We start from the raw sequence: 72,089 nt of genomic DNA on the forward strand, positions 1-72,089 counted from the left end.
CAATATTTTAGTGGGAGTTAGAGTTGTATTTTTACCGGATTATCATTTAGTCTCTACTTAAATATAAGGGTATAAAGGTTTTTTTGAACAAAAAAATGAGGATCCCAAATAGAAAAAACTCCTTAAATAGTAGTATAGATAAAGAGAGCGAAAACAAAAGAATTAACATGGTTCAACTATGTCTTCAAAAAAAAAAAAAAAACCCCTTTAACACAAATCCTTATATATTTTAAGAAATACACTAGATTTAGTATGGTAGTCCTAAAACTGCAAATAATTCATAATATTATAAAAACATGGTAGCTTATGGTATTCTACAAAAAAAAAAAGTTTGGGTAATCATAATAGTATATTTTCCAGTGTGGCCGATACCGTACCGGTACCGGCCGTACCGGCCGGTACGTACCGTACCGGTCAGTGCACCGGTACCGGTACACTTCTATATTGTACCGGAAAAAATACCGGCCGTACCGGCCAATTTCGGGCAATACCGGCCGGTACCGGGCGTACCGGCCGGTACAGAAAAAAGCTTTTTTTTTTTTTTTTTTTTTTAGTTTTGTAATTTTTTGAATTTTTGTAAAGGCATAATGGTAACTTATTTACATTAACTTCTTAGTATTATTTGTTTTCTTAGTATGCAATGAACAACTAAGCTTTCTATTTTTTATATTGTGTTTTTTTTTTCTTTTATTTGATACTAAAGTCTAAAACTATGAATAATTTGTTCTGAATTGAGATAATGTTTTATAGTAAACTTTTATATTTACTATAATATAAGTGAAATATTATATGTTTATAAACATAGTTCTAGAGATTTTGGTATGTGTGTGTGTGTGTGTGTGTGTGTATATAAAATAGCGGTAAACCCGAAACGGTACACCGGTATTGACCGGTATCCGAAATATATCGTACCGGTGGCCAAACCGGTACAGCCTCCGGTACGGTATTGACTTCCTTGATATTTTCTCAACCTAAACTATTAGTTCTAAAGATATTGAGCTGAAGAGCCTCTCATTTTTCTAATGCGAAGCCAAACAGTATATTCCTCAAGAAAGCATGGTATCCCAAATCCCAATCTATAAGTAGGGTGCCCTTGGCAGAGCACAGTTTGCTTGCACATGAAATGAAAAGTGAAATGTACAATAAGATATTGTACGTACGGTTTTCAAAAAGACATTGACAGAAAAGTATTCAGATACAGGCTACGTACGCTTTTGATTTGTGATATTTTAAGTTTGAAGCAGGAGCCTAGCTAGAAGGTAATTTTACACTCGATATTTCCCTTCAACGTTTGAAAAGTGAAAACCTTAGTACCACGATATTTTTTTTGTTGAACCCTGTTACACATATTTTTAATGAACACTGTTACACATATATGGTGGGCGCAAAATTACAAAAATTGAAGCAGATGCGGCTCTGACCAAGATAAATAATGCACCAAAATTGAAAAGGAGAGTTATAGCTATCCATCTAATAAAATAAGTAAAATGTTCATGTGAGTAAGGGATGGATAGGACTTATCAATTATGTCTTCAAAGTTCAAAGTGGTCCAGCTGCTAAAACCCAGAGAGGAATCAGAATCCCATCTAGCTCTTTCATGATTGATTCAGCATTCCCAAATCCATTGAGGCCAATCAATTCATTTGTATATAGAATAAAATATTATGGTAAGGGCTTCTGCAAGCATATGGGGGGCAATGTGTAAATATTTATATATATATATATAGAGGCACATTTCCCTTGACAAAGTTTGAATATTCATATGATAGTAGTTTTTTACTTGCCACCTAGCTATTTGTGTTGGGTTCTTCATGACAAGACCCTCTTTTGGAATGAAAAGAAATTAAGGTAACCAAAAATCATATGGGTAGATGTAGCCTAAAATTCTATAGGAAGAAGGATAATTTTGATTAGGCTTTGCTTTCTATGCCCTCCTCGGCTATATGTCAGTGTGGAGACAAAATTTACTGTGTCGTCTTCTTTCAAATACGTTGGAATACAGAGAGATTTAAAGTCTATTTTAACCCATTAGGATATTAAGGAATGTGTGCAGAAGAAGAGGGTCGGTGAGAGAACATGGGAGTTTCAGGTTTGGAAAATGTGCTACTCACCACATTCACGTAATCAGGACATGGAAGATGAGGAGGCTGGGGTCCTACTACCTTTCACTTAAAAAATTTACCATTCCATAAAAAATTTAGAGCTCCATTATTATTTTTTTTAAATTATTGATATGATTGACATTATAATTACTATATAATAAAACTATTATTAGCGACTGACTCAAGAAAAATTTATGTTATTTTTTTTATAGATGCAATGTTAAATTATTTTTTTATGATTATTGACATTATTGACATTATAATAAAACTATTATTAGCGACTGACTCAAGAAAAAACTTATGTTACTTTTTTTTTATAGATGCGGTGTTATTTTAATCACAACTAATCAACTTGACAAATCATAAAAATAATTATCTTTTATGATTTGGTCCTATCACATACGTGTCCACAAACTAATAATTGTTACATTTAATCTTTTAAAATTGGGACTAAAATGAAAATGTTAAGATTCCGTCAAAAATAATGGATTATATATTGTTCAGACAAACAAATTATCCTATTATAATCTAATTTAGTCCCATAAAAAATTTAGACTGTTATATTTTGACTATTAAGATTTAGATTAAAATGAAATTATTAGGAGTATTTTGAATGAAACTTTGACAGGTTCATTTTAGTTCATATAGGGTAAAAAAAAAATTCCCCAAAAAGTTAAAGTCCCAAAGATTACTCGATTTTCTTTTGCAATTTAATAGTGAGATCAAATGGGTGTGGTGAGATTGTATTTATGAAAAAGGACGATGGAGTGGGGTTTACAGATCTGAAATGCATGTGGGTTAAATGAGAAAAGAGATACTAATAGGTCAAAAGGGTCTACATGCTTTTTATATGTGAGATATATGTTGTAATATTTATTAGGCAAGAGAAGAAGACAAAAGAGAGAGATGTTAGGTTTCTAAAATATGCAGTATAGGCAGAGCTTATAGGCATGTAAGTGGACTAATAGGCTCACATGGAGAACCAGAAAAGCTTATTGGTGATTTGTCCTGAGGACAAGCCACATGGGGTGGCAGCCTGAGCAGTGACCCCTATCTTTGATGATTGGAACCAGCTATTATAAGGTTCAGTCAGTCATACCAGTGATAATTATGACTGTTTGGCAAGCAGAAAATTCATTTTTCCTGTAAATGAATGTGCTTTTACCTGTAATGGAAGATGGAATGATGGGCTTGATGATGCAATACTTGTACAAATAGTTTCTCCTACTTGTGAAAGTGGCACTGGATTTTTCACAATGGACATTTTACTTACTATTACTATAGAACTCGGAAGGTAGGAACCAGTGACCCCTATCTTTGATGATTGGAACCAGCTATTATAAGGTTCAGTCAGTCATACCAGTGTTAATTATGACTGTTTGGCAAGCAGAAAATTCATTTTTCCTGTAAATGAATGTGCTTTTACCTTTTATGGAAGATGGATTGATGGGCTTGATGGTGCAATACTTGTACAAATAGTTTCTCCTACTTGTGAAAATGGCACTGGATTTTTCACAATGGACATTTTACTTACTATTACTATAGAACTCGGAAGGTAGGAACTATGACAATGGATTGCTCAGTTAAATTCTGTGATGTAACTTCCCATCAAAAAAAAAATTCTGTGATGTACCTTACAGAATTCTCTTAATTGTCTTTCATGGCCATGGAAATGTCAAGAATATCAGACAAAGAAAAAGGGTTAGTTTGAGCTAATTAAACAGTTTAGTAAGGTTCATACTTCATAGACGAACATGAAGTGAGCCCCTATATCCAACTTTCGATTAAGTTAGACATCTTTCGTTAATCTTTAAAACTATTTCTTTATCTCATTTTTTTATTAGAATATCTAGACAAAAAGTCCAGAAAAAAAAAAAGGGAAAAAAAAAAACCCAACATTTTTACTCCAATTTCAAATGGTATTTAGAGAAACCCTACAATTAAAATATGATTTTATAATATATTTTTGATATATTTTAAAAGAATTAATTAGATTATATAGTTCCGATCAATCTATTACACATTGGATATGAGACTTAGTACATGTTCGCACAATCCATATTCTCATCTAATCTAATACAAATCAAAAGGATCCAAAGTATCATAAATAAGGTAGCTAAAAGCCATGAAAATAACATCATTTCAAAATTTTCAACTAAACAAGCTATGTTTTTTTAAAACTGGAAAGCCTAGTGATCTGGTCTTCAATGCATTAAGAATACCTAAATAAATGAATGCAAGATAGATATTAGAATGCTCATTTAGATTAATTATATTTCTAGAGCAAGAAAGACAAAAGCTAAACGGTAGTGTCTTAAAGTTATCATATTATTGCAGATCCCCACTATGTTCAACCCAAGAGATTAAGTCAATAGGCACCATAAATTGAGAAGTTAAAGCATATCAAGTCTAGGGTGGATTAAATAATTAGGGGTCAATGGCCATTCAACCAAATGGCATCTCTATCACTATAAGCATGAACCATGAAGTGATGAGTGAGAACGGGGTTTTGAATCCCCTTAAGGCCTTAATTGGTGCAGCAGTAATTTTTTTTTATTATAAAAAAGTTTTAATTTAAGTAGAGAGTTGGGATCAAATTTAAGTTAATTTAGGTTTAGCATGTGATGCTTAGTCAACTTGAAACTAGTTAAGGGTAACCAAGTTGCAAATTTACTAACCATTAATTATGAACATAATTTAATGCATTATAGAGATAACCATATTAATCATTTTTTTTTTTGAGTGTCCCATATTAATCATTTTGATTTGTAAATTTGGGTATTTTCTTGGAATGTATGTGTATTGACAAGACCAAGATACAGAAAAATCATTAACCATATATATTTATGGTATGTGTAATCTGTGTGTATATTATGGCACACTTGTTTAAACCAGAAGCAAAGAAGTTTGGAAGTTCAATGCAACCTTTTACTTAGAGAAGTAAATTAACCGTTACTTGGGAAAATAAACCCAAATTTAAATATGGCAAATTTGATGAAACTCACAATAGATATTAAGGGAAAGCAGAGCCCCCTAAAATGATACTATATATTGTTCAAAATGATACTATATATTGTTCAAGTTGTAGATCAGAAAAAATAAATTGTTCAAGTTGTTAAAAGGGCACTAATACCGTAGCATCGTTGTTGCGTAATATTCAAGCTGATGATTAAAGCCAGAAGTTTAGCATTTTGGTTACCAAAAGTTGTACTACTCCATCTTAATTTATAGCTAATAAACCGTAATTATTTTAATATATATTATTATCAAAATCTGAGCTATTGTACATCTGATGCTGCAAAGCACCTTCAACATCATATCATAACCATTGGACTCATTAGTTCACCAATAAATAATAGGCCAAAATGCAAAACTCATTTTCTAAGTTTCACGATTTTTCATTTCAGTCCTTTAAATTTGTATTTTGTCAATTCAATCTTCTAAGTTTCAAATTTCCTCAATTCAGTCTTCTGTTAACTCATCATCCATATATACCGTTAGTTTTGACCATAATTTAATACTTTATTATATGATTTATTTCTTAATTTAAAACAACATTTTCTTATAATAAAAAAAACCCAGAAATTAAAATAACCCCAATTACCCCCCAATCCATATCATCTAAAGGACACAAAATCCCCGGCCTAATCCAATATGCGAGAGATTGAGAGGGAGAAAGAGAGAAATATATATAGCTCAGCAACCTAAGATAATGGGGTTTTTTAAATACAAATTTTAAAAGAGCAAGAAAGAAGAAAAAAAAAAGGCTGAAAAAATGAGAATAAAAAAGGACCTACAAACCCGTAGCAGTTGTGGGGAACAACAAAGCTTAAGGGAAGGTGGATTTTGACCTTCTCCTTTTTGCGAAGGTGGATTCTCAAAATTGTGTAGCCGTGAGGGAAGCTCTTGATGAATTTTGTATGATCTCTGGGCAAAAGATCAACCCCTCCAAGTCCAAGGTGTTTTTCTCTCCTAACATTAATGAGGATCTTAGATCAAAGTATTGTGAACTGCTTGGATTTCCTTCTACCACAAATCTAGGGTCCTATTTGGGTTTCTCCATGAGGCATGGTGGGTCTTTTAATCAGGATCTCAATTTTATTTTGGACAAAATTAGCCGAAAACTAGCTGGATGGAAGGCCAATCTTTTGTCCTTTGCTGGTCGGAGAGTTCTTACTCAAGCCACTACTAGTGCTATTCCCCCCTATGTGATGCAAACCACATATCTGCCTAATAGAATCCTAGAGAATCTGGATAGATTGAATAGGAATTTTCTGTGGGGGATCAAGCGATGTTAAAAGGAAAATGCATTGGGTATGTTGGGGGAAAATTAACCAACCAATTGCCAAAGGTGGCCTTGGTCTCCAATCTGCCAAAGGAAGGAATATTGCGTATCTTACCAAGCTAAACTGGAGATTCCACTCTGAAAAGGATGCCTTGTGGGCCCAAGTTATGAGGAAGAAGTATCTTAACCCAAGAAGGATCTCATCTGCCAAGGAAAATTCCCTTCCTTGCTCTTGGACTAGGAAAGCTTTAAAGAAGGGTATGGATATATTCCAAAAAGGAACAAGATGGAGTTTGGGTAGAGACAACAATCTTAGTGTGTGACATGACACTTGGACATCTCATGGCTCTTTGAGATCTTTGATGTATGGTCCCCTTACAATGGAAGAAGCTAATCTTAAAATTAGGGACTTGGCTTCTGTAAATGGTTGGGATTGGGAGAAGATTTCCATAGTGTTACCTGCTAATGTGCGTAGGGAAATTCAAGCCATGCCTCGAGCGTGTGTTGTTAATGAGGAAGATAAATTAATTTGGGCAGCTTCATCTAATGGGGATTTTAGTTTAAATAGTGCTTATAGCCTTGCAAATGGGGAAGCTCAGCAGCTCTTTAATGGCAAATGGATTTGGAAAATTCCGATTTTACCAAGGATTCAGTTTTTTCTTTGGATGTGCTGCCATAATAGCTTAGCAACCCGAGAACACCTTGCTGCAAGAGGTATTCAAGTCACTTCTTGTCCGATATGCCCCTATAATTCAAAAACCATCATTCAACTTCTAAGGGACTGTCAGGTGGCTAATACTTGCTGGCAGAACTTGGGAACGGGTGATCTTGGACCAAATTTTTATTCTTCAGACCTTTATACTTGGCTGAAAAATAATTGCAAGCAGAACAAATCTTCCAGGTACCTCAATATTTCCTGGAGCATTCTTTTCTCCTTTGGTGTTTGGATTTTGTGGAATCATTGCAACAGGGTGGTTTTTAAGAACACTTCCCCAAGTTTTCTTATTCACAAGGAAGTCATTCAAAGAGCAACTGAATATACCTTCTGTGCAAAAACTTCATTCTTTAAGAGACCAAGAGTTGAAAGATCCATCCGATGGGAGAGACCAAGCAGAGGCAGGTTCAAATTGAATACGGACGGTGCTTCCTTAGGAAATCATGGTGTAGCGGGTGGAGGAGGTCTTGTCTGCAATGATGCTGGTGTCTGGGTTAGAGCTTTTGCAAGGAATATAAGAGATACCACTAGCTTTCTTGCTGAGCTTTGGGCGCTTAGGGACGGGCTACAGATGTACTTACAGATGCATATCAACGCTCTTGAAGTGGAATTTGATGCTAAAGTTATTTTTGATTTGATGAACAGTACGGGAAGCCCGAATGCTACTAACTATGCTATTGTGGCAGATTGTAAGGCGTTGATATCCCAAATTCCTCAAGTGAAGGTGCTTTATTGCTTTAGGGAAGGCAACCGCTATGCTGATGGCCTTGCTAGATTAGGATGCTATTTATCTTCTAATACTATGTATTTCAGTTATTCCCCCCCCCCCCCCTTTATCCTGGACACTTATTTGTCAAATTTGTATGGTCTTTCTCAGATCAGACTTTGTCCTACATCTGTTGTAGTTTCTTCTTAGTTGAATGCAGAATCTAGTTTACCAAAAAAAGAAAGCTTGAAGATACCAACCAATCCACAGGAACACAAACTTCTCCAAACCAAACACTTTCCGAGCCTAAGACTTCCTAGATACAACAACACAAAGCCTCACTTTTCATCCAAATTTTAGGTAAGTACATATAATACAATTATACAACAACAACAATATCAATACCAATAGTTAAGGTAAAATAAAGAAGACCCAGAAAAGAAAAAACTGCTCTTTGAGGAAAATATAAAAAGAAAAATGATAATTCAAAGAGCTATGATTTTTTTTTTTTCACTTTAAGCTCTAATCATATATTCTCCCATCTATTGCTTCTTCTTGGCCGGAGCTGCCGAATAGACCCTCTAGAGTGGAGCTGAGCCACCAAGAAACCTTGGAGCAGAACCACTGAAAACACCTCCTTCTCCCTCTCGATCTCACTTTCACCCTCTTAGAATGTGTTTGGATTCAAGGCTGCGTTTTGCGTTTTGCGTTTCAAGCTTTTTTTTTTTTTTTTTTTTTTTTCAAGCCGCAGATGTTGACCAGTCGTCCGTGAACAGTGCATTCGTGCACTGTTCACGGACCCACAAATTTCACTTTTCAGTCACTTTTTCATTAAAAATGGGTCCCGCGGTACTATTCACACATGTTAAAATTATTTTGCTACAGTGTTTTCAGTTTTCAGTTTTCAGTTTTCAGCAATAAGTTCTATCCAAACGGACCCTTAGTCTCTCATATTTGGGTTAGGCTAGGGATTTTTTTTGGTTCTTCAGAAGAGGTTGGGTAGGGACTGTGGGGTAAATGGGTTATTTTAATTTCAATTATTTTAATTAACATTTTTGAAAATTAAGTAATAAATAATATATTAAATATTAAATTATAGCCAAAACGGCGTTGTTTTGGGTAAGTTAACAGCAGATATGGATGTGAGTTAACAGAGGACTTAATTGAGGAGATTTGAAACTTAGAGGACTGAAATGACAAAATACAAACTTAAAGGACTAAAATGAAAAATGGTGAAACTTAGAGGGTGAGTTTTGCATTTTAGCCTAAATAATATTTATAATCAAGCTATAAAAAAAATAAAAAATAAAAACCTTATATCATATATAATATGATTAAAATTGTATTATGTATGTTGTGGTTAAAACCATATGTATAATACAATTTTTATCTTTTTCCTCATATCACGTTGCTTTTTTATTATGAACACCTAATACATTTCATTCTATCAAGTAAAATAGTCCTTGTTGCACTATTAAGTTAATTATATATATGTATGTGTGTGTTTCTCAAAAAAAAAAAAAAAAAAACTCTTTTAATAGTTTGGAAGTTAATTATGGTTATTGTGGTAGTAAAAGTCTAAATTATTCTTAAAAGTTCGAAATTTTAACAAAAATTTCAGTCACACATGACAAAATTCTATTATTTAACTTACGGCAATTTTAAAAAAATAATTATTTCATTGTTTAATTTTGATTTCTTTTATTAAAAATTAAAAAATAATTTAATAGTTGAGGGAATGGAGATTTGAATTCTAAATGTCTTAATTGGACATCATTTTCATTAAAGTTACACAATAATTTTATTACTCCCTAAATTGTACAAGCATACTATTACTTATTAATCAATATCTGTGGTAACCAACCAATCCAATATATCGTATAGAGACATATATATGTGGAGTCGCAGTGACTCAAAATTGGCTTTTGTACAACCTTGCGACTGTTTTTGAAGAAAAGGTATGGCATTTTGGGGTTTCAATAGACATTTTAACGTCATGAAGTTTATGCATGTTGAGAAGTCAAACTTGTGAAGTTGATACATATACTTCTGTAGTCAGAAGAGCTAATAATAAAGACACATCTTCTTTGCTTCTGTATTATTCTGTTCTATATACTAGTTTTAATTTCTGCCGACTTTGGATCAAAATAGAACAAAGACCAAGGTCAATCTATTATTCTGATTATAGTAGATGAGAGTTTTCTAAGCCGGCCAAATTAATTACAAAGCAAATATGTGTTCCAGAACTTCTAGTATCCTAGGTCAACGTACTGATTTAAATTATTTATAATATGCACAAGTGATGTATCAGCTATCAAGGACGATGCTCATCAGTTGCACTAACAAAACTAAAATCATATGACATAAAAGAATTGAAACAGTCAAGTATTCTAGACATAAATCAACATTGATAAATTAATAAATTATCACAGTGCCATATTAGTGGTGAGTCTGCTCTTAAAACAAATAAGGGTGCTCAAAATTAAGAACACAACAACAAACAAAATAATGATGTTGAAGAGTGAAGACCTAGCTATCCAATGAATTTCCTTGAAAATTGTTCAAAGCTGATTTGAAGGTAATAATTTTCATAAACTTCCAACTATTTGGTAAAAATTCAAATGACCCATTAATTATCATTGTTTTAATCATATGATTCATTAAGTTTTTAAATAAGCCCACTAGACTATTAAACATATAATATAATATGATTAAAAACATATTATATGATGAGTTTTAATTAGCTTAACTGATAAATTAAATCTTTTGCTGTATCAACTAACTAGTATCTTAATTTAATTATAAAGAACAATAATCATAAATCAAACACTATATCAATTTAGGGTTTGCTATCTTGTCAAATATTACACAAAAGAAGAATGTTTGGAGGAACTTATCCAACTAGATATGCTAATGATCAGAGCATGCAAGCCCCAAGCGGTTGGGCATGTCTTTATTATGCCATATATGCAAGCGGAACTGGTTGTAAAGCCAAGCTAAACCGTGAGGTCCTTTTCATTTCGTGTACAACATATATATATGCTGGCCTAGATCTTTGATTCCCTCAAAAACTAGAATCAAAGTCTATATATGTAAACCCAGGGGGTTGGCTGAGTTGGTAGAGCTCTCAGCCTCAGGGTGCTTATCTTGGGCTCGGCCAGGGTGTCTTTCAGGTTAAGTCTTCTTCTGCACTTTGAAACGAATTTCTGGTGAGTCTTTCGCGAAATTTCTCCTACGAACAGGTGATTAGTCTGGTTGAAAGAGATCTGGCGTACAACAAAAAAAAAAAAAAAAGTCTATATATGTACGTATTTGTGTTTGTGTTTGTGACGTGTAAATTAATCAGCTCCATCTATCAGAGAATGAAATCATCATGTGGCTGCCACGTGCCTAACAGTCGAAACAGTCACCCACACACTGAGCCTGGTTTTAGCTAGTTCCCCCATGTACTCGTCATGTAGTGAAAGCGGTGACTGTTTGTAGTACGCTATAGATTTTATATATATAGATTAGAGACTAGAGACTAGAGAGTTACACTTTTGGAACGATTATATATGTCCTCCGTTTTGATACAGCCGGTGATCAATCAGACAATCATGATACCTGGCTAAACTTTGCCTGCGTTTGTTTGTCTGTTAATGTTAGTAGCTCTTCACACTACTGACAAACAAACAAAACGATTGGTTTTTAGTTTCCAATGTCACGGGCTTTGCTTTATCCCATTTCACTCATTCTCCCCCTCTCTTTGCTAAAACCTTCCAACTTCCTCGTGATTCACTTTAACAATAGTAAAAAATAAAAACAAAAGGGAGTGAGAGAGTGTTAAACTCTGAAAATAAAGCAAAGTCCGAGACAGAATAGAGTTGGTCGAAAATTCAATAAGTATCTACTCTACTTCTCCTTTTTCTTCTCAATTCAAACAAATTCTTAATTTTCATACATAGTGTATTCTTCCATTATACTAAATTTGTGTTATATATATAACATTAGGTTATGACTAAACTCAAAACTTAATTAAGGGAACATATATAATTTTCTTATTATCTATATGCTTCTGATATTAATTCTTCAATCAATGGAGAGTTGTTATGGTTACGGTTATAATAGGAACTCCATGAATAAAATCACCTGTGCTCATGTTTTTTAGGTAAGTATTGAGCTTACAAGCTTCATGCACTTATTTCCTTCATTCACTGTTCATAATTATGGACAAAGTCATGTATTTACTTTCGAGCGGAAAGAGTTAGTAATTATATGTGTTTTTTAGGCATATATGGCTAGCTGGAACATTCATTTTATAAGGTTATAAATCTCATCCATCGCCCTCTTTCATTCATTGTATTAAAGGGGTAGTTTTGTAAGAGCAATCCATATGTTTATAATATTTTTACAACAAATTATAAATCCTAAGTTATTATTAGTTTTAATTTGTGTACACCACTAACATTAATTTTTTAAACTACCCATAACAGTTTGTCACCTATAATTTATTATAAAATATTATGTATGTTACATTACTTATTTTAGGGTTATTATTGGGTACTCGAAGAGTATGCTCTCGTCCTCTCACCTAGAAGTAAGTCTCACCCAACATAAAACTCACCTATGTTAGAATGAGAGAATATACTTCCAGACTACCTAATAAATTTAATTTGTGTACACCATTAACATTAATTTTTTAATCTACTCATAACAGTTTGCCACCTATAATTTATTATAAAATATTATGTACGTGACATTATTTGTTTTAAGATTATTATTGAATACTCTAAGAGTATAATCTTTTTCTCTCACATAAGAGCAAGTCTCACCCAACATAAAACGCACCCCATGTGAGAATTAGAGAATATATTTCCACACTACCTAATAAATTTCCATCATTTTATTATGTTATGCTTTCTTTTCTTTTTATTGACTGATTAAAAATCACAAAACTGATAGGTGGTCATCAAAAACAACGGCTGAGATCTCCCAATGAATTGGATTGGGAAATGCCAGATGCCAACAAGATTGGGAGGGTAGTATAGGAAATAGGAGAGGTCAATGAAGGGTGTGGGTTGGTCATTCAAACCCACACACAGCCCGAGGAAGTGGGTGGGCTGACTGACATGTTGAGAGCATTACCCACGGAGGCTTACGCTTACCTGCAAGGAATAGTGGTTTTAGTATTTGGCGCTTTTCAAAGCTTTTTTATTACTCATCGAATAATGCTAGCAGCAACAATGCTGCACAGCCAGGCACAGGCAACAAATTTATAATAATAATAAAATCACTTTTTTTATTCATTTACAATCAAAATTATTATCATATATTCATATGAATCTCAATTAGATGTTAAAATTATTTGTATTATATATCAATCACAATAAATTTAACTCAGGATACAATAATGTGAGGATCCAAGGACTAAAGATTGGAAGCACCGTAGTAGTTTTAAGTTGTTCCTCACGAAGAAGCATCTATAGCCTAAGAAGTGAGATTGCCTGAAGAGAGAATGGGAAGTAACAGAATGTTCTTAGGGAGTATAAGAGGTGAAAGTGGGCACCTTAGGGGATAAATAAGATATTTGTGGGAGGTTTCTTGTAAAGTCTTACCTACTCCTCCGTATTTAATTCCTGACAACGACTTTATCAGTTGCATTAATGAGGAAGTGACCCGAACAATAAATCCACAACTCAGTAACTCCTCCCACCACCTTCACTAAAAGTCTAATGTGACAAGTGTCCTAAGGGGTTAGGAGGATTGAAGATGAAGGGCTTGGATGCAAGAAGCTATGTAGTACATAAAAGAAAGAGACTCTCAAATAAAGGGGATCCAAAAATAATTAAGGAAAGGGATTATAACTAAAACAGTAATTGAGAAAAATAGAGTGAACAATGCATGTAACAACCAAAAAATATTGTCCTCGAGCAAACTTGTAAAGATCCATCTACACATTTAAATCTTAGACTTTTGCCTCCTTCTTCTCTATCTTTGTCCTCGGGTGAAGTCCAACTTATTCATCCCACTTTTATTACAAATATTTATTAATTTGGGACAGGGTTGGGAATATCAATCTCACTATTCTAAATGAGCTTGGGCAACCAATCTTTCATGCTCTTACAAATATTTTTAGGTTAGATCAAATATTATTTTATCATAAGATCACTATTGAGCATTGACATAAACTTTTATATTCACTGATTACATTAATTGTTACAATAAAATATTATGAGAATGACTTATTAAAATAATATTATAAACTATTTTTGTGTGATACAGTGAATATTATTGTGGGGGAACGAGGATCCAAATGCTTGATGAAGTTCATGTGGAGGTAAACCTTAGGAAACGTAGGTGGGTTATCCTTAGAAAATATACACTTAACTCGTACTTAGGCTGAGCAATTATAATTGACGAGGGTGTCGAGGACATTTGCTTAACTTCGGAAGGTCGAGGGACAGAGTCAAAGGGAGCACGACGCAATCCGAGGGGAGACAAAGATAACTTGGTATTGAACATGGAGGAGAAGTAAAAGGAATGACAACGTGGCCATCTCATTCGCATTAAATGCACTGCAACCACTTAGCTGACCCCATTAATGGATAAATAACCATGAATAGTATTCTCACAACTAACACCCTAGTGTAAAAACCTTCTAACAAGGTCTTGATGGGATAAGTATTAAAAAAGTCTGTTCATGACCTTTTAATGTAGGATCCAAATGCATCTTTGCTAAGTTATATAAAGCCAAAAAGCACCTAGATCAGAGGTAGATCTAGTTTTGAGAGAGAAAAAGAGAGAGATAAATCATCCAATTGCAACATCATCCTTGGACTAAACTCGATGATGAACACTAAGCTATTTCTAAGCTATTTTCAGTTAAATATTAATCACTACGTACGTAGTTTTGATATGAACTTCACATTCTGATTTATAACGTGTACTTAAAAGTTGGTCATGCATCCTATCTCTATAAATTAATTATGTGAGTAAATAGTAATTAGATTGAAATCAACCATATTTATTTGATCTACTTTTACCTGCCATAATTATAAATTTTATTATGTTTATATTTATAAATTTGATATATATAATTTAAATATTAATTTATTAATTATTATAATCAACCCGAGTTCTAATAATTGCCTTTTGACTTGCTAAGGTCATAATATAGTAATAGATTTAGGTTTTTCTCTTCCTTAAAGTGCTACTTTTTATAAGTGAATTAGCGGTTTCCCTTCCATGTGTTTGTAGGTCGACAAGTTGCTTTCTCGCCTGGGCTTTCTTCCTAAATAAAAGCTGGGTTAAGTCTCCCTCTCCTCCATAATTTCCATTTTCTTTGTAGGGTTGCAATTCGTTGCCTTTGTGCTCTTTGGACTAGCTTTGGCGGCAATCTCATGTATTTCAGTTTTTGTTCCAAAGAGTAATCTCACCACACAGGGGGTGGTACATGCTACTTGAAAAGGTACATATAAATGTATGTCTAGTATCTATAAAATTGAACATTCAGCGTACATCCTACCCATTTATGGAAGACCTACCTCATTTAATTTGTTGTTGAATTTTTTGAGACATCTTCATTAAAGATGCATACTTGACGGTTGTAGCCGCTTTCAAAATGGCTTTCTTTCATAATAAAAATGGCGTGAGGGTCAAACAAATCCTTAAGTCGATCCTTCACCCATTTAGGATTGCGATTGGTTTAACCCAACCATATAAATTTAATTACTAATTATATTATCAAATTACTCCTATTATTTTTTTAAAATTGTTAGCTCATAACATTTTCCATATCTTTTATAATTGTTGACAGTGAATTAGAATTTAGGACAACATATCTATATGGATTTAGCCATTTTTTTTGCCCCGCCCTGCAATGACTAATGAGAAGTGACAACCCAATTGCCAAATCCCCAAACTGCCCGACCCAACTCTTATTTTGGCATTTTTCACTAAAACTACAAAAGCAGGCATCAAGTTTTCCATTAATACCGACTTTATCCTCATACTCCAACCCCACCTTTAAAAAGACCAGAAAAGCGGGAGTCACTGTTAAAAACCCCATGCTCTCTTTCTCTCTCTCACTCTCACAAATGTAGAGACGAGAGGAGGCTCTTTGAGAGTTTCGAAGCTGTTTGGACACACAGAAAATTTTAGAAAGTAAAAGAAAAAAAAAGTGAGGTACGAATTTTCCGGGAAATCAAAACATGACAACGGGGATAATGCAAGAGCAGAATAACCTGGAGAAACACATTGAGAAGCAAATGGGTTGCATGTCTGGCTTCCTTCAGATCTTCGACCGCCATCAGATTCTCACTGGAAAACGTTTACACTCAGCCAAACGCCTCCCTCCCGCTACGGTGAGATTTCTCTTTCTCTTTCTCTCTTTTTATATTCTCTGTTTGGTTACTGAGAAGATGGAAGGAAAATTGATTTGTATGCACATTTTTCAGGCGGTGGAATCAACACCAGAGTCGGAGAAGAGCGTGGTTTCGGCTTCGCCGTCGGTATCGAAAGAATTGGAGAAGCAACAACAAGCGAGATCGGCACCATCGCCGGAAAGACCGAAGCAGCAGAGTCAGCTACCAGAGCTCCGATCTCCGGTGCCGGAATCAGCAACTCCTTCAGAGACACCTCCTCCTCCTCCGAAGTCGCCGCTTCCTTTCCCGGTTTTCGAACTAAAGGAAGGCACGAAGTCGTCGTGGAAGTTCTCCAGAGAAGCTCCGAGGCTCTCTTTGGATAGCAGAGCCGTGGTTGACGCGAAAGGAAGCTTGAAGCCTCGAGAGATCCGTACAAACGGTGCGTTTTCGTCGTCGAATCGATGCGAAGCAGTGGAGAGCGATAAGCAGAGTAATAGTAAGTCTCCGAGTGTGATTGCTAGGCTCATGGGACTCGAATCGTTACAGGATTCGGATCCGGAACCGGGTAAGAAAGCGGAGCTCCGGAGATCCGCGTCGGAGTCTAGAGTTTCCAGAGATCTGTTCCAGCACGGCAACAACTTCAATTTCCAGGTGATAAGGCCAACAAATCAGAATATGAATTCACAGAGTAATAACGTTCCGAACAATGTGATCAGAGAGAATGTAGGCTATGCAGTAGCTAAGGAAACGCACCGTTTCGGTGATAGACCTGTACGGAATCATAATCATAATGTGAAGACTGAGGTGGCTAGAACGGTGTCGTATAGAGGAATGGCACAGAGGAAGAGTTTCTTTGATTCAGCGGACTTCTTTCCAGAGCAAGCGAAACGGGGCGTTTCGATCTACGGAGAGATTGAGAAGAGGTTGAGGATGCGAGGGATTGAAGAACCGTCCAAAGATTTGGAGACTTTGAAGCATATTCTCGAAGCTCTGCAACTCAAAGGCCTTTTGCATTCGAAGAAAGCTAAAAACCAAATGAGCCACCAGAACTTCGTTTACGATCGGAACGGCGAGTCTCCGATCGTCGTAATGAAGCCAGCAAGGTCTCCGGCGAGCCGCATTAGTCGCGGTGGAAACGAATCGCCGCCGTCGAGCTTCAGATCGAGGCCTGGTCCTCGCAGGAATACAAACGAGGTGTCGCCGGCGGTGAGTCCGAGGCGCGACCGGCCGGAGATTGATCGGAATGGAAGGTACCAAGCGAGAGGACGAAATGCGAACTCGCCAACTCGGAGTGAGAGCAGCCCGAGTCGAAGGAGAATTGACTCGGTGGAAAACAGAAGAGTCTCTCCGGTCCAATCTCCTAAGGTTAGTGCAAGGAGAATTGGATCATCAGATCAACCAATCACAAGCCGATCACCGCGAATGAAGAAACCAACGGCTGAGATTTATCAAAAGGATGAGAAGGTTTTTAGTAATCCAGCTGAGGATGAGTCATACTCATCCACCACCGTTTCAGAGAGCAGTATTAGCACTTCTTCACAAACCGATATAGAGGTACATCATAATAATAATAATAATAATAATAATAATAATAATAATAATAATAATAATGCATTGCATTAATTAATCCTTGAGATTATATTATTTGTTTGTGCTAGATATTAATTTTAATGGTTTTTTTTTTTTTAAACTTTTGTTGCAGAGGTTGAAGGTGGAGGAATACAAGGAGGGGAGGAGTTTATTGGAGAGGTGTGATAAGCTGCTTCACAGTATAGCTGAGTTGCAACCGAGTCCAGTCTCGGTGCTAGACTCTTCGTTTTACAAGGACGAGTCGTCATCGCCTTCTCCAGTAATGAAACGGAGCATTGATTTCAAAGGTACCAAAATAAAATGACACACAGATATTTAGTAGATATTTAGTGCACTAAACGTTGTAATGTGAATGGATGAAAAAAGTGTCTAGAAAGGTTAAACTCCGAACACTAACAAACAACACAGCCCCTAAATTCTGCATATGATTATTATTCTATGGGTGACGTTTGCCTTATGATATTGAATTATTATCATTGACTTATTTTCACTTTGGGTGAAACTGCAATGAAGCAGAGGTACACAACAATTTTATAATTTATCCGTGGGTTCTTAAAAGAAAACGGGGGTTACATCCAATTATTTTTTTGTTTGTTAAGAGGGTTAGTATATTAGAGTAATATTACAAATGTTTGCTGTGCGTTACAAGAGGTGAGCAAGTTCTGCACCACAACCTTTGCATAATCAAAAGTTACAAAAATAGAGTGTGTACATAATATTGTTATAAAATAAATATACTAATATGATTTTTGCATGGGTTTATGTTGCACAGCGTATTATTTCAATAGTTATTAAAAGAATTGTGAAAATTGTAGTGTTTTTCTATATTATTGAACATATGCTTTACCTTGATAACTTTTTAATTAAATTCGCATATGCTTGCATTGATAACATTGTAGTGTTGTTTTTCTTTTATTAATTTTGAAATTATTATATTCATTACTGACGCGGGTGGAATTAATTGGGTAGTTTGGTCCAGTTCATTCCAACGGTACAGTTGGTGGGAAATTCGAAATGTGCCATAAGGGGAACACAGCGAAGAGTAGTAGTACTAGAGAGCAGAGAGTCACGTGGGAGTGGATGGTTTGTGGTGGGAGTATTGATTCTTATTACGACGGCGTATCCTAGGCAAACAGAATAGATGAAGTGTAACAATTAATAAGTATTATTCAACTTTAGATTAAATTGGAAAGGGATGGAGACCTCTCTTTCTCTGGAAATTTGCCTGATGTGAGAAAATGTAACCAAACCTCACCGTACATTGTACACTGTAGCTGGTTGCAAAGAAAGAATATACCTGGCTGAAATTGACTGACTGGTAAGGTGTGTGTCTCCCTTGGGAGAACCCCAATAGATCGGAGTATATTTAGAGCCAGTTTATGTAGCTTTTGGGTTTTTTGTTCAGGCCAGACCCCTTTTCAAGGTCCGTACTTATGTTAACTATATATAGCCATTTCGTTAGGCAGAGTCTTGGAAACCTTATGTATGTCGTTTTATGAAGTCTTTTTTGAAAGGTTTTTTTTTTTTTGGAAAGGGTCGTTTTATGAAGTCTTGAAAACAAAAGAACGTATTCATGCATTCCTAGCATTAGTTTCTGATTTGACTTGACTGACTCGCGTACACCCATAAACATTAGACCAGTATATGTCACTCTTCGTTAAGGCAACTTCATCCATTGTCTTGTTACCCTCACACTTCGTACTGTAAGATATTTTAAACAATTAATGTTAAGCATTATAGTGTCTGATTTTGTTTTTTGTGTTTTGGGTATATTTATCAGATCAACCAGTTGAATTGGAAGATGATATTTGGAGCCTGGCAATGTCATCCTTGGAATCAAAATCCGAAGACAAATCCGATGATTGTGATTTTGTCTACATATCGGAAATCCTCCGGGCTTCAATTTATTTACCCGAAGATTCTGATATATTCCTATTACTGGAGAAGCAACAATATTTGAAAGGAAAGGACACATCTAAGGTTTCAAGACTCCAAAGAAGGCTAATTTTCGATACAATCAATGAAATTCTTGACCGAAATAGACAATTGCCGCCTTGGAAGCCCAATTCATGGACGAGTTCTGCTTCACTGCAGCCAATTTGGTCAGAATTTCAGAGGATTCAAGAGAGGGATGCATCAGAGGACTTGTTTGAGGTGATTTGTGGTGTGTTGAGAAAGGACTTAGCAATGGGGGATGCCATTAGTGGATGGGTGGACTGCCCGATTGAGATGTCTGAAGCGGTTTTAGATATTGAACGGCTGATATTCAAGGATTTGATCGGCGAGACCATTGGAGATCTCGCTGTTCTTTCCGGGGATTGTAATAAAGTCTCAGCACTTCGTAGGAAGTTGATGTTCTAATGAAAGTGAGGGAAACATAAAGAGGCCCTATAGTTTGTTTTTGGCGCGCTTTCTTTGGATCCTTGCTTTCTTTGTGTTGATTATTGTTTTTAGGTTTTACTATTAGGTTTAGTTTGACACCCCCCCCCCCCCCCCCTTTTTTCTTTGGGTTTTAAAAAAAATGATGGAAAATATCTATGTGCCCCTGAAGTCCAGGCAAAATCTAACTGTCACTTTTGCAATGTGTAAAAAGGTGGGATATTAATTATTATCTTTGGAACCACAATTGAAGTTATGTAGAATTGCATGTGTGTGTGTCACTTTTCAAGAATATAGTATTTTGTTTGCATTTCAATAAAAGTACTTTTGGTCATGTCCCCCATGCCATTAGATAATCAAAAAAAGGTTAAGTGAAAGGGTAAAAGAAGGCAGTGTTTTCAAGATTAAATTCTTCAAAGCTAAGTTATAATGCGTGTGTTTTGTCTCAGAGTGAATGCTAACCTCTGGGTAATCATTTCTTGGCTGTTGCTGAAAAATATGATCTAAAAATTACCAACTCCTTCGGGCTCTAACATCCTAACAAATATAGGTGGCCTCAATTACTATGCATGGCCCATTAGTACAGTATGATCAACCTTAATTACCTTTCTTATTTTTATAAGATGAGAATTGTAATTTGCGAGTCAACCACCTTGAAATAACTTTCTTTCATCCAAAAGTATTTCTCCTCACATGGGTTGAAATCAACCTCTTTATTAGTCTTTATTTATGACAAAGAAACAAGTCAATCCATGGCAGAGACCCCTGGTGCCTCCATTAAATGAGGACTGCTCTATTAAAAATTTTAAATGATAATTTAATTGACATCAAACGGAAAGATAAATCCTCTATGTTTTTTGTTTTTTTTTGTTTTTAAACTTATTATACAGGGAAGGGGAGGGGAGGGGAGGGGAGGGGATTTTAACCTAGCTTCTCTTCATGAGATAGATCAAAACAGTTTTACAAATAAAGGAAAAAGTAATATGCAATTTCAGGAAAAACTTTAGATAGTCTCTGATTCTTGTATGCATGACAAAAATCCATCAATAACACACCCTCATATGTAGTATGCATTCACTGGCTAACTTAACCACTTGGGTCACACGTCTTTCTGATGACTTATTTCACCTGTGCAACAGAAAATATTGATGGATTTTTAAAAAAAAAAAAAATTTCTCTAGAATTTTAAAGCCATTCGATATAATAATAGAGCATGCAAAAGGGCCTTGTTCATAATAACAATAATAGAACTACAACTATTTATACAATTTTTGTTACAATTTACTGATTGGTGAATTGTGAGAAGCGGAACTGTAAACTTAGCACTTGCTCTCCACTACTCACAACTAGTGATGCTGTTGTGAAAATTGTGTAACATTGCGGTAGTAGCATGTTTCTATTCATAAACATCATGGAAGAGTTTGTGTGACTGTGACTGAATAGTGAATAGGAATTATTTCCGGGGGCCAACGTACATATTGGCAGAAACCCTTCAGTTGTATTTACAAAGTACTCCAATTAAAGGAAATTTATTTCCCCTTTGGTTTCTCCTATGTTATTATATAATGCAGCTGTATAAACCAGACAACTAGAAATACACGATTGAAACGGATTTTCAGTGCAAATTAAATAAAGTGGATAAGCTAGTGGAAAAATGTTAATCCAAACGCATGTTAAGACATATGTTGGGTCAACCTGTTGTTCACAGAACAGGTTGTGTTAGGTCTATTTTTAACAGACTCTTACAATGCCCCTAACTAACACTGCGGTTATTGATTCTAGGCTGACAAACGGGTCAATGTTTAAGTCTTTCAAGCACTGGTACTTAAGCCACATTTTTTTTTTCTCTCTTTAATGAGCCAATATGGCAAAGCCTTGCTACCTATTAAATTGGGTATGGCCCATCAATCAACACATTTTTCCTATTGCTGAGGCCTGAGAGTGGTCTGTGGTCCATTAATCATTCATGCCAAACACTACCTGATGTTAACACTTTGATCCTTTTAGAGTTTAGAACATAACAAAAGGGAAAAAATTGAACTCTTTCTTCCAAATCTAAATTCATTCAGTCTGAAATGTAGCATGCGGGATTGGATGGTTAAATTTGTACACTCAAATCAGTGTTTATCCATATCTTTGAATTTTCTTCCTCATTGGTGAAGAATGGTACCGCTCTGGGCCTCATATGTTTCTGCTTTGGTTTGGCAATTTTTGATCATGCCATCGATAATAATGGCAATGATAAAAAGTTCAACATGGTGGGGCTGGTTGAGAAGAGCTGAGAGCGACCTCAGCACAGTTTTTCTCCCAGTTGTGGGCCTTAATTTCTCTTCCTATTTTCCCTCTCCATAGTAGGCCCTCTGGTCCATATCCCGGCTCTCTGAAACATTGCACCAGCCCATCTCTCTCTCTCTCTCACTCAGAAAATGTTTTTTTTTTTATAATTTTTTTTTAAGTTTATAAATTCAATAAGTTTTGGAACACAACATTTATCAAAACTTCTCAATATTGTCAGAACTTTTCTCACAACTGTTGACACTTGTTTTGATAGTTGTATAATAAAAATAATGTCAATTATAGACCCATGTAAAAGTGCTGTTATTTCAATCCTAAAAGCAATTAAAAAAAATTTTGCCGTGTTCCTATTTACTTACTGTTATAAATCACATGTGGACATAAACTTTGAATTTTTTTTTTATTTTTTATACAAGATAGAATTTCTACTCTAATCTAATATAAGTATATATGTGTATGAAACTCCCTCCTAGAAACTTGAACCTTGACTCTTACCATCCACACTCCATAAGGGTGACCACCGCATCAAGAGTGTGACATAAACTTTGATTGGAGAAGCCTAACAAACGGTGTTTTCTGCCTCCTTTATTCAATCGGTAATAAGCGGGGATCTTTAAAAGCAGAAGAAGCTAAAACCAAGAGTTTCTCAAACAAGGAAAAAACTGGGGTCCTTGTCATCCTAAAAGGGCACAATCATTTCTATGTATATGTGAGAGATGTGGATGGGTGCACTGGCAGAGGCACATGCCATTGCTAATTTGCTATGGACTTTTCTTCCATTTAAGTGGTATATCTTTTATTTTTGGGATAGTAACTCGGTGACCTCATATGTAAAAAAAACCTTCACTGAATATTGTCCAATCCTTGTTCTGATTTGTTGTCATTTTCATCCTCATTGTTGTCTACTCAATTGGGTCCTTTGTCAGTTGATAATTTTGACTACACTATGTGAATCCATTATTGGCCATTGCTCTGTTGTGTGAAGTTAGGCACTGATGCTCTACTCCAAACTCATGCTCAGTGTACTCCCCAATGAAATGAAACTATGAAAAGAAACCTGCTCCTGTCGTACTTGGTATGAAACAAAAAGCTAACCAAAATGTTTTGTTGTATATGATCTACTTCTGACTACTATCAAGTTTTCAGCTAACGGGGCTATAACTGGTCTGTTGAATCATTGATTAGGATTTAGGAGCGTTATGCTCTAAGTCTGCAAAACCAAAACTAATAGCATTTTACATCTTGAGACTGTTTATGTGCTTTGTATAGTTTACTCCTTTGAGAGAAAAACACATATTCCTTCGACTTTTTTATCTGCATTAATAATAATAATAATTTACTCTCATTCAAAAATATAGTGGAAAAGGTAATGATAGGAAATGAGGAGGGCAAAGTGAAAACTGAAAAGGATGGCTAGCTAGAAGCAAAGTAATAGGGCTTAAGCAATGTATTGTAGTTGATGAGGTTCTCAAATTCACAATTAAGCTTAAGCTTGTCTAGCAAATTTATCGAATAGCTTAGACCTGCCTTTATTTCTCAAAGTTTCTCAAAAAGCTTAGACCTGCCTACATCACTGTGACATCCATATTACAACCCCCAAAAAAAAAAAACAATCTTCAGTGGTTCAGCCATGAATCCTCAATGTACTAATCAAGATCAACCATATGACTAAAAGGATTGCCATGACAATTTGAATCAAAATGGAGCAAGAACTTGATGATATAGTATATTTAAGGAGAAATGTTAGTACCATAAAAAATTTTACAACTTTTGCCATAATTTGCCATGTGGTGATTTGTGAATGATAAAAGTATGAACCCACATAAACTTTACTAGTTTTATCCACTATTCACAACTTATTATGTGGCGAGTTGTGAGAAAAGTTATAAGGTTTTTATGGTTACCAATATTGTTCATACTGAAGCAATCGGTTTTTGTAAAAATTGGTTATTAATGGCATTGTCCCCTTTGAATACAAGTTTCATGGTCATGATGGTCTTTGGGTTCTTCTGATGGGGAGACCAACTAAATCCAGGTTATTTGAGCAACAATAATGAAAGAAATAACGGGGCATCATAAATGTTTTGAACAGAAAATTTTCAAAACCAGCCCATAAAAGAATGAGTGGGGCAACTTATATTAAACTTTTCCTAATGTCAGACCAAGAAGGAGGTCTATTTATCCTATATTTAGGCCTGTTCTATGAGAGTGGCACGAACTACTATTTACGAACATTTAGCAAGTTAGGGAATTTGGGCTAGGATTTTTTTTTTTTGGGGGTGCCTTTGTTTTGATTTCAATATCAAAAATTCATTTTGTTAAGGCCCAGAAAATGGTCCGGGCCAAGAAAACCCAGCCCAGTGTAGATTCTATAGGCCTAAGTTTAACACACAATAGCCTAAAATGTATGATGTATATATCGGGAAGGGTGACCAAAACAAATTTGTGCAGTTTTAAGTTTTAACCCCAAAAAATAAGCTTAAATGAATTTTTAGTCCCTCTATTTTGCACTTTTTTCATTTTGATTCTTACATTTTATTTTTACCATTTTTAATCTCTAAACCAATTAACGTCTGACATTTAGGTCATTTCTGTTGCCCAACTAATAGTAAAAGCTGACGTGGCTGACGGTGGTAAAAAAATAATATAATCACACACATTAATTAATTAAATTAAAAACAAATATCAAAATAAAAAAAATTTATTTAAAAAAAACTCATTAGTTTTTGGGAAAACATGACTGTTAATAATCTTCATGTTCTTCTTCTTTTTCTTCAGAACATGAACTTCATGTTCTTCACCAAATCAAGACAAACCCAACCGGCCAACATTCATAATCAATCTTAACACAGAAAATTCTAACACGTTCAACATTAAAACCTCTAATAAATCAAACCCATAAATCCAAGAAATAGACCCATAAACCCATAACCAAAGAACTTGAATCCAAATCAAAGAACTCTCCTAGAAAATTTCTTTCAAACTAAACACTAAAAAAATTCACATCTAAAAAGCCGATGCATCATAACATTTTCTTTCCACCCAAAATCATAAATTTTCTTATAAAACAACACACACACACACAAACCCAACCAATTCAGCTCACAATAACAACAAACCCAACCAAACTCATAAATTATTCTTGAACAATCATCAACATTTTCCCCAAAAAATCAAGATTTTCTTTCAAGCTAAACACTAAAATAACTCACATTTAACAAACAAACATAAACACAAACACAAACCCAGCCAACAAACTTAAACACAAATCTAGAAATTTTCTTTCTACCTGAACCCAAACCTAGAAATTTTCTCTCTATCCAAACACAGAAAAATCCAGCCACCACCTCCACTGGTCAAACCTAGCCACCAAACATAAACACAAACCCAACCAACAAACTTAAACACAAATCCAGAAATTTTCTTTTTACCCAAACACAGAAAAATCCAGTCACCACCTCCACCGATCAAACCCACCACCACAACACTTATCAAACAATCAAGAGAGAGAGAGAGAGAGAGAGAGTCGGGTTTAGATAAAGAAAAAGTCAAAGATTCAGAGAAAAACAACCCACCACCACCGATTGAACTCGAACCCATCAAACTTGCTGGAAGAGTTGTCTGATCCCTAGACGGTTGCCTCACTTTGACTTGGTCTCGGCTCGCACCTAGCAAAGCCGTGGTCAAGCCTGGGAGTCAAGCTATGACATCGACTCGAGAACAGTCATGTCATGGAAAAGCTCAAGGTTGTCATCACCCTTGCCGAGAGAGTGAGATTAAGAGATAGAGATAGAGGTTTGGAGAGATTTGATGGGGACTTTGGAATAGCTCAAAGAGAGGAGAAGAGAATTTTTTTTTTTTTTTTTTCCATACGTGGAGAAGAGAAATTGGTTTATAAGGATTTGTTTGGTTTTAGTTAGGAATTGTAATTGGAAATGGAATTGGAAGAAAGAGATGGTCTAAACATGTTTCCAACCAAATTGGGGAAAAAACATGTTTTTCCGAATATTCTAATGAAAAAGAAAATTTTTCGAATATTTTGTTTTTTAACTTTGTTCAAGATTTTTTTTAGATCTTAATTTTTGAGATTTTTGGGTTTTAATTTTGTTTTTTCTATTTAGTTAAAATTAATAAATTAATTTTTTAAATTTATACACTAATGAGACATTTTTTAATACCAAAATAAAATTTATTATTATTATTTTAATGTTTTTAAATGATTTTTAATTCTCTCTGTCAGCCATCTCATTTTTCACTGCTAGTTAGCTGACAGTAATGACTTAAATATCACGTATTAATTGGTTTAGGGACTAAAAGTGGTAAAAATAAAATGTAGAGACTAAAATAGAAATCGGGTCAAAATGTAGAGACCAAAAGTGCATTTATGCACAAAAAATAAGAGCAGAATTTTCATCTACAATTCTCTTTTTGTGGTATTTTTCTATTCTCTTATTACGTTTTTTTCTCTTACGTATATATGATGTGTTATTCCTTTATTAAAAATTGATGTTATTGTTTTGTTTTTATTCTTATGCATAATGTCTCTCCTGAAGAGGCTCACCTAGCCCTCACCGGCTGGCTCTACTCTTGTTTCCTTTTGAATTAGTGGCACTATGAAATAGCATATATACTCTAATACCATTGGATAGCTGGAAATTAGTCACTTCATATACTTAGGTTTGCAATGTTATTATTGTTTACTCAAAAAAAAAAAAATGAATAGGGATGTTTATCCCATGTCTAGTGTCCGCTGTTTATAACCCCAATCTATAACTACAAAGGTTAGACCATTTTGTAGTTGTACTCTGGTTATGTAATGTAATATAAACCTAGTTTAACACATTATTATCATTTTTGTGTGTGTTCTAATAAGTATTACTATTTACTCAAAAAAAAAAAGTTTGCAATGTTAATAAATAATTAATCTAAAAGATTATTTTTCTGGACTTTTATAAATAAAAAATCTGAGAGCCTATATCTTCCCCTATGTGTTATTCATTCAAAATCAGTGTTAATAACTGGATTTCTTTGTGTGCCTTGTCATTTACCTTTAGTTGGCCTGACCAAAAAATTCCCCCACATGTCAAGTTGTGGTTATAACAGACAAAAATGTTTCAATTGAATAGTCACAATATGGTTTTTCTTGGTTCTTGATAGGATCTTAAATTAGCATATAGCTTGTAAATAAGCCATCCATTAGAGTCATTGATTGATAATTTGGGGCCTCAGAGACTATCAAGATGGAGGCATCTCCCTTCCAATAAGAAATTCCTAGAATTAGAAATTTCTGTGGTCTGAGACTTTTCTTCCATAACCAAGCTCCAAAGCTTTGATTGTACATATTTATAGATTCTACTGGAATGCATATGAAATGCTTCTCAAATTTGATGCATATTTACCTTTGATTGTACATATTTATGGTTCTATTTGAGAAACAGAATACTTAAATTTAAAAACATAAATTTGATGCTTCTCAATTCCAATGCTTATTTTGTTCCTAGTACTATTCACATTACTGTACTATACACATATCATATGCTTGACATCCCAACAATACAGTTTTATCTGCCTTTAATGTCTAAACTGGTTAGCTGAGAATAAAAAATTATTCTTTTAGCCCACAAATGCAAATTGTCCTTCCACTTGTTGTCGCACATTTGGACACCCAAGAAAAAACTTCAAAGCAAAATTATTTAGGAGATTTTACTTTTACATTGGGTCAAAGTGGGTCTGAGCACTCGGTCACTCTCCTAATGAGACAGAAAGACTGCAGAGGAATCTTAGCTTGGTCACTGAACAACAACACACAAAATGTGGGAAACACCCTTGGTCCACCTTGGCCGACCTTAAACCATATAATTAAATATTCAGTCAAAACACTTCCCCTAACAAAGAAGCTAATTGGCTTTGCCATTAAGAGTAAATAATGAAATTCAGAAGTATCATCCCAATTCAAGCCTCATCAAAGACGGCAAAGAAACCTCATCCTCTGAATTTTGAAGTAATCACTAATCACCCTACAGTTCCCCAAGTTGAGATAAATATGAAGTTGTAGCATCCTTTGACATCTTTTTTTATTTGGAGCTGTCTAGCTGGTCATGCACAATTCTGGATTGTTGCTTCATTTAGGTAGTGTCACTGCAATAATGATTAATGAGTCCCACCTGTATGAAGGAAAACTTCTTGATTTGACACCATAATAACCTCATAGTTATTTCATGTGAGTTGTATGTTCAACTTATGTATCTGTCCACTTATCATAAACCCATAATTAGATATACTTTTTTTTTTTTTGGAGAAACCATAATTAGATATTCAGTTGCTCTTTAACTAGTGAAACTTCCTATTCATTTTCCACCTTTTTTTTTTGTCCCATCTGGGGGTTTGACTTCATGAATCAATTTTTCTAAAATGAGAGAGAAGACTATCTACTAACCACCTCTTACAGACCTCTTAGAAACAGGAACCTTGTAAATTAGGTACAACCTTTATTTGCCCCATCTTATGAACCCTGAAATTTTTTGCACCAAGTGATGGCTGCTCCCAGTACAATTTGGTCCAATGACTCTGGTCTAGGATCTATACTACAAGTTTTTTCTATCATGTAGGTTTTGGACAAACACCAGTAATCTTATTTCAAATTTCAAACTTAGAAACTGCCAATAAGATCTAGCTTAAACAATACTTCCTCCTTCTGTAATAATAAGATGTAGAGTAACTTGTGTGTTTGAGATTTATTGTTTGGGTGAGTATTTCACCAATAAAAAAACTTTCAGATCCAGAAATTTAATATTTTATTAGTTACTATTTTTTTGAATTCAGCAATGGAATGAGCATTAATGAACTTGTGGATCACAAAATAGTCAAAAAAATCACTCTGTGCCTTTACTGGATTCAAATTCTCTGGATCCTTTTCAACAGTTAGAAGAGACAGATTACCTTGTGTTCCTGCTAAAGTCAAAATAGACCTATGGTCTATGGCAATAAGCACTTGAGTTAAAAAATTAACTTAGGTGGTACTTATGACTACTTTAACATAACAAATTTAAGTCTGACATGTGACAGTAGTCATATATTCTTGTAATTGCATTTTCAATATTGCAACTCCAGTTCATTGGAGAAAAGGGTATGTGTGTTGCTATTACCTATGCTGTCATGCATAGTATCTTTGATATCTTTTACTGTTCTCCCTCTCTCATCCACTCTCTCACAATCTTTGCATGGTCTCTTGATTAGGAAAGTCATTTTGGTTATAGATGCTCCAATAGTTGAATAGATAGGAATAACCTTTTAGCCGTGGAAGAATGATATGGCATTTCTTTTTAATTTTAAATAAAACTATAAACAAGTTAATTACATAAATAGTAAAATGAAAAGATTGTCAGCTGACAAAAATAGGATATATATTTCCAAAAAATCTCTCCTTCCAACATCCCTATGCTTTAAGTGGAGCACTTGGTGCTGTGTTTCTGTTTTGCTTTGCCTGCATGAATCATGTAAATAAATATGAGCTATAATCTATTTTTCAATACAACACATATTATTAATGTTCTTCTATAAGCAGTGCCTTTGGCGTGTATGCTCATTACAGCCTGCAACACTCTTCTTACATGTATGTATGTACTATCCACAAATTAACTTTATAATTACGTAAGAATGATATTGCATATATCTGTTACATAAAATACACCTAAGTAGTTGTTATAGCATGACAATTGATGAATAATTGAAGAGGTTAATAAGGGGGTCTTTGAAATATTACATAATTTATAGCATGGTTGATTGAGTGCTGGATCATCAGCTACAGCCAGAGGCTCCTGACCAAATATCATCTGGCAACTCATATCCTCAAAATCTGCAAATTGGAAGTTACAGTATAGTTAGTGTGAACTCTATCCACTGGAAGGATTCTCATACAATATTGCTATTTTACTGATCAAATATAATGTCAAAGCTAGTGATCATATGCTTCCCAAACATTCCTTGGCACGTAGGAATGTTACTAAATGTTCAACTTAAGTACTTTCAGTGGGTGATTTGGATGCTTGTGATGAATTGTGTCCAAGCAATGGGTTATAAGAGGATGATTAGCTTCATGGGAAATAGACAAATTGAATTTCTTCCATCACACCATTTGGTGGCATATGGCCGTAATTATGAAATCATGAATGCGTAATTTATGGTTAGGAATTCAGCTATTAATCTCATGAGCAATAACATGCATATTCGTATGTTATTAATGTATGTGCTAGAATTCTCAATGATATTGGATGGGTCTACTTGCATCTTTGCACCCTCAGTGGCTTATACATGGGGTCCTCCATTGACATGACGAGCATGAACTCCACTTCTTTAGTGCAGGTACTGCTACACTTAAAATCAGAATTCCTTGTCTTTTGTTGATCTTAGGTTCATTCTCTGAATAGTAATTTTACTTAAAGCGGAAATTTAAGATTTTTATTAGTGCTGGGGACTTTTCCTATTCAAGTTTGTTATCAGTACACATTGTAAACCTTTTATAGAAGAATACAACACGCACCTCAATAAATTAAACAAGAAGGAAAAGTTACTTTTTAAATCCTATAATTTAGAGAGTGTAACAAATTAAATATCTTAACTTTCACAAATACAAAAAATCTTTTTTCGATATTAATAAAATGGAGACTTTGTATCTATGAATATGTGCAATTTAGTAAAACTTTTCTAACAAACAAGAATTTGATAATTGGGCTTATTACTGATGAGGTTTAAGGTAAGACTTAAAAAAGGGGATCCCATAAATATGCCACAGAGGAGGCCTAGTACCACCATTTGAAAATGAATTAGTGTTTGAATATTCGATGGGTGCTTGGACCTGCAACATGATTAAACAAGTGAAAACTATAGATGAGGATTCTTACTAGGGACCATGTTGACTGGTATTCCAAAGGAGTCCTTGATAAAGGTTTGGGATGGTATCTTACAGAGATTAGTGCACATTCCCACACAATTGGTCTCCTCCAAAAACCTGCAATATTTTAGAAACAATATTAGAGGCTTATAACATGGATGATGTCAAGCATGATGAAAACATTGGTGATGATTTGGATATTGACAAAGAATTTGATGGTGATTCATGATGCTAATGATGGTTTAAGAGAAGAATACTCTAGGAGCAGCACAATCATTGGAGCAGATTGTTTTAGGGATGGAAGTGTCTTAGGTTGGTGAGGTGGGACGTAGTTCTTGGGTGAAATATGTATAGTTTAAACGTCAAATAGAAGGGTGAAGCTAAACTTACCTGCACTTTTTTATGTGGACTACATTCATTTCTCTTCTTCCATCAGCTTCAGATTCCCTCACCTTAATTTGTGGAAAATATAAACTGACTCAAGTTAGAATTTGATGAACAATCTTATAAAAGCATCATTTTTCAGATTGATCTGCAAGTATATGTGCATGATGCGTGTGCATGCATATGTTTGAGTAGTTGATCCCAGAAGATACAGTATAAGGCAATGTAGATGCAAAATTTTACTAGGAGCTGCTACCATGATGGTGAATCACCCCAATATAAGTTACTGTGGGTCTGTTCATTTATGTACTTCATATGTTTGCTCTACGATCAATTCTAAGCCCTCTAAAACTGGAATCTGTATTGGCTTTGAAGTTTGAAGGATGGTGTCCAAGTTCGTTATTATCTGTTAGTTTGCTATACTTAATAAATTATCTAGATTCAATCAGTCTTAAAAAATAACTAGAGAAGCCACTTGCTACATGACTGTGTGACTTAGTTGGGGATAGAAGAAAATGTATAGTGTTCGAATGCAATGCTTGCAGGAATCAGAGGGTATAATTGTTGAAGTTCTTGGCTAGGCCATGTCATCTAGCATATTATGCATCAATGCTCCAACTCCACTCAAACGAAAAGATTTGAAACCCAATTCATGGTTCAAATTAAATTTTACAAATTTAAAGATGAATCTAGTGATATATCATTTGACAACATATAGGTTGTTAAGTTATAAAATAGTGTTGTGTGTGAATCACGAATTTTAGATTCTATATGCACCTACCATATATGTGTCCAAAGAATGGATTGACACATTTAGGCTTTGTAGCGAAGGCACAATTCTAATGGGCAATGATTTGTATCAAATCATTGGAATTGGTATTATAAATATTAAGATGTTTGATAGAGATAGGAAAGTTCTTTGGAGGTGTGATACACGTTTTGGATCTCAAAAAGAATTTAATAACTTATGAGTTTTTTAGGTATCAGTCAAAACTCACTCACACTTGCGTTTTCTTAATCATGTCAAACTATCATGTGGTTCTGACCACGTACAATGAATAGGAATGTAAGTGAAAAGTGATTGAAAATCCTAGGATGTTTACTGTATCCTTATTTTTGTTAGAAGTGTCAAAGTAATTTCCTTTTTCCTTTTTCCTTTTTCACTTTTTTTTTGGGGGGATAAATATGTCAAATTGATTTCAGAAATATCTAAAAGTACTATTATGACCTTACCTCGCAGGGTCCAACTAGCCAAGCAAAAAACACAGTGGTGAAAGCTGCAAAATATTCCCTTGCAAATTTAGACGGTGGCATCAATGTCCTGATCTGTCCTCGGCCACCACGAATGACATAAACAACAAATTGTTAATTTAACAAGGTATTTATTTATTCATATAAAACAAAAACAAAAAATACAGTACTGCATATACTATAATGACTAAATTATGAGAGACAGGGTAAAGAAATTAACAAAGCATAAACACTTCTTTAAAACTCAGTCTCAAATCAGAGAAAAACATAAGGCATGCAATTCTGGCTCATTTGTTTTAAGCTTCCCTGATATTTGTTTGGTCGGCTCTTTTAGCAAAGCACCAATTAATTACATGTAAATAAGCTCCATCGTGCAGTGGTCATTTTGCTAATATTTTTCAATCAAAAAGTCTCAACACTGCTTGTATATGGAAACATTTGTGTGTGGATTAGCTCACTTGCAAAGTTGATAAAAAATACTGTTGTATCTAGAAAAAAAGAGAGGTGATAAACCTGAAATCTGATAAGCTTGAAAACATTACTTCTTACATATTGGTTTTGGGAAATGTGAATATGTGTGGATTGGCTTACTTGCTATGTGTGGATTGGCTTACTTGCAAAGTTGACAAAAGTACAGTTATATATAAACAAAAGTGATAAACCTGAAATCTGTGAAAGCATTTGCTTCTTACATATTGGTCTTGGGAAAGGTGAACACCACAAATCCATTATCCATAAGAAACATAATTGGTTGCATGCATGAGAACAAATATGCATGTCGTTTTCTTCAACAAACCCTGCCCTTCTATGTAAAAGAAACAAGGCAAGTGGTTAAATGGACTTACCAAGTAGAGTATTGGCCTTGGAAAGGCTCTCTCAAGAGCATCAATGACAACTTCACGTTGTTGAATCGGATTAAACTTCTGTGATGCCACCCTAGCTGCCTCCACCAAGCTCTCATACCCACTCATGCTGTTCCTCAATCCTGCATATATAGAATTTTTCAGAATCTTTCCTTTTTTTTTTTTTTAATAGAGAAGTTTATATATATATATATATATAAGAGAAATGAACCTGTTGCTGCTTGAACACTCTTGGATAGATGGTTTATGGCTATTAGATCAAACCATTTATCATTATAGACACTAGTCTTTCTTGCTTCTTGAATTATGTTTTGTGAGGGCCTCGTGAGCACTGCATGAATAGAAGGAGTACATACTGACTTACATGTGTGCCTACGGTGAGACAAAGTTGAGAAAGGGCTCCTGCTATGTGAAAGAAACTTTGCATCCATTTGTGTGTGTGTGTGTGTGTGTGTGTGTGTGTGTGAGAGAGAGAGAGAGAGAGAGAGAGAATTTGAATGAACAATGAATAGTTCAAATATAAGTAATTTGTAGAAAGGCTTTGAGCAAATAAAAACAAAGGTTGAATGGTAGAGTATTTCGGAGAAGGCCCATTCTAAAGATCCTGTGTGCTTGGATTGTTGTAGAGATCAGCCATCATACATTCATGATTGGCTAAAAGATGGGGTTTGGTATTTTGATCCGTTGAAAGCAATGCTTGATGCTTCCCAATTTACAACTTGTTGAATACGTGGCTTTAATTGCCATAAAAAGGTTTGTCAATTCATAATTGACCAAAATTTATTAGTAAAAAGGGTCTTTTATTTTTACACAAGATACAGTTTTTACTCTAATTTAATCTAAGTGTCTATGTATGTGAAACTCCTTTTAGGAGACTTGAATTCTGGCCCTTGCCCCCAACACCCCATAAGCATTTATACTTATGGAATGACTACCACACCAAAGGTGCACTGTGATGTAAAAAGAGTCCTATACTCCCTAGTGTAAGACCACGGCTACTTTGAATAGTGTCTTTATACATAGCCAAGCTTCTATTTAATGTGAACCTAATTTATAAATACCTAAATATAGTGGGTTACAATTAAACTTAATTCCACCAATAAATTTTGTTTACACCAAAATCAATTGCTATCTTCTTCTTTTTTTTTTTTTTTTCTTTTTGTGAGAATACTAATTATTTAACTCACATTCATTAACCCACAGTTATTTCTTATAAGAATTCTAAGTATTCAACTCACACACATGCGAGAAAAGAAGAAAATGTCTTAAAGAAATTAACAGTAGTATGTATCCAAAAGGACATAACTCTTAGATACACAGCACGGGCTTTAAACCTCTTTAACTCACACTTATTTTTCAACGTGGGATTAACTCACTATTTTTTCTTTTAAGAATACTAAGTATTTAACTCACACACACACGAGGAGAAAGTAGAAGGAAATCAATTGCTATCTTAACCGAATAGGCAAATAATAAAGAGTAAGCATCACAAAGAAAATGCTAAGGTTTAAATTAGGACAAAGTTTAGCTATAAAATTAATTGTATACTCAATTAAATAGAAATTACTACATATTTTGAAAATCTAACTGTTGAATTGCATGTTTTTTACGCTCTTAATACACATGTCAAATTTATTTTATGCATAATTTTAAACTACAAAAACTTGCAATTTAAACAATTTATTAATAACATAACTATTGATATATAATTGTTTAGAAATTTTGCAAACATGGAGAATATAAGAAGATGTAATACAATGATGGATTTATCAAAATTCACCTTCAATAAAAAGATATTGAGTAAGATTGTAGTCTTAGACTATAACCAATTTTGTAGTTAAACTTTGTCCTTTAAATTATATCTCATCTATTAATATATATGATCAATTGCTATCTTAACCTAATAATAAAAAGTAAGCATTATGAAGCAAATGCTATAGTTCAAATTATATCTCCGATAAAAAAAAAAAAATTATATCCCATCTATTTATATATACACACACACCTCAAATATGATATATTATCAAATTATAGTGGTTAAGATTTCAAACAAAACTTAGGTACCATTCTTCAAATGTTGTACCTCAAATTCTTCAATTAGATTTAATCGTATGGGTTGTGTTGATTAACAAAATAAAAATAATATTATCTTTTCCAAAGACAATAAAATTGATACATTAACAAATGCCACCACATTGTTGAATTTAATTGAGTAAACTAAAGTATAACATCTAATAAACTATACTTAAGTTTTACCCCAAGATTTTTTAATGCTCTACGCTTTTGTGAGAGTTACTCTTGGGTGCATTTAGTATATTTAGAGTTTGCACCTTTTTAGAGTTCTTAGAGCATCTCCAATAGATTAGCTAAATCTATTTTTTGGAGAATAAACCCCAAAAATCAGCTCCAACAAATTCTTCAAATACAAAACTGTAGGGACACGATTTTGTACCTAAGCCCAAAGGAAGAAAGGGAGTAGACTCAAAGAGCCCAATACAATGAATTTGTAAAGAGTGAATTAGAAAATTAGGTTCTAATGAGTTTAGACAATTGTCCTCGGACACAATAGAATAAAGATGAACTGATCTAAAAAAAATCGTCCTTGAACATAATCCGAGGAGGTTGATTCTTATATCTATTTTTTTTTTGGACAAATTACAAATATTGTTCTTGATTCTACAGTGTTTTTCTCTTTCGTTCTCCCATCCCTCTCCCTCAGGGTCCTTTCTCTACTTTATACTACCTTCCCCCATTTATCTCTACCCTCCACATGTAGATTAGATTGCTGGTGTTGATTCTTGTCCCATCAACACCTTTCTGAAGTCTTTAGGAGTAGCTGTAAGCCTAAAAACCACTGTTCAGGTATCACTTCCTCATTAATGCGGCCAGAGAGTTAACTAAAGAACATTCAATGCAGTGGTAACAAATTTTTCTTAGATATTTCACAGGTTTCTTTTGTCCTGTGCTCTTGTAATGTATATCATTATCAATAGAATCTCCTAGAATGTTGCTTTTGGATGGCAGACCGTACCATCATAACCAGACCCCTTTCTTTATTCATCAATGCCGACCTCCATAACAATGTTTACCCATCCTCGATCCGGGCCCCTGGCCCAATATATACTACTGGGTGTATCATCCCTACAAAAAAAATTTCAAATTTGTTTTTGAAGTTGCTACAGTGCTTCTCTAGATATAGAAAACACTATAGCAACTCCAAATGAATTTTCTACTTAAAAAAAATCATACAACACTATAAAAAAACAATTTTTTCTCTCTCCTCTCACAACTGCTACAAACACAACAATCCTTTCTCTTAAACATCTCTAAACTCAAGCATAATCAAAATACAAATTCAAAAACACAATCTTTAATCAAATCATAACAAAAAAAGCAACAAAAAAAAAAAAAAAAATATAAAAGCCATCTGACCCATCTGGGTTGTGTTAGGGAGGAAGATGAGCGGCGGCGGAGTGGAAGGCACGGCTTGGTATAGTGAATGCCGATTCTATGCCTGCCTGTGTCCTTTGATCAACGGTAGAGCAAGCAAGATATCTCTCGCTTGTTCTTTCTCTATTTCTTATCACATAGACAGCTAGAGAATGTTCTAGAATCAAGTAGAAAAAGAAAAAGTGGATAAAGAGAGAGCTAGAGAAAGAAAGAGAGAGAGAGAGCTGGAGAAAGTGATCTGGAATCAAGTAGAAAAAGAAAAAGAAGGGAGGATAGAGATAGGATGGGTATACGCGTGTGGTGGAGAAAAAACAAGAGGAAAAAAAAAACGAATGGATGAAATTAAGAAAGGAAAAATAATATAAAGAATAAGAAATGACAATTAAGAAATGCTACTAGAATATTTTCACAATAAATCTTAAGTAATAGCTAATATTAGTGAGTAAAAAAATAATTTCAGTGGTGGGATCAAATTAGAACTAGTAACAACTTTCCACATAAGACTTTGTTATGATTCTTATGAAAGTATTGCGAAAAATGTTGTGAATATAACACTTCTCATTGAAACATATAATTATTAAGAATAAACATAGGAATAATAAATGATGATTAAAAAAAGAATAAAGAATAAATGATGATTAAAAAAAGAATAAAGAATAAATGAAGAAATGATATTTAAATGAGATAGAAAAAATGATTGAAAATCTGTTAGAAAATGTATTTGAAAAAGTATGCAAATAAAAGCTAAATATCATTTTTCACTATCCAAACAGTACAAAAATTTAGATAAGTTCCTGAAGATGCTCTTATGTCATTATTGTAATCTCCATATATTCTTCTTAGCTGTCACCCATGGGTGTAGACAAAATGCAAAATCACATAAATTATTTATTTTCTATGTGTATTTTCTTGTTAATTTATTTTTATCTTTATTGACAAAATGATATGAGAGTGCTATTGCACAACACAACTTAATAATACAATGAATATTAGCTACCTCCCCAAGAAGGGAAGAGCGCTAGAATGAGTGTAAACATGAAAATCAACTAAGTGAGTTACAGTTCAAATGACACCTCTAAGAAGGATAATAAGATTGAAAGTGAAATTATAATAAGATTCAATGTGTATATAAATTATCAATTAAAATGAATAAAAAAAATATAAATAGTTCATTCAAAATTCATTTTTTAATTAAACATGTCAACTTTTATTTTTTAAGAATCAATTAAACATGTCACCTCAATTTCGACTTTAAGCCGCTTGTTTAAATGGTGCAATATATATTCTAGCATAGCCCTCTTTTTTTCTTTTTCTTTTTTCTTTTTTTTTGATAGGTAGCATAGCCCTATTAAGTAATTCTTTCTTAGATAGGAAACTTATTTTACTATAAAACTTTTTTTTTATGTGGGCAAAATTTAAAATAAGGACTCCAGCTAATCGGTAAATCCCCTCTTTCTTTTTCTCCTCCAATGAATTCTTTACCCAGCACCCAAAAAAATACTATATATATATATATAAACAATAAAACAAAACCATTGCAATTAAAATAGAAGAGTGCTACGTTTATAACATTTTCACAACAGTTTCACAATAAATTATAGGTGATAAGTTGTTGTTAATTCTAATTTAAATCTACAATTTAAATTGATTTTTTGTCCACTCATCACAACCAATAACAAACTACCACTTAAAATTTGTTGTGAAAATATTATAAAAATTTTATGTACATAGAATTTCTTATGAAAATATGATCAAATCGGTTGTGTTTGTGTGTGTGTGTGTATATATTGTTCAGCTTTATAGACAGTATAGTGATGATTATCTAAAAACAGTTTCATTCTATTGTTAACAAATATATTTAAGTTAAAGCCAAAATTAGCAACGTGGGATTGCCATGTGATGTCAAGGTACGCAACCCTGTTCACGAGCTTAGCCAAAACAAATACTATAAAATTTTGAAATTGCGTGATAAGCAGCTTGTTTTGTACCATTTCTTGGCCTGCAACGGCTTATTAGCTATTTAAATACACTTGAATTCTTCTTTGGCAATAAGCAACTTCTTTAACAATTTTGTAATTTTCAACTTTGTCAGCATTTTTTGGCCAAAATGGGAATATACCATTTTCCTGCAAAATGCTGATTGTCTAAAACTATTTAGGAATATGTCCCTATTTTAAACCCAATTTTCTTAAAATCGAGTTTCAATGAAACACTCGATTTTTAGAAAATCAATTATAGGTAATCAAACCTATAAAAATAAATAAATAAATAAAACTTGCATGGAACTCGAGTTCCATGCAGTTTTTTTCAAGCAACTCGATTTTTACCAAATTGAGTTTCAAAACAAGAGCATATCCCTAAATAGTTTCAAATAGGAAGCATTTTACTGGAACTTTTCGACAAAAGGGATATATCCCCATTTTCTATGCATTTTTCTGATGTATCACGTTCATGTTTATGCAACGCATTTTTTTTCTAACCACACAATTGGTCAAAATTGGCCTCCCCATTTCCATGTCTTTTTGTGAATGCAACAACTTCCGATAATATCAGTCCAAGACTGAAGTAGCTAAAATGCCTTCCCAAATTATGTATTTTCTACACCTATCGCAGTACTAGTTCGAATTTGGATTTGTCATTTGAGACTGACCTCTCTGTTAATTAATTTTTATATCCAACTTATGTGTAGTTTTTCATCGAACTAGACAAGAACATGCCTCTATAGTAACGTTTAATGAATAGAAAACAGTCACCAAAAGAATAGAATACATATATCACGTAGAACCAGCATATGTGATTCCCCCTTACCCTATTCTCACAATAACGGGTAGAAACCGAACCTTTATTATAATATTATAATGAAACAAGACAATTAACCTATTGGTTTTGCACCAAAACACCTTTGGTCGCCAACGTTCTTGTTGTTTTCTTTTTAAGCTAGAAAAAGATGACACAAACCAGAAACAAAGATTAATTACATGAAGCCATAACAAAAAATGGAGCAAAAACCAAAGAGTGGGAGCTAACTAATATGATGTACAGATTCAGAGGTAATTTACATTTCACCCAATAGGACTTGGGCATGCACATATCAAATCAAGACTGAATCAAACCCAAATGATTATAGCCCCAGGATTTCTAAATTAGGCCGATTCAGCCCAAATGATAGCCCAAGGAAAAGCATCTTTTGTGTTTGTTTCTTAGAATGGGCTGCATACAACACTGTAAGCCCCAAAAGTGTGAAACCCACCTATAAAAAGTGGCCCACTTCATAGAATGAACGTAAGAGAATTACTGCTGTGAGCATGCGTTCGTATGTGAGAGAAAGAACCATGCATGTAAAAGAAAAATTGCATGTTTATAAATTCATTACAATCAGACATTTGCTCACTGAAGAGGAAAAACAAGAATAACAAGTTAAATGGAAAGAGAAGTCTGAAAACAATCTAAGATCGTCACATTTGTGGTCTTCATAGAAAATGCAACTACACCAGCAATTCCATCCCATCACAGGTCAATCAATCAAACAACATAAGCATCATATTACATGCAGAAGATTTGAGAATGATAGATAATAGTTAAAGGTGGTTAGGAAACCACATTTAAATCCTTTCGAGAAACACCAGTCCTACTCTAGAGTCTAAAAGAACATAACAGTTTGAAGAAGGCACAATAGATTACCCAATATATACTAAGTACTAACCTAGCCCATCTAAACAAACTGAATCAAAGTCCACAGCACCATTACTGAAATGGGTCACAAACTAAACACACTGTCCTAAAGTTAACAGCCATTTTAAACCAGACACACACAGCTTAATCTTTAGAGGTTTTGTTGATAAGGGACTTGTGAATGTGAGGGATCACTCCACCTCCAGCAATGGTTCCCTTGATCAGGGTGTCAAGCTCCTCATCTCCTCTAATAGCCAGCTGCAGATGCCTTGGTGTGATTCTCTTCACCTTCAGATCTTTGCTTGCATTTCCAGCCAGCTCAAGCACCTCTGCAGTCAGGTACTCAAGAATTGAAGCTAAGTAAACTGCAGCCGTGGCCCCAACTCTCCCATTAGCAGAAATCCTTGTTTTCAGGTGCCTGTGAATACGACCCACAGGAAACTACTCCCCCATGCAAAAACATGTCATATAAGCTAATCAAATTCAGAATCATAAACACAGGCTAAAAAATAGAAGCCCAACAAGTGCTGTCACAAACATAATTCAATTACAACAATCAAAGCCTGAGTCCCAAAATTCAGTCTATTATGAATCTGCAGAAAACTAGTTAAGATCAACCACATGTATTACGAGGGCACACCAATGTTTATCTATAATAAATCTGCTAATTTATTATAGAAAAATACTTTTTGCATAATGGGTATGCAGCAAGTACCATATCAAGATGCAAGAACATGATCATATGCATTATATCATCTCAGCTCCTCCTACAACTTGAGTTAAGTTTCAAAGACAACTTTTTTGCTAGCAATCATGTTTTCCACCAAGCAGAATAATCATGAATGGGCTGAGAAAAGAAAACTAGTACAAATAGCATCACAATCATAGCTCTCACCAACTTTACTGCAATCCAAACAATGTTCACATTGCTAAAATTGAGGAGCTAGTACAAAGTTTTAAAGCGTAATTGAAGCAGGAAAAAAAATCATTATCACCTTCACTATGCCCAACAAAATCAATAATTATGTAACAACCTAGCCAATTATCACCATCAAATTAACTTTTAGCCACAGTAAGTTGAACCAGCATTTCAATCCAATTAAACCAAACACAATTAACCATACTTCAAAAAACTAAGCACTGTCATCAACCTCAGTTAATTGGGACCCAATTCCAAAAACAAGCATACATTCAAAATTAAAAATTCTTTACACCAAAAGACAAACACATAAGTTACTTTTGAGACTTTCATAATCCATTTTTATTAAAACACACATGACAGCTCACCTACTCTCTTTACAAAAACCGACAAGTTTTTATGAATAATTAACAACTTTAGGTAACAAATAATTCATTGTCACGTCATGAGTCGTCTAAAATTTTAAATTCATAAAACTAATATATAAACAAAACAAATATACAGTACCTTAAGTGCTAATTTTTATATTCTTTTTTAAAATTCTGTCGTGCAGCTACTTAATTTTAAAAATACATATACATGTATACACAACATATATATAAAGATAATGAATATATATAAAAGTAAAAAAAGGAAGTAGGGGGGTGTTTGGCAACCTGGATACCGGCACGGGAGGACTTGGAAACGGGCCTTTTCTTATCCTTGTCCTTGTCCTTGTTAGCTGCAGTTGTCTTGGCTGCCAAAAGCCCCTTTCCACCTTTTCCCGCCATTTCTCACCTATCCAAATTACGAACCCAAAAACCCATTTGATAAATTGAGATTAAAAATCCAAATTAATATAACCGTATCAGAAAACATCAATATACAACCAAAATTATGACCAATACAGACGCCAAAAACCAAATTACGAGTAAAGAACTTTCAATTTTTTTTTTTTTACCAGAAATCTGTGTAAAGAAAAACCCAGATCAGATCTGGTTTGTAACTTTTGGGGTAAAACAGATCTGGGTAAATTTTCTCGAACAAAAAGTAACTTTGTTACAACAATAACTGAAAAATTAATACACAAATTTGAGTTAATTGCTCAAAGAGAAGCTTTGCTTGTAAAACCCACAAACAAAATGAAAAGAAACGGAAGGAGAAAAACAAGTTGGGAGTGATAAGAAGGTTTAGAGAGACCTGAGAGCGTCTGAAGAGAAGGAAGAGAAGGAGGGAACAGTGGAGAAGGGAAAGGAAAATGAAATGAGAGGAAAGAAATTGTGAGGGATTTTAATTTTTAAGCTTTGAGTTGAATTGAATTGAATTTGAGGTCAGAGCAAAAATATGGGCGGGTTTGTGTTTGGGTGGGAAAATGAAAAGTGAAAAACTCCAATTTTTCGGATTTCAAATTCCTTTTTTCCCACACTTTCTTTCTTTTAAGTTTTATAACCCTTTGGACAGTCACGTGATTATAGGGTACGGGAACTAGACTCGTGGGTCTGGGTCTTGGCCCAATAACTATGTATTTTTTTAAATCTTAGCTTAGGTCCGAGTCTCGGACTGGACTGGACCGGACCGAACAGTAGGTTCGTTTTGGTGCTTAAGGGTAGGGTGGGATGGGATGGTGGTCGTTGAGTATGTACATGCAAGTTATAAAAATATATGTGGTGTATAATAAATTGCTAAAAGAAGATAATAACGACAGCTCTTGTGCTGAATTTGCTCCAATTCTCGATGATTGCAACAATTCATGAACGAATCCCAGCCTTGAAGATCAGCCATTGCTTTAAGGGACAGATGCTTATATGAATGTGTTAGCTACGAAAGAACCTGCATTTATTGTTGAAAACTAAAACATATTACTGAAAACACTGTAACAAAATAATTTTTAAATTATGAATAGTGCCCAAGAGACCTAATTTTAAAATTATTGATGTGTTTCTCTTAAAGAGCAATATAGCCGTGAGACCTACTATTTCAATCACCAAACGTAGATGTGGGTGGAAACGTGCTTTCCAAATGCATGCTTAGCATAATTTTGTTATTCTAGACACTCTGCTTGTAGAGATTGCCCAGCTTTTGCTTAGAGACTCTTTCGAGTTATTTTGTAATAGACTCTATTCTAATCTAGTAGTCTTTGACTGTTAGTTAGTTCTTGTTTGCTTATTAATCTCTATTTACTAAAAAAAATAAAAAAAAAATTTAACAATCCAGTTGTCATGTATGCCGAACATAATTTGACCAAACACAAAATTATGTATAATACTTCCGGTAGTATTAAAAGTTAAATATTTTAACGATCGTGTTAAAAGTTAAATATAAAAGTATTAACAATACTCCTATGATATCCTATAGTTTGAGCTTGCTACTCCTATGAGAACAGCAAACAAAGTAGAGTAAATAATCTCTCAAAAAAAAAAAGTAGAATAAATAAAATAACTTATATATTAATTATAGTAATTGTAAAAATTATTTTTTTAAAAACTTCTATCTATTTCTACTTTTTTTTTTTATAGCACTTCTACTATCTACTATGGGCATGGACATGGACAAGGGCAGGGGCATGAACATGTTTGTTAATGACTCTTTCTCTCAACATATGAAGTTTCTTAACCACTTCCCCACTCATATAAGTTGTTCATGTGAAGTTTCAAAATCGTTCCTATTGTCATTCACCGCCAATCAACATCCAGTGAGAAGCTCAAAAAATCGATTATGTGAGAAAATAAAGAAATGGTGAGCAACATAATGCACTTTGGCGTCACCAATTAGCCTGGTCTGGTCATAGCTGGCTCGGCTCATGACTTTCTCTCTCTCTCTTGATTGTTTCTCTATTTCTTTTGGAATTTAAGTTATTAATATGGCTAAATTTTCGTTTAGGTTGGGTTTTTTTTTTTTTTTGTGTCTACGATTGTTGTTGTTTGGACTGGGTTGTGATATTGTTTGTGTTAGATTTGGATTGCAGTGTTGTTTAGGCTGAGTTTTAATTTTGTGGAGGGGGCCAAGCTTTTGAATCGGAAGAGGAATAGGATAGGACTATAGTGTTGGGCATTACGCAATTATCTTATCTTCAAATAACTTCTTCTAAATTTTTTATTTGTATAAATTCGACTTAATTTATTTGTTGTAAAACCAATCAAGCAGTTGTAAAACTATTAATTCCAGATAAAAAATTATTTTGCATATGCGGTGTTTGTACTTGTCCGTTTACTAATGTATTCGGATTTCCCTCTCCTATATATATTTCACTCAGCACTCCTATTCCAAGTTCCAACATAAACCGAAGCAAAGTTTAGTAGTATATTTTTTTTCTTTCTTTCCTATATTTCTTGATGATGCGAAGAAAATTAATAGCCTGGATATTTCGGATTTGAAAGAACTACTTGCTGTCTTGATGGTCTGAAAAAGAAAGAACAATGATCAAAGGTGACCGGGGTTGCCGCCCAAGAACTCTCCGATGACAAAGTTAGTTTTCTCTCTATAATTTTGGAGTTCCAACTTTTCAAGAAATGTAAAAACGTACATTTGTCTGGTCTGAATGGGCGCTTATATAGTGCACCCTGGAGATAGTTATTAAATTTGTAACCTCCCTTATATTTGAGGAGGTCTAAGAGTTCAAGGATAACTTCCACAACCGTTTAAAAGTTACACTTTTTTTTCATATAATTGTCAATGGAAGTTATTCATGTGATAAGGGGTTATTGCACTTAACTTGGATTTCACCCAAGTGTCAGGAGCTTGTCCAGGAGCCTTCCTGACGAGCATATCCTGTTCCCAAGGAAGGTCGTCCTTCTATAGACTACCTTCTCATTTTTCGTAACAGGGGCTTGTCCAGGAGCCATCCTGACAAGCATACCTTGTTCCCACGGCAGGTCATCCTTCTATGGACGACCTTCTTGTGTGGGATTATCTTCATTCTCTAGACGACTTCTCTGAACGACATGGAGTTGGTCAAATTTATCATTCACCATCATTTCTTTCTTACGTTGTTGAGAGAATTAATAATGATGTTTGAGGAGAGCGAAATCCCTGGCTCCTTATGGTCCTCTTTTCTAACATTCCGTCGAAGTGAGTCTGCGTCGGATTTTATGTTGGTTATCCAACAGTTACTGTCTTTTAATTTTGCTGCACAAGCTATGGATTCCGAGGATGATGTTGTTGTTGTCGGAACCAATGATTCTGTTGCGCAAGCTGTTGATTCCAAGAACAACGAGGAGGACATTGTTACCGGAACCAATTCCAACTCCGAACTTCAAAGTGACTCGTTTTTTAGATATATGAATGAACAGTTATCACCTTTGGATTTCGGTTTGGAACATGAGATTACTAAGTCAAAGGCATCAATGTATGCTGCTGTCAATTCCTCCAAAGTTGCTAGCTATAGCGATTCCGACTCGACTCTTTCTCTTCCAAGTATACAACTTTCTAGAAGCAAGTTGGATCTTCTCAACCCGTTCATGGACTCCCGGACTATTGATTCCAATGTTGAAGCTTCCTCTTCCAAATCAAACAACTTGGTTCCTTTTCCATTGAATTCTGCATCATCTTTCTCGGTTCCTTAACCGATGCCTCCTCTGTTGGGTGCACGTGACACCCTTTGGATTCCGGCACACGCATTTTGTCAAAGCTCATTTATGAGCTTGTTCCAAAAGTCTTCAAAGCAAGTCTTTCATTTATTAAGAAATGACCAAAGCATGGGAGAGGTCTGACTTCTCTTATTAAGAAGTGATGCAAGGCGTGTGAGACACGCTGAGGAGTAAAGAAAGAAAAAGAAAAGAAAGGCCATTCGGCCCTGTGGGAAGTTAAAGCAAACAGAGAGCCATTCGGCCATTTTGTTTGTGAGTTTCAAAGTGAACAAGACACAAAGAAAGAGAGTGCTTTAGCTTAAGAGGTGCAGTCCAAAAAGATAGAGAGAAATACTGTGAGAGTGTGAGAGATACACTAGAGGGTTTTCCACGTAAGATTTGGTGTTCTTGTGTGGTTGTGTTTATGTGATGCTTGCTGAAATTTTTTTGTTTCCATAATATTGCTATTGCTTGGTAGTTATATATTTAAATTCACACATAGACATAAAGGAGATTAGGATTTTTCCCCAACATCCTTCTCTTGCTGCATTTGATGATTTTGTTAGTGAGCGCACTTATTACAAGAGCAAGCCAAACCTCGTTTGCACTGCACTCAATCAAGTTAATCAACAATTTAATATAGTGAACAATACTCAATTTTCAGCCTCCAATTGCTAATGCTAATGGTATTACTTCTTATCATAATTTTGCAGATGAGTTTGTTCCTCTACAATTGAATTCTGCAGTGACTGGCGTGGTGTCATTGGCGGAATAATCTTTTTCAGTTCCTCTACCCATGGCTACTCCTCCTACTGCTGCTGTTGATTTTGGTAATGAGTGTGCCTATTACAAGAGCAAGCCGAACCTCGCTTGCGCTGCACTTAATCAAGTTAATCAACAAATTCAACATTATCGAAAATACCCCTGAAACCTAAAAATTGATCGAAGGACCCTTGAAATATAAAAATGACTATCTTTCAATTTTTTGTCAATTCAAGGCTCCATTACTACTGCCATCAGACCCACTAAAATGTCGCCCCATCTGTACAGCCACATCGCTACACTCCCAATCTATATGAAAATTGGTAAAGTTGAATTTTCGGTGCATTCTTTTTTTGTGTTTGTGTGTGTGTGTTTTTTTGGATTTTAGGTTTGATTGAATTTTTTTTGACCCACCATAGTGGGTTGGGTCAAAAAATCTCCTCAACCCAAATCTCTGTGTTAGCACTTATGGCAACTTAAGACTGGCAAAAACATGTCTAGAGTGTCAAGCCATGTTACTCCCTTGCGCTATGTTTATATTGAGAGAGAGAGAGAGAGAGAGAGAGAGAGAGAGAGAATTTTGTGCAACTTCACTTCTATACAGCAGCTTTGGGGCTAAATTTTGCTCGAGTAGGAAACTTACTACCACGACCATGTGATAGTTCTGAGTTAACGGACTACTTCTTTCTTAAAAGAAGTGTTGTTCATTAAAGTTCGACAACTAGCTCAATAGCTAGCATCTATCGAGGTTTAAAAGAGTTATTTAAGTTGAAAAGTATGAAATTTCATTCTACGGCCAAACTCTTTAGTTTTGGGTAAAAAATACAAACAAACAAAACAAAATTCCACCTACAACAAATAAAATGCATACTCAATGGTAGATGGGAATCTCAAATTCTAAAACCAAACCAATTCATAAGTCATTACCCATAAAAACGCCCCACGTCGAGAACCGAAGGGTCAGATATCGAATTAGCCTCTCTAATCTGATCAGTCGAGCCAAAAAATTAAATTTCAATTTCTCAGATTCCAATCTCCTAAATCACATGAACCTAGATAAAATTCACAATATTAAAGTCTGATTGTGTAATATGGGTTGAGGACACTCCCCCCATTATTGAAACTCAAATCTTGAATGGTGTAATTACAATGGACTTTGGTCCGAATTAATGAAATCCAGTCAAGTTTACAATAAAAAAAAAAAGTAGTGAAATATACTCAATCGTAGCCTCCAATTGCTAATACTAATGGTATTACTTCTTTATCATAATTTTGCCTTTAAAGAGTTTATTTTGTATTTTTATTTGTATGTACTGCTTACAGAATTTCAACAATGCTATTATTTATATCACTCCCTGTCACAAATGGATTGTCATCAAAAGAATTTCTTGTTTTTTTTTTTTTGTTTTTGTTTTTGAACATTGGTCAGCTGTGTATTAGCTTGCGATTTATTGCTCTTTGTTATGTATTGTTTAGGTCTCTGTTTTATTGTAACTTTGAACTAGCCTTGTTTCTTCTAATGAATAAATCTTTCCGATTTATCAAATTAATAAATAAACAAAACAATTCTATTATATCTATAATATATTAATATATGTTTATTTGCTTTGAGAATAGAGGCTTGTTTTTTTCTTTCGATTTAGCATGTTGTGTTGAACAGCTATTTGATGATTGAATAGTTACATCAATTTGTGTTGCGGTTGTGGGTTTCTGCAATTAGCTGTCTCTACATCACTTGAATTTGCTCTCTTGTACAGTTTTTCAATTTACGGCAAAGATCACTGAAAATTCTAATGAGGCAAAGCGTCAAAGGAGGTTGGTAACAAGAAATTTTATGTTTTTTCAAATATTGTAAAATGCTTCTCAATTTGTTTTTTATATTTAAAATGGATTGCATCAATTTGATTATTTTCCATATTAGGAAGCAAGCAAATTTAGAATCAGCTAGGCAGTCTAAAAAAAGAAGACAAGACGTGATGAAAAACACTAAAGATGAGGTAATGCTTTATGTTTGTTGTTAACACTAAACACTCTCACCAACAATATCCTTATATGAATGATAATTTAAGTTTTCATGGTTTTATATAGGTTGAATATCTTAAGAAAATAGAGTCAAAATTATCGCTGGCTTGCTCGGAGCATAAAGAAAATTGTGACACACCTCATTATTGGAATAGAGTTGCAATAATTGATCATGTGACAATTATTGCATGGGTAAGTCTGAGAAACAAGTCATGGAAGTGCAAGGGTGTAAAATTACTTTCACTTTCTTTCTTTATTCCCTTTGTAGTTTTTGCATTCATATAGAATATGTTGTTTATATATCATATGGTTTTTTTCAAGCCTATATGTTTGAGGAACAACTTATGAGAGTGACAGGGTTCCACCCACTTGATGACCCAGATTTTCAATCTGTTGCTGAAAATGCTGGTCTGAATTTGTTGGATGTTAGAAGCCTGATACATGCTCCTACATATCTCACTTCACCAATTCCACCACACCTTAACCAACTGGTTTCTACTTTTTCCAATGCTCCACATCCCCAACGACAACAAGTGCAAAATCAAAATTTTCTGAATACTAGTTTGCATGGGGCCATGCCTGGTTGGGACAATAACTGACAGAAAAGGTACTAGTTCAAAATCATTGATATTGATACAACATTATTCTAATTGTTATTATGATTTAGTTAAATCACTATTGGTTGATTTGGATGGAAGTACTTATAATGTAGGATTTGGGTTTCATTTCTAGTTGAAATGACTTGAATGATATGTTAAATTTGCTTTTCATATTGATGAAATTTATGAATGGTTGAGTTTTATTAATTTTTCGAGTTGAAATTATTATGCGGGATATCACTAGTGTTTTTGTTGGAGCAACATACTTAAAGTTCAAATCTTCTGTTATTAAATTTGTATCAACCAAAATATAGTAGCAATTGTTCTATAGATCACTTGATCTTAGATTTTGAAGCCCAAACTGCAACCCTGGTGAAGACACTTTGTATGTTCTCAGTGTTGAAGTTTATTGCCCCGTACATGTACTATTCCTCAATTCCTTTTTCTCTATCATGTACTTTCTTGTAGAACTTCTCTAGCTTCTATATACTTCTTTATGAAAATAATGCATTATGACCAATATTTGTTTCAACAACTGAAAATTTTGGAAAACATTTTGTTTTATGAACTTGGTAGATCAGGTGGTGATTATTATTTGTAAGATGTCACCCTTGTTTGGCTAGCAGGCTCGGAGTGATAGGTTGAAAGCTTTCAAATGTTTGAAGCCCATTCCACCTTTGCATTTTCTTTGCACACTTTGTCCCCTCTAACCTACTGAATTGAATTTTCCTTCTAAACCTGTCTCCACTAAAATTTCCTTATCATGGAGATTTAAGTGAGATTTGTCACGTAAAGACTCAGGCAATTTTAAACTCTTTGTTTTTTTTAGACTTAAACCTCCACACTAACACAAGTATATTTCATTCATGTTCAGCAAAACACAACCACCTGTGGTCTTCTATGGCTATTTCTTTTACGTCACCACCAACAACCAGCTTCTTTTAACTGAATGAGAACAACCTTGAAACCAATTATTTTCTCTGTTTTCTTCTCTGAGATTTGATGCCCCAGTTAAAATATCCACTCCAATGGTTAATATCAGCATTGTCCTTACCTTTGGGCTCTTTGAGACTTTTACAGATTGAAAAAACAAGGCAAAGTAAGCAAGTATCTTTCATTTTGATTTCAAATCCACACCTTTCACTTTCTGTTTTGGGTACTTTGATGTTGGACTACTGGTATATTTGTTGTTGTGCATCTTATCATTATGGCTTTCCTGTTTTCTTATTATTTATGATCTTGTTTGATATGGTAATGGAGCATGAGTTAATAATTTTAAAGTTGCTTTACTATTATAAATTTATAATTGCTCCTATGTTGAGTGAGATAAGTCTTGGAGATATGGTTGTGTTTTGAAGGGTTCTAAGTGGTTTAATTTGTTCAATTGGCTGACGACTTTGGTGGATTTTAGTTTATGATATGTGTTTGAATGTGGTACGAAAAGATGTATCATAGAAGAGCCGATTGAACTACAGTGTTTTGGGAGCTAAAAATTCAAATTTATAGGGTGATGCTACTGACTTAATCTCTTTAGCAAAATTTCCATACTTCTCCTATGAATATCTGTGTATCATTGTAGAGCCTTTAATTGAAAATTATACTATAAGTTTGTAATTGTCCAGGGCTAGGCATAGAACACAGTTGGAATGCATATGTCTGAGTCAGTTATCCACTCTAAGGGTGCGTTTGGATATCGCTTATTTTGTTGAAAACTAAAAACTGAAAACAATAAAATAAATAATAAAAAAGTTACTGTTCATGCGTGGATTACTGTTCATTTGCATATTTGCACTGTTCATATAATAAAAATAAAAAAAAGACGTGAAACACAGACGCAACAATTTTAATCGGTACCCACATGGGTACCAAGTAACATTATTATCCATTTTCAATGAACTGGGATCTTGTATAGTTCTCTTGGCAGTTTTTTGTGGTAATTTGTTGTTTTAGTTCTCAAGTTGTGATCTTGCTGTTGGCCAATGACCTCTAACTCAAATGGTACCTCCTCCCCTCATAAAATGCAATGGGAGAGTGAGTTCGTACTTTCAAGAGCACAGATTAAATAACCAATAAAATAAAAAGATAGTGAATGAGGTTGCAGGCTTGCAACTGTATTTCCTTTTGGGTATTGATGTGAACTTGTTACTTGGCCATTGCTTTGTCAACTTTACGAAACATTATTCAAGTTCCATGTCATCTTCTAAAGCATAGCTTTCTAAATTATCTCTTGTAATTGCTAAGGTCCTATACTGCAGATTTTGGCATCTTCCTGAATTGTGAAATCAGATGTACTCATTTCACTGAATCATGAAATAATAATTTCAGTTACATATCATTTGGTATCAAGATCAAGTGTTAGCAGTTGTTAAACATGCAAGATTTTCTATCAAGTATTGTCTCTTTAATGAGCAGGCTTGTGTAAATCCATACACCACGGCTGGTGATTCTTACCTTTCAACCACAGCTGAAGCATTGAAGGTTCTTGACTCCCACGGATCAGACATAATTGAGCAGGGTACGCCACACTCTGATTCTTTGGTGGATGCTCCAATTATATAAGTATTATAGTTGTCTTTTATGTTTGTTAAAATTAATGTGTGCACTTCTTTTAATGATGTGTCTTTTTGTTCAAGTTGCAACTACATGTTCCTTGGCAAGAGGGATCAATTACAATGCAATTATATCTATGATGAGGGTAGGGCCATTATACAATGCCATGCCATTTTTTGCCATCATCAGATCAATATACAAAAAATGCTCTATTATTTTATTGTGCTCTTTCTTCATCTGTTTTATGTTAGGCAAAACATCCACTATCAAGTATTTGTGAGATGTTCATAAAGAATAGTAATTTGACTTACGCCATACCACCTTGGTTATTAGTGAAAACTCAATTGCAGAAGTGGATTGAAAAAACTTATGATGAATTAACTGTTGATTCTTTTGAATACTAGGTAAACTCTTCTTTGAGAAATTGAAGAGGTTTGTCTATTTAATCTCTTCTTGGTATCCAATATATATCTCTTATGATAACCATTGAATGAGTTTCTAGTCCCAACCAAAGAGAAAAAAGGAGTTTCAAGTCATTAATAAACCACAAACAATAACTATCATAGCAATTGGTGGATTGGAATTAGTAATATGCCCCTAAATGGTGTCTATATTTAGGAAGCAAATATGTCTGAAATCTAATTGTGGTTGTGGTGGGTGTGTAGATAGATTATTTCAATGAGTTGATTTTAAATACCAATGAGCTCATTATCTTAGTATCTTCAAAGTATAACTCTGTCATTTGTTAAGATACTTGGAATGTGGCAAATACCCTTGCCTAACATGATATAAAGCAGGTTAAAATTTCTTTTTTTGAGTGGTCTAAGAATCTGAGATTAATTATCTACAATTAGCATGAGAAGTGGTCATTTAACAAAAGCCTTTAGGTTGATGATACGAGTGATTTCTAACTCGTTACATAAGCTTTATGCTTAAAAGTTTATGACTTGCAATTACCACGCTTGTGGCAGTAAGCTTTGGCATATCAAATCCTAAGCATGTAAAACAGGTTAGGTTTAGAAGATTTACCTTTAAATATTTGTGTAGGTTGTTGTGCATCCTTCCATGTTGGCATGTATTACTAAATTGTAATTTTTGGTAGCTAGATGTGTAGCTAATGGTGTGATTGTTGGGAATGCCACAGTGAAGCTGCTAAACGAAGCAAAGTCCCCCGAGAAAGGTTTTAAGGAATTGGAAATTTTCACCTAATCCCTAATATCTACACTTGAGAACGACTTTTATGGCATAAAATCAAGCTTGTAGTAACTCTTGTTGTCAACTTTGATATGCATTATAATCAAATAAGAATACGTTTTGTTTAATATTGCGACATGATGACAGTTTCAACAATTTTTCATCTTTTTAAGCAATGAGTTATTTTCGTTGTCTCAATCTTCAAACAACACCCCCCCTTCCTTTCCCTTTTGTTCCCCCTTATTTTCAAACAACACCCCCCCCCCCCCCTTCATTGTCTCAATTTTCAAACAACACCCCCCCTTCAAATCGTTAAGAGCAACCACTCTTGGTTCCCATATTAGGCAATCTATTAAGCCCAAAAGCAAAGGTCAGTCATACAGCAATAATGATTAACTTTGGGATCATGTTGTAGACTTGCTACCAATTAAAGAAGACTACCGAGTGCTGCACTAACACTTAGAGAATATGCTGCAAAGCATTATGGAATATTGCCCAACTACTTTAGCCCTTTTACTAATGTTCCCACAATTGGAGTGCATTCCATTTAACTTTGTAGTCCAATGAGCCTTGTAGATTCATGTCTGTGTCATTCTCCTAAAAAAATGGAGACTCCATCTCATGAAACAACATTAATGTCTATATATATTGGCAAGTAATGTATAATCTCCTGTGTATGTATGTATATAACATTGACCAAAATTGATTGTTTCGCAAGTTTCATGCGTAATGTTGCACTGTTGCCTTTCTTGATTTAAGCTACTGCTTACATTTATGAACAATGACGTTTTTTCTTCTCTAGCAACAGTGTGCAAACTCTTAGGGTCCGTTTGGATAGAATTTATTGCTGAAAACTGAAAATACTGTAGCAAAATAATTTTTAAATAGTTAAAAAACACTGTTCATGCCAAAAGTTACTGTTCATTGGCCTAAAATCACTATTCATGGCCAATGAATAGTAACAAACACGCGTAAAAAAAAAAAAAAAAAAAAAACTGGACGTGGACGCACGTTTGTGCTATCCAAACGCCCTCTTAGTACTCTCACATTCTCCATATATAATCGAGTGCATTACTTTGAATTTTGAAATACATTTAATATACTCCTCATCAATTGATGTACCTCGCAATGCCCAATTCTCAAACTGTAAAAAAACATAGTCTACTTTATGGAGTGAAGGTAACGTGCCATTTTTTTTTCCCGAAACTACTTTAATTCTTGAGGAATTTGCAACTAACACAATCATTGGGTCATATGTGGATTCCTTAAAAGTTGCTAAGGAACTGAGAAAGGAAAAATGAAAATTCTCTATTCCATTTTATCTTCCACCAATCACAAATTATCATATGATTGATTTTTTTTTTCTCATTTTAAATTATGATTATTTTATAAAGAAAAAAAAAAGGATATAAGTAACAAGTTGTGAATGGGAGTTTGCATTTGCTATTGGTTTTTTCATCCAAACTTAAATTATTATAGTTTAAAATTTGGATTTTCACGATTATATAAAATTAAAAAAAGAAGAGAGAGTTAGGATTTTCACTATTTTGCACCAAATTATTATAACAAAATGTGGTTGCATATGATAATTGGTCCATAACGAATGATTTTAGAAATAGAATCATTAATTAATCTGAAACCCATCTATATACCATTGTGAAAGGAAAACTTTTTTTTTTTTTTTTTTGCTGAATGTGAAAGGAAAACATTGTGTTTCTTTTCTTTCTTTTTTTGAATAGAAAACATAGTGCTTCTTACTTTTTTATTGCTATCAGTGACAATGATTACAAACGCGTCAAGGATTGATTCTTGTACTGCCATCATCATCGAATGAAAATTGAAGAGAAAGTAGCAACTAGAAAAGGTGTCCCCTTAAGATATGTTCAAGAAAATTGAATAAACAGTGAAAAGCAAAGCTGAGGCGGAAATATAGGGATTGTGTTTCCGTGGGTCACACTCACATCCAAAAGGTTAACATTGTGTTTCTGTGATGTTGCATTTGAGTTTGCACAAGCGGTGACAATGTGGGGGTGAAGAAAGTGGGAAATCAATGGGCCTAGGCTTAGGCCTAGGTAGCCCATTGAAAACATTATGATCTCCATCTCCATAATCCATTCGGCAGAACAAAGTTTTCTTTGTATAATCATTAATGTATATCATATTATCATGTGACTAAAATTATAAGGGAATGATTATTATAATTACCACGTCGTGGGTTTGTGGAATTTTCCTCCAAACCCATTTAGAATTTAACTTTTTCTTTGTAAGATTGCTTTATAACCTTGTTTTAATTTGTGAATTATGGAAATTGTGAACTAAGAGAGGATTACTTTTCTTTTTGTAGCTTGTAAATATAATTGGAGACAAAGAATTAGTGCTATTCTAACATTATTAAAGTTTAGCACACATCTATCCAAGATGTCTTCTTTATACCTTCAAGTTAAGTGGGGGATTTAGATCCAAGAAACAACTAGGAAAGGCCATTTGCTACTTAATACTTCTTTCCTAAATAAATAGGGTCGGCCCAACACTTAGGCCTAAGGCCTCCATTACAAAAAGCGCCATCCCCTTTGTAAAAATTCCCCATCCTCCATTATAAAAACACACAAATTTTATGATAATAGTTCTTTGAATAAGAGGATAAATTTATTGGTAATAATTCGATTGCTAATTTTGATTCCCAAAAGCAATGAAAAGCCTCCTTATATTGTTACATATTGTAAACAAATATGGTACTTACAGCCCAAAACAAACAAACAAAAAAATAATAAAGAAAGAAGAAGACGCTAATTTCAAGAGGCTGCACAAATTTGTGGTTACAAATTACATGTTATTCAATAAGGTTATCCTTGCACGACTCTTACCCCTCTTTTAGGCCTCCACCAAAAGTACAAGGTAAAAGAATCTAGAAATAAACAAATAAAGTGAGATAACTTTTACCCTTTCCAAAAACACAAAGAAGAAAAAGATTTTTTTTATAAAAAGGGGAGAGTGAATAAAAAGAAGAGCCCGATGGCATTTTAGCATAGTAAAATTGTCCGGTTTATGAGAAAAAACTTGTGTTGGAATATTTCTCATCTACTCGTTGTAGACTTTTAGGTAAAAAGTAACCATCAAAAAAGCAAAGGTAAAAAAGTAATTAAATCTGTCGGTGGGAACGATGACATTAACATCTTTATTTATTTTATTCTATTATAAACTAATCATAACATTTACTAATAAAATTAATTTGGACAAAGTTAGTCTAAAATATGGGACACACTAGGCTCACATAACTTTGTTAATTAATAGTTAAAAACGCGTGAAGCATTCTTGTATTGCCAAAAGGTAGACCATAATAATTATTATTTATAAAAAAAAAAAGTTAGATAAAGAGAAGAAGAGGAAAATACAAAGGTGGTTTCTCACATTGGAGTGCTCAAAAACTAGGTAATTAAGCAAAGCAATAGGAGATAAAAAGAAAAGAGGAAATGAATGGATTGTGTCTTATGGGTCACACTCCAAATGAGATTTATCTTTGAAATTGCTATGATGTTAACATTGAAATGAGGTCTATCTTTGAAATTGCTATGATGTTACAGCTTGAGAGAAAAAGAGCTTTATTTGATGACTAGAGCAATCAAATGGGCCTAACCTTGTCTTTAGTCCCTGTTAACGAGCAAAATCTACTTTTATTTTCTCTCACGAAGTCAAAAAGTTAATTACTTAAATGGGTTGGTAAACCCCATATTCATCTTTTGTTATCTTTTTCTTTTTCTTTCTTAAGACTTTATCTTACTTTTATTTTTAAATTAAGTGGTGCTTATCTTTAATATGCAATTATGCATAGTAAGAAGATAAATACCATTTTTGATTATGACAACTCATGAATTCTTTTTGGTTAAATATTCTGCAATTACGTAGGTTCCTAGTAACCTGATTTTGAATTTCTTAACATTTTTTTCAATAATTAAGAGCATAAATACTGTCTTGATGACGTCAACTATTGAAATTTTAATTAGTTCAAAAAAAAAAAGAAAAAGTAAGGCATAAGGTATCCTCTTTTTCTTGAAATTGCTGGTGCTCTAGGTGGAATTGAAGTTAGCTTATTACTAAAGCCATTAGAGAGAGTGTTAAACTTAAACCCCTTATCTAGGAGGTGGTATATTGTGTACCCGGCATATATGCCAGGTACACAATATCATTTTCGCTTATCTAGACTCTTCAAGCATTGGTTCTCTAATAGATAAAAGAGCTACTATAGTTACATCAGTCATCCGCACAAAGTAAAGACAATTGATCTTTTTATCTTTTTATTATTAATTTTTCTCGACTTCTCTGGTACATGGTAGTGTGGTACTAACAAATAAATAAATAAATAAATAACGGTAATACCCACAGGTTCCATTATTTTTCAGCCAACAGGGTCGCAAAAACCAGGGCTTCAAATGGATAGGTTCAGAGATTATATTTTTAATTGATCATAAAGGAGAGAGATATTGGAGAAGGACATTCCTGATGAATTATTGACAGAAAATTCCACACTATAAAATAGCATACAAAATGGGAGACAATTTAAAGTGAAATTCTATCTAGATATTTTCGTCGTATAACCAATGGTATCATGTAAAACTGTCCTTTTTCTTTTCTTTGTCTACAAAATATTAATAGACATAATTACATATTCAGTATGCATAATTTCACAAACTTACCCTTTTATTTGTTGTATTTTTTTTTTTGGTTAATAAAAATGGGGGCCTTTATGGTTATATTATCCCCTCGAGCAAGGCGCCAGTCTGACATAGGCTCCGGCCGTTCTAGCCAGACTATGTGAGGGGGCCAACCCTCACCAAGGATGCCCACCAACGGAAGCCTGTGGGCAGTGGGACTCAAACCTAGTTGTGGTGCACAAAGCGAAAGAGTCTTACCCACTCAATCAAATGATACAAACCAACAAAGTTTATTTAAATTAAAAAGTCCCCACAACCTTTTTTCTTTCTTTTTTTTTAGAATCAAAAAAAAAAAGTTCCCACACCCTTAAGTACCGCTGTCGATGATATCATAACTAATATTTCCTTGGAAACTAGGGTGTATTGATGAATATGGTAAGGCCTTGATGATCTAAATTAGCACATAACCCAAAAAAAAAAACCACAAAATTTTAAGGAAGGCTAAGAAATTTATAATTGAAAGTGAAAGGCTAAGAACAGTCAATAGGATTTTAGTTCCCAAAATTATTTTGTTGTTCCAACTTAAAATTTGATTAGGCTATATATGATTATTTTTAAGTTTGGTTAGTTTATTTTATTATTGAGCTAAAAATGATCAAGACTTTTTTTTTTTTTTGGTTTCCTATCAATGACCTTGAGTTTGTTCATTAGCTTTGTGCAATCGGTTAAATTAACTAATTTGAAAAAAAAAATTCACTTAAAAAATCCATATGTATTAGTGCATATTAGCCATCAAAAGGTAAGGAATTCACAAAAATATACTAATTAATAGTACTCAATTTATGGCACAAGATTTGACACTACATCTAACAATTTTATTCCCAACCAAAAAAAAGAGGGACTAAAATTTTTTGGACACATTCGGCCCACAAAATCAGTCTTTTATCCATCTCAATTGTATTGACTTGACTTAGATTTGCCCTTTTTATTTCTTTTTTAAACTCTTTCATTTGTATCCTAGAAGACTAGGGTGATTGGAAAGGTGGGTGCATATGTAGAATCTTTTATAAGAAAATTATGTTGATGGGCCTACACATCTTTAATCATGCAAAAGCTGAGTGGCAAGCCCACATGGAAATCATATGTAAATGGGGTCGCATAAGGGTTTCTTGGGCAAGTGGCATTTGTTATGTGAGGCCCACAAGAGCGACGTTGGCATAAGGACAGGTAGATGGGCCCAGTGATAGTACAAATTGTTATTCTATCAAAGCTCACAAGAAAGGAAACAGGCCCAATGAAGAATTATTTGTCTAGTGTGTGGTCCATATGTTTTATTTTTATTACTATTTTTTATAAGAGTGGCAATTACTCAATTGAGAAAATCAAATCAAATCAAATCAAATCAAACTGCAGTTCTACACATAATATAGAGGGTGATTGAGTGTCAATCAAAAAGCATTGCAAAAACTTTGTGCAACTCTATTCTAACACATTATAATACTTGAGGTTTATGGGCTACTCTATTCTAAATAGCACATTAATACTCTATTCTAGCACAACTCTATTCGTATATGGATCAATTATGTGCTTTAAGAACCTTGAACATTTTAACAAATAAAATTTTTAAAAAATCCGGTAAACTAAATTGACACCTCTAAGATATAATGAAATTAGACTTGCTACTAAAAAAGAAGACGAAGTATTTATTATTTTGATCATATTTGGGGACAAAATTTCATTTCTTGAAAATCAAATATAGTTTGTTATATTTCCAAAAGTGTCATAATAATGTTCCCAATAAAATAATATACAACGTTTGTATGATTGTAAGTTCATAAAAGTTCAATCAAGTTTAGGTATAGCATTTAAAATTCCTCATGAATAATGACCAAATTCCTGCCATAACAGTATTTACACATATCTAGTAATCTAGACTATTATATTATTTAAGGGGCCTCTGTTTGAATTTTTCATTTTTCAGTTTAAAAATGCCCCTACACCCCTATGTTTAAGTATAGATAAAACTAAAATACAATATGATAAAAATGCAACTCTAACTACCACTAAAACATTGCCTAAAAAATATGATCACTTTTCTGTTAATTTTCAAATTACTTTATCCACTTATAAATTAAATTTTCAAAAAAAAATAATATATATATATATATATAAAATAAATAAGTAGAACAAAGTTTTTTTTCTACAAAATAAGACCACTAAAATAAAAAAAAAAGACTCATAGAGTCCGTTTGGATAGAACTTATTGCTGAAAATTGAAAACTGAAAACACTGTAGTAAAATAATTTTTAAATGGGTAAAAAATTTTATTGAGTTTGTTCTTGGAAAATTTCATAGCCAAGAACGTGACGCTGAAAAAAAAAAAAAAAAAGAAGGCTGGATGTGGACGCTGGATCCAAACACATTCATAGCGATACGCGAAGCGCATGTGATGAGACTAATATTGTATTATGATACTTTCAGATTTGTATTGAATCATTGGAGATGCTTTTGTCTTTTTAATTAGTAAAATTGATTATCTTATGAGTCTAAAGTTGTGGCTGTTGGTAAATAACAATATAACTTAAAAGAGACTGCAAGTGAGGCCAAAAGAAGACATAGGCAGATGCATTATCAACGATTTAACAATCAACATGACAACATGAATACAATTTGTACTCTTTTAATTATGCCACATCAATTATATCTATCATTATTTTAGAGAGTACTATTTAATGTCGTTATCTTCGTAAATTACAATGTGGATTTCACTTTTCTTGTCATATGACTCATATCTAATATCTAATCTATGCCAAATAGGGTAAAAAAAAAAACAATCTTATGTTTTACGTCTCCCTTAATTTGTATCACTTTATTTTTTTATTTTTAGAAACTTAATTTGCACCACTTGCCTATAATTTATAGCTGTATTACTGTGTTTGTTTCAATGAACCGGTAAAAAAATAACATTTTAAGCCCTAATTTAAGGGATGCAGTAAAAGTTAAATAATGTAGTTTCCTATAATTTCAAAAGTAACATATTAAAAATCAACTTTTATTAAACTCCTCAATTCCTGCCTACACCAAAAACTGATTGGTGTCTTGGTTTGATGATAAAAAGCTATCATCAGGAGCGGACGCCATAGGTCTCTCCAAAAAAAATAAAAAATTATTAAACCCCAAACACAATATAATTTCAATTACTGAGTTGAAATTTAATTTGTTACTATTTAAAACATTAAGGTTTAATTTGTTAATTATTAAAATCTTGGGTTTAAGTTTATGGATGATGCTAACGGGTGCCCTTAGGGCAATGGTTAACAATCAATTTTAGGGCAATGGTTAACAATCAATTTTAGAAAAATTTTGACACTACTTTTATAGGAAATGAAAAAACTATTAAAATATTAATTGTATTTTTTCTTTTTCCATAAAATTTTTCTTTAAATAGATTATTAACAATTGCCTTAAGGGCATTTGTTAGTGTTTTCCTAAGTTTATTATACCCCATAAATTTTATATACGTTTTAAAACATGAATTCCAAAAAAAAAAAAAAAAGCTTTCTTGTAATAATTACAAGCAAAAATCTGATTTTTTTTTTTTTTTTGGCAGCAAGCAACAATCGGAGCTAAGAGGAGACGTTTGAAACTGAAACTAGCATTTCTAGGAAATATAAAATTTCCATTTCTCATCATCAAAGTTGGTCCTTCTAATGCTTTGTTACTTTTTCTCAGTCACAAAAGAAGCACATCATGACAAACTCAAAGCATCTGTGCCTTAAAAAAAAGAAGCGTAATAGCCCATGTCCCAAGCTTTTAAAAGGGACATTGTGTAAAAGAAAATTCAATTATTAGTTATTAGAGATAGTCATACTTAAAGAAAACTATTTAGGGGAAGGTGTGTAGGAAAATTGGTAAAGGTTGAAAATTGTATCGAACTATCAAAACAGGTTCCTAAATTTCACACCTCTCACATCGAATAGAAAAGAAAAACAACTACTATGGTACACTGCTCCATCAATCTTGTTCTTGTCCTAACCAAATGGCTAAATGGCTCCAAACAAGGAGGTAAAACTTGACAATGAGAAAGAAGTTATAAGGGTGTTGAACTTTTATTTATTTCTCAATTATCTATAGGCTCTAGGATCTAATAAGGAGCACCACAACATGAATATCCTCTTTTACATTGTTGTCGACCCAAACCCTAAAATAGATAAATCTATAGAAAAATAAATAAGGGGGGCAGAAACGCAAAGGCATAAGTAAGCATCCAATATTGATTTTTTTTTTTTAAGTCACTATCTCTTTTAATGAATATAAGTGTCATTTTATTTTATTGTTAGGTACACCATATTCAAAGGTTTCTTTTTTTTTAATGGTAGGCTTCTTTATGAAATTGTAAGGTAAGGTAAATCATCATTCCAAGTTTTTTTTTTCCTTTTCATGTTAGGTTTTACATTTTGATGGGGATGGGGGTCCATTTCTTATTAGGCATCTTTACCATCATATTTTTGGGCATATTGAACATTTTCTTTGTTCATCATACTATATTTTCTTTCTTACCATTGAATTTATTTTCCATTGACAGGAATGCTAACTGGTAAGACAAGGAAGCTCCTTATCATGACTTACGACCAAATTAACGGCCACGTGGTAGCTTGACAATAACAATATTAAAACCATGTAAAAAATGTTTCTCAAAAAAAACAAAATGTAAAAAATTGCAATTTGTGAAGTTGTGAATTAGACATACGATTGTAACCATACACACAGATTTGTATACAAATGACAAGAAATAGTTTTCTAAAAAAAAAATGGGAGTCGTCGCACTCTTTGGGATGCTTCACACAAAGGATTGATATTTCATTTGATAAGACTAAGGTGAAGGCTAACTGGAACAAAGTTTAACCCCAAACTAAGTTTGAGTTATTTTTTTCAAACTATTATATGATGATTTATAAGACTATTTATGTGTATTTTTTAAATAAATCACATGATTATTTCTAATAGTCTTGTAACTAAAATTACATGTAGATGCTCTCTTTAATCATTACATAGTGGGTTGGAGTAAGATAACTCCAAACCGATTTAGAGCTAAACTTTTTCCTTTGTAACCCTCATCCAAGTACAAGTATCCCTTCCCTATTTATGATTGTGTTTAAGTGTGTGATGTTTTTTTTTTCAGAGGTAGTTAAGGTTGCGTTTGTTTCGGTTGTAAAGGAAATCAAGAAAACATTTTACATTATGCTTGCTGATTGGGATGCTCATAAAATATGGTCAAACCAAAAATCTCATTGATTGACTGTAAAATATGTGGGCCTTAAGTGCAAAATAGATTGCACTTCTATTTAACTTTCAAACAATTTCTAGGATATATATATTGAACTAAGTCTGATTGTCGCCGCCGCTTGAAGCCCATCGCTGCCACCCTTTAGATCACCTCGTCCTCCTTTCAATCTCGTCATCACCGCCCTTTGGGTCAAATCATCTCCTCTCAATCTCGTTGCCGCCACTTGCAAATCTGTCTTCTCTCTCTTTCCCTTTGACCAACCAAGGCCAGATCGGACATTGCATGTCATTGATCTAGTGTCTTCTCTCTCTCATCTCACTTTTTCTCTCTAGCTCGAACCAAACCCCCATCTGGGTTTTGTGTTTGATTTTCGTTTTCTTTAATCTTTGATTTTCTTGTTGTTGTGGTGGTGTGGGTGGTGGTGTTTTGGTGGTTTTTGTGTGGTGTGGGTGGTGGCGTTTTGGTGGGTGGGTGGTGGATTTTTTGTGGGTGGTGATGGCAACGAAGCAGTGGTGGCGGTTTTTTCCCTCTTCTCGATCTGGATTTTGTGTGGCTGGTGGTGGGTTGTACTTATCCTTGGTGGTGGTGGTTGGTGGCTGGCTTGGGTTTACATTTTTTGAAAATAGATTTTTTACATCCAGGACCAAATGCAAGAAAAACAAATTTCCAGTGTAATTTTCTCAACACAATCAAATAGTAGAAAATGCTTTTCATTAAATTTTCAATTGAAAATATTTTACACTTGGAAAACATTTTATATATTGCCAAACACAACCTAAGTAGTGAAAATACTTGATTTACCCTACCAATAAGAGTATTTTAGATATAAAACTTATTTTGATGGCTTTTTGGGTTATTGGCTCATTAAAATGAGACATGACTTCCCATAAAAATATATATATAATCATAATAAGACATGACTTACTTTGAATTTTATCGGCTTGATTACCATTTACCCAATTAAGGGTCTGTTTGGATACTGCTTATTGCTGAAAATTGAAAATACTGTAGCAAAATAATTTTTAAATGTGTGAATAGTGCCGTGGGATCTAGCTCTGAAGTTGTTTTTCTGGGGAAAAAAAAGTACTTTCGGGTTTGGTGAACTGTTCACGGGACTCATCATTGTTTCAACTAAACGCTGGAACACACGTTTTTCGTGCGTTCCAAACGCACACTAAGTTTGATTTTAGAAATTTGGGCTATTGCATGTTATATAGGCCTTATTTTTTAAATTTTTTGGAATTTTGATCCAAAATTAGACTTATCTATCTTTTAAAAAAGATTTCATTTCTACATTAACATGTAAATAAGTTTCATGAACATGACCACCGCACACTCTTGATACGATGGTCAATTCATAAATATAAGTGTTTGTGAAGTGTGGAGGACAATGGTCGAAATTTAAGTATTCAGGATGTAGTTTCACACATATACACTTAGATTAAGTTAGAGTAGAGTTTCTATCTTGTATAAAAATAAAAAATAAAAAGTTTCATGAACCGATGGGCGTGTAGAAAACTTTTCTTTTTCCTCTAGAAAAATATAAATTGCATTGCAAACACAAAAATTTGAAGGCTGTGAATAAGTATCAAGTGCAACAGCCTCACACAAACTCGGAGGGAGAGGATTCATTTGGATGAATCCAACCTTATGCCCATCCGCAAAATTCGTGGCCAACACCTTTGGCCTCCCTTTGAACCCTAGATGCTTTGAATATTATTACAAACCTATAGATAGAACTTATCCTTAAAAACTAGCTTGCAAGGGAAGAATGTTTAAGAGTTTATAAACACATGGTTAAGCTTATACTTACTTCTTGTGAGATACTAGGATCATAACAAATATCCTCAACTTGTAATGGAAGTCACTTTTGTACAAAAAAAATGTGATAATTGATTACTCAACCAAAAAAAAAAATTTAAAACAAAGGTGATTGAAACCCTAATAAAATGTTTTATTAGGCTAACTACCGTTTGAAATTTAAAATTTTGAATACCTTGCTTGAAGAAATAATATAATTAAGATTCCGCTCGATGAAAAATTTTTTGAGAATGTGACAAAATTTTTGAACCCTAATATTATTATAATAATACTTGCTACAAAAATTTCATTTGATTAAATAATGTAACAAAATTTCTTGTCAATGACTCAATTGGTCTTAATGGAACCTCTCTAAGTACATAGGGGTTAAGGAGGAGGAAGGGGTTTAAGTAATAGCTTAAGAGATTTCTAACCGATTCAATATATATATCCCTTAATAAAATATCTTCTTCCAGAGGATCAATTTTCCTTTTTCCCAGGACAACAGTTTCATGTGGAACTTCAATTCCATGAACCATCACAAAAAAATTGGTTTTTTATTTTTATTTTTATGGGTTCCATTGGTTTGGAGAATTAAAGGGCCTTGGTCAATATATTGTCACATCAAAGTAAATTCATTAGCTCCTTCTTTAATTTCTGAGCCTATGACTTTGAGAAAAAGCAAGCAGTGGAGAGTAGAGAGTGGAAGTGTATGAAGAGGATGTAACATTGTAGATAATGTGAGTCCAAGAAAAAAGAGGAGGTTAGGATGTCAATAGTGGTGGGGACCTTCCATCGAGTCAGTGGGACATATGGCCAATACCCATCAAGACCCTGGGACATATGCATGATAATGTTGTACTTATTGATGGCCCATTGAGCCTGGCCTTATAAAGGACTCATATTTACTACTTTCTTACAAAAAAGTAGTAACGAAGTTTAATGTTAATGAAAAACATTAAACTTTTGGCTGTTTAATGTTAATGAAGTTTCCGTTGTTCACCAAAAAAAAAGTCACACAATATTTCTCTACTTCATAAATTGTGGGAAAAACATGTGCCTGGATAAAATTATCTGTTTATTTTGTTTATTATGTATTAATAGGTAGAAATAGGCATTTATAAATTCTTAATTATAAAACATAAATATAATTAGCTTAAAATTAAGACGTGAATTTTGTTAATTGTAAATTTTTTTTTATTACCTACCATATGCACCTTTGAAGTTTGATCTAAAATTATTCATATATTCTTGTATCCTGAAAAGCTTGCAGCTTTTGGTTTGGGTTCGAATTTTTTTGCTTTTTTTTTTTTTTTTTTTGGTAATTCAACCTTTGCTTGAACTCAAAGATTTCATACACATTGTTGTATATGCTACATGTGCATACATATTTGAAGGGAAACAAATTGTTATTCTGTCATATAAGTATTTGATATGTTAGTAAACTTATTACCATTATTATTATTTTTTGAGTAAAAACTTATTACCATTATGAATCCCAATATAATGTCACATTTTATTTTTTTGGAGCATTAGAAAGAAAGAAAAAAGGTATGATGTTGAGCTTGTCCAATTAGGAAGCCTGACCAAGTCACTAATACCAATTATGGGGTTTATACAAATATCACTCTTGTACTTTGATGTGAGTGTTAATTTAATGATTAAACTTTTGATTAAGATAATTAATCCATGAATATTAAATTTGCGGCAAATCAAATCTTATGTTCGTATCCATCGACAACAACAAAATCTTATGTTCGTATTTTCCATTTAAGTGCAACAAATTTAATTACCAAGGGTGAGTATTTTTTTTCATCACATCATCAACAATTTTAACCTGCCACTATCATACATATCATGCGATTAGATCATATTGTTGAAGAGATAGAATATTTGATTTGTCATAAACGTAATGATGATTGTTAATTGTTCATGTTGAAAACTTAAAAGTTAAATTGATACTCAGTATCAAAGCCTACCGATGATACTTGTAAAAATACCAAAGAATATTTTTATATTTTACAAGTCTAGAGAGTCAAAGGTTACATGTATACACCAATATTCATGGCTATTCCAGGATGTTGGAGAATTAGCTGCCTATTTATTAATGAAAATAATAATCGTATTAAGTTCAAAAATATTGATTTGAAAAATGTTTGGCTGTTCTCATTCATTTAATTATATAAATAAATATTTTTTATTAAATTCAAACTCTCCCAAAAATAATCTACAAGGTTTGATTTATGTGGAGATAAAAAGTCCAAGAGTATATATTGGGTTGTAGGGCTTGTCTAAGGACGCTTAGTGGACCACCGCACACTCTTGGTGTGATGGTCACTTCACAAGTATAAGTGCTTGTGGGATGTGGGGGGCAAGGGTCGGGGTTCAAGTTTCCAGGAGGGAGTTTCACATGCATATACACTTAGATTAGGTTTGAGTAGAATTCTATCTTGTATCAAAAAAAAAAAGGACGCTTAATGGTCCGAGGACTGATGAACGATAGGAAAAATGTAAGAATTAGAGCAGCATGAGCAAACCATGATTGCGTAGGTTTGGGAAGGTAGTCCTAAAATGAATGCCTACTCGGCTCAGTGAAGCAGAGGCTAGAAGGATTAGTCTGCCCATAAGGGCTACACTTCGAAAGATTCTACAAGTAATGATAAACATTAGGGTATGATGATCACTTCACAAGTATAAGTGCTTGTGGGATGTGGGGGGGGGGGTAAGGGACGGGGTTCAAGTCTCTAGAAGGGAGCTTCACACACATCTACACTTAGATTAGGTTAGAGTAAAATTCTATCTTGTATAAAAAAAAAAAGGACGCTTAGTGGTTCGAGGACCGATGGACAATATGAAAGATGTAAGAATTAGAGTAGCATGAGCAAACCATGATTGCGTAGGTTTGGGAAGGTAGTCCTAAAATGAATGCCTACTCGGCTCAGTAAGGCAGAGGCTAGAAGGATTGGTCTGCCCTTAAGGGCTACACTTCGAAAGGTTTTACAGGTAATGATAAACATCAGGGAAACATAGGACAGAGGGAAGCGAATAAATATCTAAGGAAAAGCTACTACCACTGCATTGAATACTCTGCAACTAACCCTCTGGCCACATTAATGTGGAGGTGATACTTGAACAGTGGTAAGCAACTTTACAGCTACTCCCAAAGACTTCAGGAAGGTGTTGATGGAACAATGATCAAAACTAATAGCTTGACCTACACATGGATGGTGGAGATGAAGAAAGGAGGGATATATAATGGAGAAGGAAGCCCTTTACAGATGATCTATTTGAAAATAGAGAGAGAAGCACTATAGCAACAAAAACTAGACTTGTAACAAAAATTCAAAAAGAAATATAAATGAGAATCAGTCTCCTCAGACTGTGTTGAAGACAATTTTCTTTGGACAAAACCAATTCATTCTTGTTTTCTTGTCATTTGGGCTCACTGTAAACACTATTTAATTTGTTAAATTCCAATTTTTTAGTCCACTCTCTACAAATTCATTGTATTGGGCTATTTAGACCTAGATCCTTCTCCTTTTAGGCTTAGAGACCAAAAGTGAAACCCAAAATATGATCGGCTTCCTTTGCTATCTCCAGTCTCCTCCTTTTTCTTTCTTTTTTTTCTTTGACGTATTTAGAGTTTTTTTTTGCAAGATATAAAATATGAAAATACCATAGAATATATTGAGGAGAATGAAGGATAAAGTTTTCTTAAACCATCAATATATATATATATATATATGTGTGTGTGTGTGTGTGTGTGTGCGTGCGTGTGAGATTCACTAAATTTTTAGACAAGTCATATTACTACTGTATAGATCACATTATTTATAAAAGTACAGATTACCAATGAATAAGTTTGATTCCTAACTTTGAAATCAGGTTGCTGAATAAGAGATCTCAGAACTCTCTAAAAAAACTCTCTAAAAAAATGATGTTTCTACTATCATAAATAATTATTATTAGGAGCAGACATTATAGGATAAAACTCTCTAAAAATAAAGGTTGCAAAAATAAATTATATTTGAAAAAATAATGAAAATAAAATCTCTAACAAAATAGGGGCCTACACTTGAATTTATTTTTTGGCTAGTATTTTCTAAATACAATTTTAAAAAAAAAACTAGATTCTATTTTCCTAGTTTAAAACCAAATTTTGAAACATCTAAGATACTGTTTTTAATGACATAGTTGTATATAAATTGAAAATAATGGATCTCACATATTTGTCCAAACTATTTTATTTTTTAAATTAAAGAGTTTAACTTTATTACAAAAAAAAAAGTTCTCACACTTCAAATTTGAAACTTATCGTTAAAAAAAGAAAGTACACATATTATTCACAAAAGAAGAAGAAGTAATCTACAGATTCTACACATTACTTTTTGTAAATATGTATTTTTTAAATCTCAAAAATAAAAATGGTCTCCCAAACAATTATTTTTCATTTTTAGTATTTTTTAAAAAATTCTTAAAAAAGGGAGTCAAACACGTATTGTAAGAACAAGATTTGGTTCAAAGCCCAATAGGTTTGGACAATGACACAATAGGCCTACAACAATGAATTTGTTAGAGAATGGATCTAATATTGAACAATTAGTAAGTCCAGTAAACATCACTATAGGTTAGTTTAATCCTAGAATGAATGAAAATAACAAGTTGAAAAGAAAAACACTCCTCAATTAAGTCCGAGGATGGTATGTTCTTGTATATATTTTCTAGGCTTATACAAATATTCAAGTTCTTGATTACAAAGAGGTTTTCTCTCTTCTTTTTATGATCCCCTATCTGTAAGTGAATCCTTTCCACTCGTTGATTAGGTGCACTTGTTAATCAAGTAACTAATCTCATTGATCAATATTACCCCACTTACCTTAGCCTTCCACTTGCTGATCAAGTAACTAATCTCATTGATCAATATTCCCCCACTTATCTTAGCCTTCCACTTGTTGATCAAGTAACTAATCTCCTTGATACTCGTTCCATCAGAGCCTTCTTGAAATTTTTGGTGGGTAGCTGTAAGGCTAAAGGTCACTGTTCAGGCATCACCTCCACATTAATGCGGTCAGTTGATTAGGTGCAGAGCATTCAATACGGTGGTAGCAGCTTTATTTCCATATATTTCTCAATTCCCCGTTGACTCTCCTCTCTCCAAAGCTTATTCTCCTTCCGAGCATGGTTGTTCCATTCCTAGTACTTGTTAGATGATCGGACTTCAGGCTTCCACTCTATTTCCCGAGGAGGTTTGAATCCTCAGACAACATCACTTACTTGTTCTAACCAGCTTTCGTCCTTGGCCTAACGACCTACTTGCATTTACTATTACATGTTTGTCCTGGGGCTTTTTGACATCCTCAGCGCAGTCCACGACCCAATACCCTTATCCAAGCTATTTATCACCCCATGTATAATATAAAAACTATTTTTAAGTTCAATTTTTTGAAGTTGTTTTTATATTGTTTTGAAAAGAAAAAAAAAAACAAAACAAAACAAAAACCTACTAATCAGGCCCTAAAAAACTAGATTTTTAACAATCCTAATTCCTAAATATTAATTGCTCAACCTTTATCCATATTGGGATTTTAATTGTTCATCTAATCTTCCTATTTTTTTAGTAAAAAATTCCATTATCTTACTTAAATGCTCTAAATGAAAAGTTAAGAAAAGATAAGCAGTAAGCACATATGAAATGGAGTTGATTGCGTCTATACGTTACTGCCTTTTCATTCTATATTTATACAATGCACAAGGATTGTCATGGTTTGAAATTTGAATTGTGTTTGGCTTCTTGCCTCTTCGCAGATGGCTTGAACTTTGAACAAGTCTTCGGTAATGGGATAAGAAAAATTCTGAATAAACTTTACATTATAAAAAAACTTTCCCAATAATAACTTGTCACTGTCAAAAGCCTTGTAGTGTATGTGCAACTGACATCTCCTGGTGCTTATAATAAAGATATTTACAGTTTGAATCCCCCTCCCCTACTATCTAATTATCCGAATTTATGAAATTTTTTTTAAAAACCAACTTTTCTCTCATTGTTTTTCCATAGACCTATTGTTGGTTGTTGATATGGAGAAGGTTGTCGATTCAAGCGATGCCAACATAAGTAAGATACGATTGCAAGAAAGCAATCTCAATTATCCTTAAATGCGTAGGGTGAGGTGGGTAACTGAACACAACAGACTCACTTAAAGCATGATCATGAATTCTCGAGCTCCATAGACCAGTTTGACCCAGAGAATAAGCAAGGACCTTAAAATTCAAATAAATGTTTGGAACTTGTAACATTTGTTTGTGAGAATTAAGTTTTAACACACGAACATCCAGAATTTCACCCCTAAAAAAGTTTGTGCCACAAATGTAGCATTAAGACTACGAATATGGCGTTTGTTTTCTTACTTAAGACCACTAGATGTCATCGAATAAGAAACGTGGGTTCAAATCATTATTAAGCAGGCGCCACAGATTCAATCCTACTAGACTATTTAAGCCATTGTGTCTATTCCCCTGCTTAGCTATATTTATGTTAGTAAGAAATTATGACGTGACAATTTGAGTTGATGTCGAACATAATAACCAATGGTGGTAACTTGGACTCATGAAATTGCAGGTTGGTTACATACCCCCAAAGCCTGCCAATAAGGTCAAACTTTGCATACATGGAAATACACACATACCCAATTATCATTATCGTATTGAAAAATTCTTGGGTGAGACGGGCGCATGAGCTCCTTATTTCACTGACATGTAGGACCAATGTGCATGCAACGTCAATCCTAAGTATCCATGAATAATCTCACAATAAGAGAAAATTGATTGCAAATAAATTGAAT

The 72,089-nt window shown here is 33.8% G+C and overlaps 3 protein-coding genes and 1 long non-coding RNA gene across 5 annotated transcripts; 2 read left to right on the forward strand and 2 right to left on the reverse strand.

The window, feature by feature from the left end:
- Positions 1–15,841: 15,841 nt before the first annotated feature.
- Positions 15,842–20,375, forward strand: LOC142614187 (uncharacterized). Its single transcript, XM_075786738.1, has 4 exons — positions 15,842–16,150; positions 16,244–17,704; positions 17,853–18,027; positions 19,521–20,375. Exons 1-4 carry the CDS (start codon positions 15,998–16,000, stop codon positions 20,099–20,101), a joined length of 2,370 nt encoding a protein of 789 aa, XP_075642853.1. The 5' UTR covers positions 15,842–15,997; the 3' UTR covers positions 20,102–20,375.
- Positions 20,376–29,711: 9,336 nt separating this feature from the next.
- Positions 29,712–34,250, reverse strand: LOC142611665 (beta-carotene isomerase D27, chloroplastic). The gene is made up of 7 exons (XM_075783762.1): positions 34,014–34,250; positions 33,785–33,924; positions 32,922–33,014; positions 31,695–31,756; positions 31,315–31,421; positions 30,177–30,269; positions 29,712–29,897 (listed from the first exon to the last, which is right to left on the reverse strand). The coding sequence occupies exons 1-7, from the start codon at positions 34,231–34,233 to the stop codon at positions 29,857–29,859; spliced, it is 756 nt and encodes a 251-aa protein (XP_075639877.1). The 5' UTR covers positions 34,234–34,250; the 3' UTR covers positions 29,712–29,856.
- Positions 34,251–40,770: 6,520 nt separating this feature from the next.
- On the reverse strand, positions 40,771–43,269 carry LOC142613788 (histone H2A variant 1). Of its 2 annotated transcripts, XM_075786289.1 has the most exons (3): positions 43,023–43,269; positions 42,500–42,620; positions 40,771–41,365 (listed from the first exon to the last, which is right to left on the reverse strand). In XM_075786289.1, the coding sequence occupies exons 2-3, from the start codon at positions 42,611–42,613 to the stop codon at positions 41,069–41,071; spliced, it is 411 nt and encodes a 136-aa protein (XP_075642404.1). In that variant the 5' UTR covers positions 42,614–42,620; positions 43,023–43,269; the 3' UTR covers positions 40,771–41,068. The 2 variants fall into 2 exon arrangements, with proteins under 2 accessions (XP_075642404.1, XP_075642405.1); XM_075786290.1 differs by lacking the exons at positions 42,500–42,620; positions 43,023–43,269 and adding an exon at positions 41,640–41,759.
- A 5,585-nt stretch (positions 43,270–48,854) lies between these two features.
- Positions 48,855–49,374, forward strand: LOC142613168 (uncharacterized). Its single transcript, XR_012840240.1, has 3 exons — positions 48,855–48,964; positions 49,071–49,146; positions 49,238–49,374. It is a non-coding gene; the product is annotated as an uncharacterized LOC142613168 (long non-coding RNA).
- Positions 49,375–72,089: the final 22,715 nt, after the last annotated feature.

Source organism: Castanea sativa, chromosome 10 (assembly GCF_040712315.1).
Source record: "Castanea sativa cultivar Marrone di Chiusa Pesio chromosome 10, ASM4071231v1".
Taxonomy (NCBI): domain Eukaryota; kingdom Viridiplantae; phylum Streptophyta; class Magnoliopsida; order Fagales; family Fagaceae; genus Castanea; species Castanea sativa.

What these genes read in the sequence shown, in the direction of transcription:
- LOC142614187 (XM_075786738.1), top strand. Translation starts at nt 15,998, where the DNA reads ATGACAACGGGGATAATGCAAGAGCAGAATAACCTGGAGAAACACATT. An exon ending in AACGCCTCCCTCCCGCTACG is followed by an intron (nt 16,151 to 16,243) that starts GTGAGATTTCTC and finishes CACATTTTTCAG; the next exon opens with GCGGTGGAATCAACACCAGA. An exon ending in ACGGAGCATTGATTTCAAAG is followed by an intron (nt 18,028 to 19,520) that starts GTACCAAAATAA and finishes TATATTTATCAG; the next exon opens with ATCAACCAGTTGAATTGGAA.
- LOC142611665 (XM_075783762.1), bottom strand. Translation starts at nt 34,233, where the DNA reads ATGGATGCAAAGTTTCTTTCACATAGCAGGAGCCCTTTCTCAACTTTG. An exon ending in GAGTGTTCAAGCAGCAACAG is followed by an intron (nt 33,925 to 34,013) that starts GTTCATTTCTCT and finishes CTATATATGCAG; the next exon opens with GATTGAGGAACAGCATGAGT. An exon ending in ACCAGTCAACATGGTCCCTA is followed by an intron (nt 30,270 to 31,314) that starts GTAAGAATCCTC and finishes TCCAATTTGCAG; the next exon opens with ATTTTGAGGATATGAGTTGC.
- LOC142613788 (XM_075786289.1), bottom strand. Translation starts at nt 42,613, where the DNA reads ATGGCGGGAAAAGGTGGAAAGGGGCTTTTGGCAGCCAAGACAACTGCA. An exon ending in CCTCCCGTGCCGGTATCCAG is followed by an intron (nt 41,366 to 42,499) that starts GTTGCCAAACAC and finishes ATGGGGGAGTAG; the next exon opens with TTTCCTGTGGGTCGTATTCA.